This window comes from Bufo bufo, chromosome 2, assembly GCF_905171765.1.
Source record: "Bufo bufo chromosome 2, aBufBuf1.1, whole genome shotgun sequence".
NCBI lineage: Eukaryota > Metazoa > Chordata > Amphibia > Anura > Bufonidae > Bufo > Bufo bufo.
This window is the reverse complement of record NC_053390.1, coordinates 679,136,606-679,197,553: the sequence shown is the minus strand read 5'-3', so window position 1 is coordinate 679,197,553 and position 60,948 is coordinate 679,136,606. Positions and strand designations below refer to the sequence as shown.

Sequence of the window (60,948 nt, the reverse complement as noted above, 5' to 3'; positions counted from 1 at the left end):
CCAGGATTGATGCTAACGGTAACGTTTTTATTAACTGTAAGGATGCTAGAAACATATGGGAAGGGTTACAAAGGTGAAATGTTGATGACAGACTCCCTTTAAGATGTAAAGTTACCTCAGGTTTATCACTCAGGCTCCATGATGCACCATTTCTAACTTCAGTTTACATTCCTCACCTCTGTAGTAGGGGGTCTAGTTGTCCACTGACATGCATGTACTTACAGGTAACTGCTATACAGCTGACCCAGTTATTGGCCGTGGAGTCATGGAGACAGCAGACATGGGTAAGGGGAAAACTAAAATCATGCTATATTCGGTCAGATTCTGTATGGGTGAAGGAATTCAGTTGGTAGCATTGACGCATCAGCTGGCAGTTGTCTGAAGCAATAGTTAAGTTATGGGATTTTGTGTATACTATGATCTTTTCTAGGCGTAATAAATCATAAGTAGTAAAGCACAGCAGTCCCCATCAGCACCTATTCAGCGAGTAAGCTGTGCAACCTAGCCCAATTCTCTTAGATGGGGCAAAGATGCATTTTACTGTAAAGTACTGGACTGGCAGTAGTGATGTGTACTGAAAACACTGAACGGGCGGGCACAGCCGCCCCTGCATATGAAAAGGAGCACGTAATGAACAGTGTGGACCAAATGTTAAAACATTTTTGAGATGTAGCATTCCAGAGCAAGTCATTTTACTACAGAAGTAAACCCCGTCTTGACAAGATTTCAAAAGAAATTTTACCAATTTCCAACACAAGAAGCATTATTACTTATTTCACTACAGTTTAAGTGTCATGAGCCATAAGCACTTTAATTTTTGTAGATGTCTTTCAGCAAACTGCAAAAGGGTATTTTCAGGAAGAATTGTGAGGACACACACTGCTACATACGTAATTGTAATGTTTATTGTATGAACAATGAATAAAAATAAAAATCCAATAAAAAAAAAGATGCTGCTGCAGACCTTTAATTATGGGATTAAAGGGCTGTGCTGGGATGTATATTGGTGACCTACGCTCAGGATAGATCATCAATATAAGATTGGTGGGGGTCCGACTGCTGGCACCCACAGCGATCAGCTGTTTGAAGGGGAGACAGCACTCATGCAAGTTTTCTAGTATAATTTCAAGTGCTCGTCCTATTCAAATGAATGGGACAAGCAATTGTAATTCTATGCTGCAGCACAGCGTAATATTGAAGAGGATGAGCACCACCTCCTCTTCACATAAATAATCGGTGTGAGTCAGATCTCCGCCAATCTAATATTGATTACCTATACCGAGAATAGGTCATCAATATAAACCCCCCCCCCCCCCCTCTGCACAACCCCTATAAGATAAACCTTGTAATGTGTGACACAATTGCATATAAATTGATGAATTTGCACCATATCTAAAGTTTTGCACATCAGTAAGTTACATAATCTATCAAAACCGAAAATTGTAAATGACAGTTTCCAGGAATAACATTGATGGCTTACCATTAAGGTCATTAAAAAGACTAACCAGCGACTTCCCTATGAAACAGTTTGCATAAACACAATTGTGGTTCATCAAATTAAAATGCAGTTTTTCTTTTGATGTGTTCCAGAGTCTGTATACTTTTTCTTAATATGCAAATTAGGTCTTTGGTGCAATGAGGGAATCACCAGTGCTCTTGCTGCACCCAAGCGCCATTCCTTTCCGTGGCCAGCCCCACCCTCACTGCTTTGCAGCTGCCTGTCAATCAAGGCAGCCAGGGAAAGACTTGCTACAGAAAGGAGCAGAGCTTGGGTGCAACAAGAGCAATGGTGATGACCCAATTACACCAAATGTATAGTTTGCATATATATATAAAAAAAAAAAAAACTATTATAACTCTGGCACAGAGCCTCGGATCAACAAAAGGAAACCATATTGTTTCTAGTATTACAATGAAGGAGCTGTAATTCTCAAGTGACTGGTTCAGTCATTCTGTGACTGGTCCTAGCCAGGACCCCCACTGCTTACACAGAATGATGGCTTTTCCTACTCCCATGGCACATTAACATGGGTCCAGGAAGCCAGGTTATTGGGAGAGGTTTGGTGTGGTTCTCAAGCTGCAGCCGCTTGAGTGGTTTCTGGTGACTCAGTCTAGTGGCATTGCAGTGTCATGTCAGATATAATGGACCTCTTCTTAATCAACTCCAATGTTTGCAGGGAACGTGTTTGCACATCAAACAGATCCGGTGTAAAGTTTGGAGGTGAAAGTCTGATGAGCACTGCATATAGTGATGTAGTAGTAAGGTGTTTTTTGCTTTAGGAGTTTACCTTCACTTGCACTAAAACATCCATCTGTTATTTTGGACATTGATCACAGCTGAAGCAGAGTGGCACTTTTCTTCCATTCATTTTGCCACAGAAAAGCTAAAACATTTAAAGTAAATGTACAATGTGAGGTGAAGACCCCACTAAACTTTCTATGCATCTTCCTGGACTCAAGGGTTACCTACACAGTCAGGTTTTGATCAGAGCAAAGCTGTACAAGAGAAATTGTAAATGAGCAGAAAATGGAGTACCTGAAGACCTCTCCAGCTTGGCAGAACCTGCCTTGGTGGGAGAACTTTAGCTGGTGAGCACTGTGGACCCATTCAAGCTTTTAGGAGTGCAAGTAAAGCTTTGGTAAGTAATGCTTATATCCATGGGGCACAAGGTTTATCAGTTATATACAGGGGTTCCAGCACAAGGACAAATCCTTCATCAGGACTGTGGCAAGTCTAAACTTTAACTGGAGGCACCCCGTCATTAACTATACTACGACACACAAATGGCGGAACAGCATTAATGCGGACTCCTTGGTAAGGTTGACGATTCATCACCTTCTGTGGAGTTAGGCCTGCTCCTCTGTTCACAGGTCTCTTCCGCAGCTGGATTTATAGTAGAACTTGCATCATAAAATTCTTCTGAGGAGGCGGAATTGACAGACATGTTCTCTGTAAATTTAAAACAAACATTTATAAGAAAAGGTATGTCTGGGTGGTCACAGATATAACAGATTCTCCTCCACCCTGATCATCTGAATATAAATTATATATAATGTCCAAAAGAAGTGAGGAAATGAAAAAACCTTTCAAAAGAAAAAAGGTTTACACATTAAAATCCCACAACATTTCCCAATAACAGGTAATGTATAAATTGTATCTATTTAGGCAAGATCAGAACTATGAGGAACCCCTTCTACTGCAGTGAGATACTTGAACAAGTACATACTATTCAAACTGTTGTATACAGACATCATGAGAAATCTCATCGGTTCTTTTTGGACAGTGGGGGAAGAGAGGATTTAGATAACCAGGAGTCCTACCTTCTGCATTACCAACTCCATTGCTAAATACATTAGTTGATCTGTCAGCCACAGCAGTCACGGTCACAACTGACCCAGCACTCTTTGCTAAGCTTGCTGTGGACCTCAGCTTTTTATACAATTTCTCATTCCTAGCAGGCCTCTGTACAATTACAATATCCGATTTTCCAAAGCAAAAATTTGGAAACAAGGCTTTGCTGCTGGTAGCATCACAGAGTTTAGGGGTTTTGCACCCTTTAACGTCAGAGGACAAGTTAGTGGTCAGTCCACCTGAGGAAGTGCTAGGAAAGTCATGAGTCTTGACTGGATTATCCTTTTTCTGTGCACATGCAATATGGCTGTCCTTTTGCCCCATTTTCCCAGAGTCTGTTTTTGTGGATTTGTCTTTGAATACATCTTTACCGTAAGCTGTACAATCCATGTCAAAGGTCTCTTGTCTTTTCAGGCCAGTGAATGTTACACCATTTGTTAGTGACATATTGAAGGTGAAATTATTAACATTATTGCAAACAAATGGCCTTAGTCTTTCAGGCGCAGAGACTGCCTCTTTTTCTTGTAAGACAGATGGCTCGTAATACTTCAGACGAAGTTCCTACCGATTAAATACAAAATCATCGTGGGCTACATGTTTTGTCAGTATATGTACAGTACTTTACAGAACTACACAATCAACCTTTAGTACAACTGCCTCCATAGGCAACTCAACTTTCTAGAATGGAACGGACGTGCTTTCCACATCTGTATATCCATTCTAGGGATCGACAGATTGATTTTTTTAGGGCCGATACCGATAATTTGTGAATTTTCAGGCAGATAGACGATTTTTTATACCGATATTCTGGGAATTTTCATTTAAAAAAATTAAATAAAATTCCTACACAAATCTGCTGAAAATTAATATGTTTATTGTTAACGTGTAGTTTTTTTTTGTAAATCTTTTTTTTAACTAACTTTTAGCCCCCTTAGGGACTAGAACCCTTGTCCTATTCACCCTGGGGCTCCGATCGGAGGAGCAGGAGAGAGGAGATCCTGTGGCCACTGCCACCAATGATTAAAACTGGGGGGGCTTGGGGGGGCGCACTGCGCCACCAATGTTTTTAATACTGGGGTGGGGGGCGCACTGCGCCACCAATGATTAATACTGGGGGGCTTAGGGGGGCGCACTGCGCCACCAATGAAGATAACTCTCTCATTCATTCATATACAGAAGGCGGGAGCTGGCTGCAGAATCACATAGCCGGCTCCCAACCTCTATGAGCGGTAGCTGCGATCCGCGGCACCTGAGGGGTTAACTACCGCAGATCGCAGCTATTGCTCATAGAGGTTGGGAGCCGGCTATGTGATTCTGCAGCCAGCTCCCGCCTCCTGAAAATGAATTAATGAGAGGTATCTTCATTGGTGGCGCAGTGGCCATAACCCCTCCCCTTCTCTTGTCCTCCTTCCTCTCATTGGCGGCAGCACAGGGGGAGGGAGACACTGCTTCCTTATCCCCTGTGCTGCTGAGGGAACGCGGAGAGCGCTGTCAGCAGCGTGATCTGTGTTCCTGATACGTTATCGGAATATCGGCAAAATATATGAATATCGGCAGATATCGGTAAAACCGATAATCGGTCGATCCCTAATCCATTCTGCAAAAATACAGAACATGTTTTTACTTGGTCGCAAATTGCAGACCATGGAACCATTGAAGTCAACAGATCCAGTAAAAAAAAAAAAATAAATAAATAGCAGAGGGCACACAGAACAGTGTTTGGCAGAACCTCATTTTGCAACCACAAAACTGATACCGTGTTGTGCATGAGGCTTTATTCAGATATTTTATGGAAAGCCTCTGCAAAGCAAAAGGTAAGAACTTAAATAATTTAAAGAGCCTCTGTCAGAATGATTAACCGTATTAAACCAGGCATACTGCTTGGTAGGGTTGATCATGCTAACAGAGGCTCTTTAAAGTTTTTAGCAAGAAAAGCACCTTAGGCAGATGTTACCTCATAGCTCAAGTGCTGATACTCGGGCATCTTTGTGATACATACAAAGCGTATGGACATTTTTTGCATTTGACCTTGAAGATAAGTAAGTTCTTGATCCTGAAAAGGCTGGAAAGAAAGATATACGGGGATGACCACGGACTATGTATAATGCAGAATGCATAGGACACAGCTCGCTTGTTAATTAAGAGAAGGTGTGGCCACTTACGGAATACTTCTTATTAGTTATCACTGCATTATTCCAACTTCTTGACACAGACCTAAATGAAAAGCTTCCATTTTGCTTATGCACATCTACAACAAAAAGAAAAAAAAAAAAGAAAAATATTAAGTCAGGTATTACATTTGGAAATTCCACTTATTTCTCCCAGGACAAACTCCATCTCTTACACAGATCTTGGCAACAACTACTTTAACCCCTTTGTGACCAGCCAGTTTTGGTTCTTACTGACCAAGCGTTTTTCTTTTTCATTGTCGCGTTCCAAGAGCTATAACATTTATTTTTCCGTCTATATAGCTTTATGAAAGCTCGTTTTTTGCAGGGCAAGACGTAGTTTTTAATGGTGCCATTTTGGGGTTACACAACTTTCTGATTAACTTTTATTAACTCTTTCTGAGAGGGAGATGGGATAAACAGCAATACTGCCACTGCCTTTTTACGTTATAAATTTTATGGTGTTCATTTTTCGGTATAAACAGTTTCTTTATTCTCTGGGTCAGTAGAATTACAGTGATACCAAATACATCTAGTTTTAGGTTTTACTACTTTTTTGCAGCAAAACCCCTTTTTAAAAAAGAAAAAAAATATTACATTGCCGCTTCCCAAGACCCATAACTTTTTTATTTTTCTTTCTATAGAGTTGTGTGAGGGCTTGATTTTTGCGGGACGACTTGTATTTTTCATTGGTATCATTTTGGAGTAAGTGGCGCTTTTTGATCACTTAAGTTTTTTTCGGTGGCAACTAAGAATAAATTAGCAATTCTGTCCTTTTTACAGCGTTCACCGTAGGGGATAATTTATGTGATATTTACGTAGTCCATTACGGATGCGACAATGCCAAATATACGGTGGAGGTTTTTTTTTGCAATTTTTTCATTGAAAAGTGCATTTTCTATGGAAAACAAATAATTTTTTTTAATACGTTTTTTTCTCTTTCGTTTTTTTACCACTTAATAGTCCCACAAGGAGACTATAACAGACAGTATTTTGATTGCTTTTAAAATGCAATGCATAATCCTTATAATGCATTGCATTTTAATAGCAATGCTATTTTAACATTGCCTCTCTGGCGCAGCCTGCTGGAACATTACGACAGCTGGGACCAGGGCGATTGCATTTGCAGGGTGCCGATGGGATACAGAGGGAGTCCACTCTCTGTCACAATTATACATGCGGCAGGCGCCATTGCCTGCGGCATGTAAAGTGTTAAACAGCCCGGATCGGCACTCCTGCCGGACCGGGCTGTTAGAGCAGGGCCGTGGCTCTCACGGGAGAGCCAGGTCCAGGAGACCCGTGTAGCGATTAGACTGGGCCACCGTAAAAAAGCAGCCCAGCCTTAGGCCCCTTAGTGACCACCGTAAAAACACATAGGGGTGGTCACTAAGGGGTTAACAATGGTATTCCACCATAGCTTGTGACATACTGCTACACTGCATGGTTTTCTGTGAAGTTAAGGGAAACCAATGTGTCTGCATTATAACTATGATTAGTCAGGACATCCCAGCGAGGAAATCCCCCTGTAAGTCTATATCACCTAATAAGCCATAGACAAACATCCAGGTAAGATCCAAAAATGAAACAAAACTGTTTTTTGTGTATAGATTTCTAACTGTAGTTCTAAAAATTAAGATTTTCAATAACGACTCTCCAAGAGAAAATAGCGGCTACTCTAATTATTTTCCAAAAAAAAAAAAAAAGAAAAAGAAAAGAAAAGAAAAAAGAAAAAAAAAGCGGCGGCACAGGTAAGATGAAACAGACTATAAATAATGAAAATAAAAAGCTGTAAGAGCCGCTAACCATTGGAGGGGCTTGTAATTTTCAGGGCAGAAACTGCATCTAGTACAGCCTGTACATCTACACACTGAGGTTCAAATCTCAAGACTTCTTCACCGTGATCACCACAGAACTGCATAAGTTCAAGATTAGATTTCATCCTGTAATTGGGAACAAAAATAAAATCAATGTAAAATTACGCTTCAAGGAATGACCATAATGACAAACGGAAATTTTAAAAAGGTATTGGGTTTCAGCAGCAGAACGCGAGTGACCGCAATCTGTAGCCTATGCTTTACAAGCAAAGCTTAGTCTACTGGTCTGTAGCCTGTTGGTTGCACGAGGTCACTTAAAGGGGTTGTCCGGGTTCAAAGCTGAACCCGTAGCATCGGAGCATCTCATGCTCCGATGCGCTCCCTTGCCTGCGCTAAATCGCACAGGGCACGGGCTCTTTTGTTTTCAATAACACACTGCCATCACCGGCTCTGAGGGGTGGGCTTTAGCTCTGCCCTAGCCGTTTTACTGGCTAGGGCAGAGCTAAATCCCACCCATCAGTGCCGGTGACGTCACCGGGGTCCCTTGCAGCCCCATGGAGAGCCCCGGTACGTCACCAGATCTCCCAAAATGAGCATGAACTGCTCCGATGCTGTCAGGGGGGCTGCCGGGGTGAAAATGGAGGGATGCCCGGGTTCAGCTCTGAACCTGGACAACCCCTTTAAAGGGAGTCTGTCACCTCTTTTTCACCAATCCAAGAGCACTGTACCATAGAAGATTGCGGACACATTCCAAGCATACCCGTGTGCACTGTGTCTGTAGTCCATGTCCAGGAAAAGCACTTTTATTCTGCTGGAAAACAGCTAAGTGCCCAGCTCTGCTGCTCCAAGTGCCCAAAGCAAACCAGACTGAAGAGCGGGGGGCTGCTTTAGCTGCTCATATCTTAGGATTGGTACCAGCTAGAAACATGGGCCTGACCTGGTTTGAAAGCTGGCATTCCAACCTTTCAAAAGGTGACAGACTCCCTTTAACCCTTTCCTGACGCAGCAATTTTCCGTTCTTGTTTTTTGCTCCCTGCCTTCTTGGAGCCATAACTTTATTTTTCTGTTCACATAGCTGTATGAAGCCTTGTTTTTTGCAGGACAAGTTGTACTTTAATACAACTATTTAATATTGCATACAATGCAGTGGGAAGCACGGAAAAAAAATCCAAATAGAAAAAAATAAATAAAAAAATCGCCAGTTTTATAGGTTTTATTTTTACGACGTTCACTATGCAGTAAAACCAACTTGTGCTCTTTTCTCCAGGTCAGTACAAGTATGAAGATACTGTATTCTTGCGTTTTAATACTGAAAATAAACTTGTTTTTTTCTCATCATTGCTGTATTCTAACTCTCATAACTTATAATTATGTTTACGGAGAGGAGATTGCTCATTTTTGAGGGACGATCTGTATTTTTTGCTAATACCATGTCAGGGTATCACTGATCACTTTGATTTTTTTTTTACGGAAGTGATAAAAACAAAAAACTAAATTGCCCATTTCTATTACCCCCTGTTACATTATTTACCATATGGGATACGTTTTTTTAAAATGTATAACCGTACAGGAGTTTTAACACACAGCAATGAATATGGTTGTTTTTACTTGTTCAATCATTTTTGATTGAGGAAAGGGGGCGATTTTAATGTTTATATTTTTCAAAAAACTTTCAAAGTGAACCACAACTTGCAATCAGACTACAACTTGTATAAAATAATAGAATATGCTCCATTATTCTATACAGAAATCACTATATCACAGTTCAGTGCTGCCACCTGCTGACATGAACGGATATAGACATAATGACCCTTTAACCCTAGTACAGGCTTAGGCTCATTACTACCATAGGATGCTTTCCCCGCCTCCTCGCACTAGCCCATTTGCGCTCCCAAGGTCCTGGCCACCAGCAAGCACAGCTGACTATGGAAACGAGCAGTGTATAATGTGACGGAAAAATTAACCAAGCCAAGGAAACAGTATGGGCAGTGGCACAATTCCTCAGTGGGCTGAGGAAGCGCAGCTTGCTCGAAGTGGCCGTCGCCACGAGCTGCAAACTTGCTTGGTACGATTGTCCGCCCCTGTTTGATGCAAACAGGTATCTGCCTTGAATAGAAGAATTCATGACTTTGGCGAGTGCCACCTCGTTTTTTCTCTTTTTGTGCATTATACTTGAAGTCTGTTTCAAGGCTTTGGGGAACATTGGGGGAAAACTAGCAGTGCCACTCCACCTGTGATCCATTTTCAAGTGTTGACAATACATAAGTGGCTTGTATTAACTTCCTCTACGTGATAAATGCCACTAGCTGAAGTAAGACAACCCCTTTAAAAGGCCATGTACACCTTCTGGGACAATTTTGGGGGGATCTGCGGCTGGCACTGTTACAGGGGGGGGGGGGGGATCTGCGGCTGGCACTGTTACAGGGGGGGGGGGGATCTGCGGCTGGCACTGTTACAGGGGGGGGGGGGGATCTGCAGCTGGCACTGTTACAGGGGGGGGGGGGATCTGCAGCTGGCACTGTTACAGGGGGGGGGATCTGCAGCTGGCACTGTTACAGGGGGGATCTGCAGCTGGCACTGTTACAGGGGGGATCTGCAGCTGGCACTGTTACAGGGGGGATCTGCAGCTGGCACTGTTACAGGGGGGATCTGCAGCTGGCACTGTTACAGGGGGGATCTGCAGCTGGCACTGTTACAGGGGGGATCTGCAGCTGGCACTGTTACAGGGGGGATCTGCAGCTGGCACTGTTACAGGGGGGATCTGCAGCTGGCACTGTTACAGGGGGGATCTGCAGCTGGCACTGTTACAGGGGGGATCTGCAGCTGGCACTGTTACAGGGGGGATCTGCAGCTGGCACTGTTACAGGGGGGATCTGCAGCTGGCACTGTTACAGGGGGGATCTGCAGCTGGCACTGTTACAGGGGGGATCTGCAGCTGGCACTGTTACAGGGGGGATCTGCAGCTGGCACTGTTACAGGGGGGATCTGCAGCTGGCACTGTTACAGGGGGGATCTGCAGCTGGCACTGTTACAGGGGGGATCTGCAGCTGGCACTGTTACAGGGGGGATCTGCAGCTGGCACTGTTACAGGGGGGATCTGCAGCTGGCACTGTTACAGGGGGGATCTGCAGCTGGCACTGTTACAGGGGGGATCTGCAGCTGGCACTGTTACAGGGGGGATCTGCAGCTGGCACTGTTACAGGGGGGATCTGCAGCTGGCACTGTTACAGGGGGGATCTGCAGCTGGCACTGTTACAGGGGGGATCTGCAGCTGGCACTGTTACAGGGGGGATCTGCAGCTGGCACTGTTACAGGGGGGATCTGCAGCTGGCACTGTTACAGGGGGGATCTGCAGCTGGCACTGTTACAGGGGGGATCTGCAGCTGGCACTGTTACAGGGGGGATCTGCAGCTGGCACTGTTACAGGGGGGATCTGCAGCTGGCACTGTTACAGGGGGGGATCTGCAGCTGGCACTGTTACAGGGGGGATCTGCAGCTGGCACTGTTACAGGGGGGGATCTGCAGCTGGCACTGTTACAGGGGGGGGTCTGCAGCTGGCACTGTTACAGGGGGGGATCTGCAGCTGGCACTGTTACAGGGGGGATCTGCAGCTGGCACTGTTACAGGGGGGATCTGCAGCTGGCACTGTTACAGGGGGGATCTGCAGCTGGCACTGTTACAGGGGGGATCTGCAGCTGGCACTGTTACAGGGGGGATCTGCAGCTGGCACTGTTACAGGGGGGATCTGCAGCTGGCACTGTTACAGGGGGGATCTGCAGCTGGCACTGTTACAGGGGGGATCTGCAGCTGGCACTGTTACAGGGGGGATCTGCAGCTGGCACTGTTACAGGGGGGATCTGCAGCTGGCACTGTTACAGGGGGGATCTGCAGCTGGCACTGTTACAGGGGGGATCTGCAGCTGGCACTGTTACAGGGGGGATCTGCAGCTGGCACTGTTACAGGGGGGATCTGCAGCTGGCACTGTTACAGGGGGGATCTGCAGCTGGCACTGTTACAGGGGGGATCTGCAGCTGGCACTGTTACAGGGGGGATCTGCAGCTGGCACTGTTACAGGGGGGATCTGCAGCTGGCACTGTTACAGGGGGGATCTGCAGCTGGCACTGTTACAGGGGGGATCTGCAGCTGGCACTGTTACGGGGGGGGATCGACCACCAGAGGACACAGGCAGCTCTGTAATAAGTAGCACCAAACACCACTACATTACACCCCCCCCATCACTTATTAACCCCTGATCACCACATATTAGACTCCCTGATCACCCCCCTGTCAGGCTCCATTCAGACGTCCATATGTGTTTTGCGGATCCGATCCATGGATCCGCGGATACGCAAAACACATACGGACCTCTGAATGGAGCCCCATATAGACTCCCTGATCACCCCCCTGTCATTGATCACCCCCTGTAAGGCTCCATTCAGACATTTTTTTGGCACAAGTTAGCGGAAATTGATATATTTTTTTTTTTTTTGTTTTTTCTTGCAAAGTCTCATATTCCACTAACTTGTGACAAAATAAAATCTCACATGAACTCACCATACCCCTCACGGAATCCAAATGCATAAAATTTTTTTGACATTTATATTCCAGACTTCTTCTCACGCTTTAGGGCTCCTAAAATGCCAGGGCAGTATAAATACCCCACATGTGACCCCATTTTGGAAAGAAGACACCTCAAGGTATTTTGTGAGGGGCATGGCGAGTTCATGTAAAATTTTATTTTTTGGCACAAGTTAGCGGAATTTTTTTTTTTGTGCCAAAAAAAAAAAAAAAAATTCTATGAACTCGCCATGCCCCTCATGGAATACCTTGGGGTGTCTTCTTTCCAAAATGGGGTCACATGTAGGGTATTTATACTGCCCTGGCATTTTAGGGGCCCTAAAGCGTGAGAAGAAGTCTGGGATCCAAATGCCCTCCTAAAAAATACTCATTGGAATTTGGGCCCCTTTGCGCACCTAGGCTGCAAAAAGGTGTCACACATGTGGTATAGCTGTACTCAGGAGAAGTTGGGCAATGTGTTTTGGGGTGTCTTTTTACATATACCCATGCTGGGTGAGAGAAATATCTTTCTATAATGACAAAAAAAAAAAATGGGAAAAGTTGACTTTTAGAGAGATATTTCTCTCACCCAGCATGGGTATATGTAAAAATACACCCCAAAATACACTGCCCTACTTCTCCTGAGTACGGCAATACCACATGTGTGACACTTTTTTGCAGCCTAGGTGGGCAAAGGGGCCCAAATTCCAATAAGTACTTTTAGGATTTTACAGGGCATTTTTTACACATTTGGATTCCAGACTTCTCACGCATTAGGGCCCCTAAAATGCCAGGGCAGTATAACTACCCCACAAGTGACCCCATTTTGGAAAGAAGACACCCCAAGGTATTTCGTGATGGGCATAGTGAGTTCATGGAAGTTTTTAATTTTTATCACAAGTTAGTGGAATATGAGACTTTGTAAGAAAAAATAAAAATAAAAAAAATAATTTTCCGCTAACTTGTGACAAAAAATAAAAAGTTCTATGAACTCACTATGCCTATCAGTGAATACCTTAGGGTGTCTACTTTCGGAAATGGGGTCATTTGTGGGGTGTTTACTGTCTGGCCATTGTAGAACCTCAGGAAACATGACAGGTGCTCAGAAAGTCAGAGTTGCTTCAAAATGCGGAAATTCTAATTCTTGTACCATAGTTTGTAAACGCTGTAACTTTTACCCAAACATTTTTTTTTAATCAAAGACATGTAGAACAATAAATTTTGAGAAAAATTTATATAGAAATGTAGTTTTAAAAATAAAAATAAAATTACAACTGAAAGTAAAAATTTAAATTTTTTTGCAAAAATTTTGTTAAATTTCGATTAATAAAATAAAAAGTAAAAATGTCAGCAGCAATGAAATACCACCAAATGAAAGCTATTAGTGAGAAGAAAAGGAGGTAAAATTCATTTGGGTGGTAAGTTGTATGACTGAGCAATAAACCGTGAAAAGTAGTGTAGTGCAGAATTGTAAAAAGTGGTCTGGTCATTAAGGGTGTTTAAGCTGGGGGGGCTGAGGCGGTTAAACATGCCCCCTCACTCCTAATAGTACCTTACATCCTAACCGCTTCAGTACAATGCAGGCAGGCAGGACGGCCGGCGCGTCACTCACTGACGTCACTTGCCTGCGCCGCCTGCTTCATTCATAAAGTAGGCGGCGCCGGCACGTGACATCAGGGAGTTACACTGCCGCCCGCCCGGCCTGCATTTTACTGAAGCGGTTAGGATGTAAGGTACTATTAGGAGTGAGGGGGCATGTTTAATAACTATTAATTGAATAAGACATCTTATATTAGTATCCCGGAGCGGCGGGGCTATAGTACACTGACTGCACCGCCCCGCCGCTATTGCCAGCCCCCAGCTCCTCCTCCTCCCAGTCCCTGCCCGAGTGCCCGCTCATCGCAGCTTGCGATGTAAAACTGCCAGCATTCGCCCCATAAGACCCAGGGGCATTTTCCCATTTTGGGGGGAGAAAAAGTGCGTCTTATGGGGCGAAAAATACGGTGTATATATAGAGGTGCTATCATTACTGTCAGGATTAGAATGACAGTTAAGCAGGTAACTGCAGTAAAATGATATGTACAGACCAAGAAGTGGTACCTATTAGGCCCCTTTCACACTGGCGAGTATTCCGCGCAGATGCGATGCGTGAGGTGAACGCATTGCACCCGCACTGAATCCTGACCCATTCATTTCAATGGGTCTGTGTACATGAGCGTTTTTTTTCACGCATCAGTTCTGCGTTGCGTGAAAATCACATCATGTTCTATATTCTGCGTTTTTCACTCAGCCCTGGCCCCATAGAAGTGAATGGGGCTGCGTGAAAAACGCATTGCATCCGCAAGCAAGTGCGGGTGCGATGCGTTTTTCACTGATGGTTGCTAAGAGATGTTGTTTGTAAATCTTCAGTTTTTTATCACGTGCGTGAAAAACGCATCAAAACGCATTGCACCCGCGCGGAAAAAACTGAACGCAATCGCAGACAAAACTGACTGAACTTGCTTGCAAAATAGTGCGAGTTTCACTGAACGCACCCTGAACGCATCCGGACCTAATCTGTCACGCTCGTGTGAAAGGGGCCTTAGGCTTAGTGACCAGTGCAAAAACCACAGGATTTTATGGTTTTAGTTTAAATATAGATGTTGACATGGAAAATAAAAAATAAGCACTAAAAACCCTCTTTAAAAACCATGTTAAACATAAAAAGGTGATTTAAACAATAGGTTGTTTTCTGACGACACATTGCCTTTAATATGCTAATTTGGAGCAGATTAATTGAGAAATTTTTTAAGTCAGTTTTGTTAGAGTCTGCGTTGCTGTTATTTATCAAATGTCACAATGGGGGACTATAAAAACTGGTATAAAAAGGAAAACTGGATTTTTCAAAATCTCCTTTGGCAAATGAAAGGTGGAATCAGTTTTCTATGGGCAAAAAAAAATCTCCCCCAAAGTGTGATACATTTTTCTCATACTGAGATGTTACTGAGGCTGCAAAAATTTTTAAAAAGTCGTACCTGATAAATTTGGCTTTCATTAGCTACGCAGGCTACACATGACCACATTCCAACCGTGGAGTATAATAAAAGAGCAGGGTCACAATTTTGTTTCTCTAGGCCCCAAAAAAAAGGTAATTTGGGACTGACACCAAAATTCCAGCATGTAGGGTTTAAAACACATTCCCCTCCCCACTGATCACAAATCTTCATGTGTAAATAGAATTATGGTCTGGCAATTAATCTATCCATTTAGGTTTTGATGCCCCAGCTCGGTACTATGTGACTACAATACCATCACTTCAATGCACTTTTGAGGAATCACATGTAAAAACATGACATTCATCGAGATGAATAGCAGATATTTAGGGCATCTACGAACACTACGCATTGCTAAAAAAGTTAGTGAGAGGCACCCCTGGGAGTTTGACAAAATACGCACCTTTTATTAAGGCCACAAGCCACCTGTAAATGGAAAGGAAAGAAAGGTTACCTAAACACACAAGTCATCTGACATCATTTATGACTAGGGCCTATGGATATGGACATTGTATAGAGCCACCTGAGGCCTCAGGCTGACCATATATAAACTAGGGGTCGGCGATTAATTTGCCCTTTCAGAGTGAAGCAATGTTTTATACTTAAAAAAAAAAAAATATTAAATAAACATTTCTCAGAGCAGGCGTGTTCAGTCCCAGGCAACCTAGTCATTAACCCTGATGCAGACCCCAAACAGGATGTGACGATACAGTGCTTGGCATCACAGCTGGAGACCCTACTGACTAGCTGGCTCTCGCTGTAATGGTCAGAATAGAAAACTCCAATCGCAGCTACTTAACTCCTTAGGCTACTTTCATACCTGCGTTTAGGTCGGATCCGTCTGGTATCTGCACAGACGGATCCGCACCTATATGCAAATGTTTAGATCAGTTCACATTACCATGAACAAAAAAAAATTTATTTTTTTTTTGTTCATGATAATGCAAACAGATCCGTTTTGACTTTACATTGAAAGTCAATGGGGGACGGATCCGTTTGAAAATTGAGCCATACTGTGTCAACTTCAAACGGATCCGTCCCCATTGACTTACATTGTAAGTCTGGACGGATCCGTTTGCCTCCGCACGGCCAGGCGGACACCCGAACGCTGCAAGCTGCGTTCAGGGGTCCGCCTGCTGAGCGGAGCGGAGGACAAACGGTAAGTAGCCTTAGATGTAATGGTCAATAGTGACAACAGCATCTATCAACGGCAGTAATGGGGCCCCTGTCACTACCCCCCCCCATGTTGTGCTATTGTACAAAAATAAGTAAGTCTATACATATTTGGTATCACAGTAATAATGACTCATAGATTAAGAGTAACAAGCCGGTTATTTGCACCATGAACATCCTAAGTTTAAAGAGGACCTTTCACTAGAATAAAAAATCTTAACTTTTGTCTTAAAGGGGTATTCCCATCAGATACAATGGGGGCATATCGCTAGGACATGCCCCCATTGTCTGAGGCATGGGTCCCACCTCTGGGACCCACACCTACAAGGAGAACAGAGCGTCGAGAGCTGTGGCTGGAGGACCCCCTGTACTGCTGCTGCCACCAATAGGCTGATGAGGGCTATGGCCACTGCGCCACCAATGAATATCGTTTATGCTTAAAGGGACACAGATAGAAGAGATAGAAGACCTATGTGTGTGTCTTAAAAACAAGTATAACCCCTGTCCACCTTATAAATACAGCAAAATCATGTTTGATAACCTGATGCAATTGCTCTTTCTGACCAAGGGGCGGCGTTTCAGCTCCACATGAGCGAGCACACACGCGCCCCAACCACCGGTTTCAAGCGCCGCCCAGCTCATCAATATTCACTTCGCTGGGCGGCTTCTGCTGTCCCCGACGTTCTGAGATCCCATAGCTTTCTATTGGGCATGCGCGGGGATCTCTGTTGGGGCGCGTGTGTGCGCGCCCATGTGGAGCTGAAACGCCGCCCCTTGGGCAGAAAGAAGAGTGATTACATCAGGTTATCAAACATGATTTTGCTGTATTTATAAGGTGGACAGGGGTTATACTTATGTTTTTAATACACATTAGAAGAACTATGCATGCATATATATAGCTAAATATGCTTATTGGGCCTGTCAGTGTCCCTTTAATACAAACGCAGGCTGCGGGTGCCAGACAAATCCCATATCCGGCCTGTATGTCTGCGTGCTGCGATCCGCCGCTATTAACCCCCCAGGTGCGGCATCTGAGGGGTTAATAGCGGTGGATCGCAGCGCGCAGTCATAGAAGCTGGATATGGGATATGTCCGGCACCCGCAGCCTGCGTTTGTATTAAGCATAAACGATATTCATAAACGAACACCCCCCCCCCCCCAACATTATAAAGTAAAATCATTGGTGGTGCAGTGCGCCCCCAACCCCCCCAAGTATTATCATTGGTGTCAGTGGCAGTTCCGATCGTAGCCCCAGCAGTGTAAGCCTGGGCAGCCAGGACGCTATTGAAGTCCTGGCTTCCATAGTCAGCTCCATGCTGCTGTGTGCACAGAGCAGCAGGGAGAGTGTGAGGTCCTATTCACCCTCATAGAGCTCTGTCAGGGTGAATAGGACAAGGGATGAAAGATCCCAGGTTCTAGCCCCTAAGGGGGTAAAAAGTAAAAAAAAAAATATATAAAATTAAATTAAAAAAAAAGGTTAAAACACCAAAATATTAAGTTTAAATCACCCCCTTGCCCAATTTTACATATAAAATATATAAATAAATTTACATATCGCCATGCCCGAATAAGTGTGAACCACTATTAAAATATTTAAAAATCTCCTATGCGCTTGAACACCATAGCAGAAAAAAATAAAAAATAAATAAAATATTGCAATTTGCCTTTTTTTTGTCACCTTGTCCCAACAAAAATTTGTATCGGACTGTTCTATTATGGTCCAGACATTCCATAAAATCTGGAATGCAGGCGGCTTTTTTGGGGTTTTATTTTTTTCACGTGGTATCGAGTATCGCAATACTTTATGGTATCGAAATAGAGTAAAAATGTTGTTATCGTGACAACCCTAGGTAAGACGTGTGGTTTATTATACCGTACAGTAATTATATGTATTTTAAGTTTGGCGACTAAAAATTTTAGTTTGGCTCCTAAATTTTTTAGGTTAGGAGCCAATGCCTCCTTGATATTTTTTTTTAGTCTGGAGCCCTGCATGTCCACAATGCTCTAATAGTTTTAATATACTTTATTAACGGATTTTGTATTTTTCTTAGTGTTTTCCATACCTAAAGCGCTTAAAATTGACATTTCTGTACACTGCTGACTTCTCAGCAGTGTACAGAGTACAGGCTGTAGACACTTTATGAATGGGGCCGCAGCAGTGTGTACAGGCAGTGAGGCATATTGCTGCTCCTGACCATGCCCCCCGGAGGTTTACTAACTACTGGCATAGCACATGGGTGCTATGCCAGAATTAGTTGAGCGGTGCAGGCTCCTGCCTGCTCCGCTAAGCTAAAAGTCCTGTATGTCAGCTCTTAGCTTAACCAAGCAGGAACCTGCTAATCCTGGCATAGCACATGGGTACCCGTGTGCTATGCCAGGAGTTGGTAAATCTCCGGGGTGCACGGGCAGGAGAAGCAACATGCACTCCTGCCCCATTCATAAAGTGTCTTACAGAAATGTCAGTTTAAAGAGCACAGTAAATGGTGCGCTTTTGGGTGTGGGGGTTGTTGCAATGTCTAATCTGGCCTTTATTTTTAAGGCAGATTAATGGTTTGCACCTTGTTGTGAACCCTCTGTATTTGTGCTTATGACGTCTTCTCTTAATGGTAGACTTGGATACTGATGCACCTACTTCCCTGGAGAGTGTTCTTCACTTGGGTGGATGTTGTGAAGGGGTTTTCTTCACCATGGAAAGGATTCTGCTACCATCCACCATTGTCTTCCGTGGATGTCCAGGCCTTTTTGAATTCCCGAGCTCAGCTTTGCACTCTTTTTAACCAGAATGTACCAAACTGTTCATTTGGCCACTCCTAACATTTTCACCATCTCTCAGATGGATTTTTTTTTCAGCCTAATGATGATCTGGTCAAAGGAGCTCTCAGCAGAAGTGAAACAGATGTTGTGGGTTCACAGCAACAGCTTCCCAATGCAAATGCCACAACTTATAAACTCCAGATCTTTTACCTGCTTAATTAATGGACTAATGAGGGAATATCCCATGCAGACCATTAAATAGCTTTTCAGACAATTGTCCTATTACCTTTGGTCCATTGAAAAAGAGGCAGCTACATATTAGAGCTGTAATTCCTTAACCCTTCCTCCAATTAGGATGAGAATACCCTCAAATTAAAGCTGAGAGTCTGCACTTTAAGCCCATATTGATTGTATGACTATCTTGAATATGTTTGGTAAACTGCTAAAAGACACCCAACCGTATCTCATCTTGTACCAAGACTAGAGTCGTCCCAACAGGTACCAGCTCTCTTCAATTGTACCGTTTTCCCTAATAAACTTCCATTGTCCCGCTCACATTTGCCGGCTTCTAAAGGCATCATTTACAGTTGCATACAATGTATTGGGGGGGAAAAAAATAAAATAAAATTCTGCCACAGTTTTATGGGTTTTGTTTTTACGGCATTCTCCATGTGGTAAAACTGACCTTTTACTTTTATTCTAAGCGTCAGTGCAATTACGATAACACATATGTATAGTATTTCCTGCGTTCTAATACTGGAAAAAAATAAAAAATAAAACTTTGGAAAAAAACCGCAATTAGACTTACCGGTAATTCCGTTTCCTTGAATCCACCATGACGGCCCACATTGAGATTGACCCTTGACCTCTGTAGGGGCAGGAACACATAGAGAGTTTAAGAACCCCCCACCCCTCCACCTCCTCAGTGCTTTACAATTACCCGAAAGGTGGAACAAAAAGTAAAAGGATATTGATTTATACCCTTAAACTCTTAAATAATCATCTGCATGTATATGCAACTTATATACAAAAAACATTTTTTTTTTTTTTTTTTTTTTTGGGAAGGGGAATAGTATGGGCCGTCATGGTGGATTCAAGGAAACGGAATTACCGGTAAGTCTAATTGCGGTTTTTCCATTTCATCCACCATGACGGCCCACATTGAGACATATCAGATAACTAAATGGGTGGGGATATCGCCTGTAAAACCTTCCGGCCGAAAAGAGCTTCATTCGCATCCGGAAGATTAAGACGATAGTGTCTTACAAAAGTATTAGTGCTAGACCAGGTTGCGGCTTTACAGATCTGGTCCAGCGAGACCCCTCCTTTCTCGGCCCAAGAAGAGGCAGTGGCCCTAGTAGAATGGGCTTTAATATTACCAGGACTGGGTTTGTTCTGGATCTTGTAGCAGCATTCAATAGTGGATTTGATCCATCTGGCTATGGAAGACCTGGCTAACTTCTTTCCTTTATTTTTCCCTGAAAACTGAATAAGAAGGTTGTTATCCACCCTGAAATCTCTGGTAGAATCCAGGTAATGGATAACTATGTCCCTAACATCCAGGAGATGTAACCTATCTCTAGACCATGTATGTTCGGACCTAGGGATAGAGGGTAGGAAGATCTCCTGCTCTAGATGGAAAGGTGAGACTACCTTAGGGAGAAAACCTGGGTCGAGAGTTAGACGGATATAATCTTTGCTAATCTGGAGGTAGGGCTCTTTACAAGAAAAGGCCTGGATCTCTCCAATGCGTCTGGCTGAGGTGATAGCGATCAGAAAGGCAGTTTTTAGAGAAAGGTGTTTTAAAGAGATCTCAGATAATGGTACAAATGGAGGTTTTGTTAGGCCCTCCAGGACGATGTTAAGATCCCAAGTCGGAGCTCTGGATCTCAGAGAGGGTCTCAATCTAGAAACTGCTCTGAAGAACCTCCTGATCCATCTATGGTTGGCCAGGCTGCAGTCATAGAAGGAGCTGAGGGCAGAAATTTGGACCTTCAGAGTACTAGGTCTCAGGCCTAACTCAAGGCCGCACTGTAGAAAGTCCAAAATTCTGTTGATGGGAGGAGAGGTGGTGTCTGGGTGCTCAACTCCTAACCAGGAACAGTATTTCTTCCAGATCTTAAGGTAGATGGAGGAGGTCACCTTTTTTCTACTCGCCCTCAGAGTAAGTATCACCTTCTCCGAAAGTCCTCTGCTTCTTAATGTCTCGCTCTCAGGATCCAGGCTGACAGTCTGAATATACCTGGGTCTGGATGAAGAAGAGGGCCCTGGACTAGAATATCCCTCTGGAAGGGAATCTCCCACGGATCTTCCAGCGATAGCTGTTTTAGAGTGGAGTACCAACTTCTCTTTGGCCATAGAGGGGCTATCAGAATGAGAGTAGTTGGTTCCTCCAGGAGCTTCTGGACGACCCGCGGTATTAGTGGTATTGGGGGAAAGGCGTAGGCTAGTTTCCATTTCCATTGTATTGACAGGGCATCGATTGCCCATAGACTGTCTCCTGGGTTTAGGGAGCAGAAACATTTTACCTGCGCATTTCTTCTGGAGGCGAATAAGTCTACCTCTGGACAGCCCCATCTTTCTGCGATCTTCTGGAAGATATTCCTGTTCAGAGACCATTCTCCTGGATCTACTGTCTCTCTGCTCAGAAAATCTGCTACTACGTTTTCGCAGCCCCTTAGGTGGATGGCGGACAGAGATAAAGCGTTCTCTTCTGCCCAGGAGAAAATTCTTTTTGCTATCTCTCCAAGAGGCCGGGACCTTGTCCCCACCGTTGTGGTATTGTCTGACATTATTCTTAGGTGTCGCCCTTTTAGAAGACACTCTCCCTTTAATAATGCCTCCAGGACTGCGTATAGTTCTCGGTAGTTGGAGGATCTGTGTTTTATCTCGGCAGGCCAGGTACCCTGTAGAAGATGATCTCCTATCTTTGCTCCCCAGCCTCCGAGGCTTGCGTCCGTGATTACCTGTACGGCGGGATGGTTCCGCCACTGAAGGCCTCCTAGCAGTCGTCTTTTTACTTTCCACCAATCCAAGTCTGTTTTTACGGCCTGAGGGATCCGAAAAATCCTGTCTAGACTTACTTGTCTTCCGTCCCAGATAGTTAAGATCCAATTTTGGATTACTCTTGTGTGGCTTTGGCACCATGCCACTGAGGGAATGCATGCGGTTAGGCTTCCCAGGAGACTCATGGCCTTTCTGATGGAGCAATTGCGAGCCCTCTGGAATGTTCTGATCTTCACTGTCAGTGCAGTAGCCTTGTCCTGAGGGAGGAAGGTCATCAACAAGGACGAATCTAGTTCCACACCCAGGAACTTTATTCTCATGGACGGGGTTAGGGTGGATTTTTTTGTATTTATAATCCAGCCAAGGTTTTTTAAGAATTCCGAGAATCTTTGGGTTGCCAAACGGTTCTCGGATTCTGTCTTGCCCAGAATTAAAAAGTCGTCGAGATATGGAATGATTGTGATTCCTTCCTGACGAAGGTAGGCCACCATCTCTACCACGACTTTTGTGAAGACCCTGGGGGCCGAGGAAATACCGAAAGGGAGGGCGACATATTGGAAGTGATGGATAGACCTGTCTGGTCCTCTTAGAGCGAATCTTAGATATTTTTGGGAAAGATGATGGATGGGGACATGGTAGTAAGCGTCCTTTAGATCGATTGACGACATGAACGCCCCTTTTGGAATCAGAGGGATTGTGGATGGGATGGTCTCCATCCTGAACCTCCTGTATAGAATAGACCTGTTTAGGGGTTTTAGGTTTATTATCGTGCGAAAGGATTGGTCTGGTTTTTTTACTAAAAAAAGACTGGAATAAAAACCTCTCCTTTCCTCTGAGATAGGAACCTTTTGAATTACCCCTAGCTCTAAGAGGTCCTGGACGCCCTGCCAGATTTTTGGAAGATCTGATCTGCTCTGAGGTGTGATGCAGAATCTTCTCGGGGGGACTGATGTGAACTCTATCCTGTAACCGTGAGAGATTACATTTAGCACCCAGGGATCTGAAGTTACCTGACTCCAGGAGGATAGAAAACCCATCAGTCGCCCCCCGACCCTGGCGTCATTGCTGTTTATTTTGCCTATTCTGGGGATTGAGGATGAAGCCTCTTCCTCTCCCTCCTTTGGGATAGCTCCATCGGCCAGACTTCCCTTTCCCCCTGTAGGATCTCTGCTGGGGTTGGTACTGACGAAAGAGCTTCTTTTTTGGTTCTTTGTCCTCTGGAAAACCCTTCTTCTTGTCTGCTGCTCTCTCTAGGATTTTATCCAGAGTGGGGCCGAAGACAAATTCCCCTTAAAAGGGGATAGAACAAAGCTTGGCCTTGGATGCCTTGTCTCCTGACCAGGCCTTCATCCATAAAGCCCGTCGGGCTGCATTAGAGAGAGCGGCATCCTTGGCGGAAAACCGGATGGACTCTGCAGACGCATCGGCCAAAAAAGCTGTGGCGGAGCGGAGAAGGGGGAGAGAGTCCCTGATCTCTTCTCTTGGAGTCTTATTTTTTAGATGTTCGTCCAACTCTCCTAGCCATATATACATTGCTCTGGCGACGGAGGTAGCAGCAATATTAGTTTTTACCCCAAACATAGCTGACTCCCAGGATTTTTTTAGGAGGCCATCTGCCTTTCTATCCATAGGATCGCCTAGCTGAGAGGAATCCTCAAAGGGTAGGGCGGTCTTTTTTACTACTTTGGCCACCTGTAGATCGACCTTAGGCGTCTGGTTGTATATCTTGCTTTCAGCCGGGTCAAAGCAGAGCCTATTCCTGAATTCTTTGGGAACGCCAAGCCTCTTTTCTGGATCTGACCACTCCTCCAATATCATTTCTTTTATATTTTCATTAATGGGGAAAACAATAGAGGACTTAGATCTGAGACCCCCAAACATCTCATCCTGCACCGTACGGGGCCTAGGAGTATCTTCAATGCCCATAGTGGACAAAAGTATTTTTTATCTTCTAGAATTTCCCCGTCCGACAAGGGTTCCTCATTAGGAAATAGTCTGGATGAGGCGGAGGAAACTTCAACCTCTTCGCCCTCAGAAGAGGAAATAACAGACAGTTTGCGTTTCTTAGAAGGGATGGGATTGCTGGAGGGGGTAGACAAGGTGGCTAAAGAGGACTTAATCTCGTCTGAAATAAAAGGTTTGCATAGCCTCTTTTTATAATTTTCAGGGAGACGCTTGGAACAGGCACAGCATTTTAAGGGTTTTGTTTTTGTTTTTAACTCCTTGCTGCCCTGCAGAAGGAAGCAACCAGATATCCCAGCATTAGTAATTCAGATTAAAGAACTGAAATATATACCCCCCAGAAGGGGACTCACGGTACTGGTGGCAGAAGGATCAGGACCTTCCTGGCGGGGAGCAGGTGTCTCAGACATCGCGGTGTAGCAGGCGAGGGGCCGAAAGGAACCGCGGTCTTCTCTTTTTTAAAATTCCCGGCGTCTGACGTCATCTAGCTGCGCCCTGTGTGATGGCATAGGCCTGCGCCGCACCAGCCTACTAAGAGGTACGTGCGTCGCCCGGCCCGCCCATAGAGACGCTCCATGCGCCGCACCTGTTCCCCCTGCCGGACGCTAGAACTCGGCCCTCCTCCAGAAGGAAAGGACGCCGAGCGCAGCGCGCGATGATCCGAGAAGCCGGCACCTCCAACTGCTTCCTCAAGGAGGGAAGGGAGTCTGAAGGTATGGGGAGGACCGCAGGCCTCAGCATAAGCCAAGACGAGGGTCCTCGATGCTCCTAGCTGGCCAGCCTTAGCCCCTGCCGCGGGAGGCCAGCTGGAGAACCTGTAAAGAAAATAAGGTTGCTTTATCCTCCATGAAGGAGGAACTCTCCACATGTTGGCCCCTGTAGGGGCAGGAAAGCACTGAGGAGGTGGAGGGGTGGGGGGTTCTTAAACTCTATGTGTTCCTGCCCCTACAGAGGTCAAGGGTCAATCTCAACGTGGGCCGTCATGGTGGATTAAATGGAAAAATACTTTTTCAGGCATATTGTGTGCTATACAAGACCCAAAAGAAGCTTCTGTCCTCACAGAAAGCGATTTACAGCGTCCTGACTGTTCTATGTAGGACTTGATTTATCTGTATTCGTTATCTGATTAGTTTTCTTATCTAGAGAAGACATTTGGGTCTTTGGAACCAATCACTAGTTTTCCATAGAATTATGGATGGAAGTTACAATGGATTAATTTGACAATTGTTGTCCCTGAACTTGAAGAGCCTCCTGTCAGCACGATTAATGCCAATAAGCCAGGCATACTGCCTGATAGGGTTGATTATGCTGATTAAAACCATACCTTTATTCTGTCCGTATGTTAAACAACTGCAGAGATATTTTTATTCACATCCAAACAAGCAAGTTGGAGCACCAAGGGGCTGGGGCTGAATCCATGGAGCACTGCTTTTGTAAACACTCCTGTGCTACATGCAAAGCAGACCACTTACCACCAGGATATAGGCTTACCATATAGAGAAGACTGCCTTTTCTGTGCTTAGAAAGCTAATACATAGTACCATTATAGTAAGGCTACAGTAAGGAGAGTAGATGAGATTTACATGCCAGGACACAGCTCTGTCCTCAGCATGCTGATGTCTAGCCCTGTCAATCAAGAGGAGGAAGGAAAGTGCAGAGGACAGGCGGCGTTACAAAGCAGAGCTCAAAGGATTCAGCGCCCCCACCCCCCCATGGTGCTCCAATGTGCTCATTTGTATATGAACAAAAACATAGATCTCTGCAGCTGTTTAACATGCAGACAAAAGAAAGGAATCGTTTTAATCAGCATAATCAACCCTACCAGGCAGTATGCCTGGTTTAATAGCAATCATGCTGACAAAGGCTCTTTAAAGGACTACTGTATATACTGCAAGCCAAACAAACCACAAAAAAAATCTATTAACAGTATGATAAACATTAAATACAGGTTACCTGAAGGAAACTTCTTGGTTCATAATCATCTACAACAGTTTCACAAGCACTAAGGAGACTTTCAACTGTAGTTTTGTTATGAGTTTTTGTTACTTTCTGTACTTCAAACCGCTTTATTGAGGTGCTTTGCTGCTGTTTAACCAGGTCCAGAAGTTGCTGCTTTTTTAAATCCAAAGCTTTCTGCACTTCATCAAATGCGGACATGACTGCATCTTCATTTGCTTTTAGAATTGACTAAATAAAATAAATACAAAATAAAGCGTAAAATCAAACTGCATTAAAAGCGTTGTCTCAAATACTGAATGGCCAACTGCACAATAAAACTGGTCATCAATGCTCCTTTATGAGGAATGACAAGCCTAGTATTACATGGTGTCCTTTCAAATTAGTCAAGTCACAATGTAATAAATGGCTGACAATCAATATGGCTGCAACTAGCCTCTTCATTTCCAAAAAATTGGACAAAGTCAATTTGTCTGCAAGCCAAATATTAACCATTTATTTTCAGTTTTAAGAAATCCTCCTAAAGGGCATCTGTCAGCAGATCTGTACCTATGAAACTGGCTGACCTGTTACATGTGCGCTTGGCAGCTGAAGACATCTGTGTTGGTCCCATGATCATATGTGCCTGCATTGCTGAGAAAAATGATGTCTTAATATATGCAAGTAAGCCTCTAAGAGCAACGGGGGCGTTACCATTACTCTAAGAGGCTCAGTTCTCTGCAATTTGAGCGACAGGGTCAGGCAGTGAAAATATCGCGCCTGACCCTGACGTCTTAGGTCTCACGCTGCAGTATCCGGAACAGACGCAGTACAAGAAAGGCTTGCCGGCAGTTCTCTTCTGTACTGTGCCTGATGCGCGAATTTAAGAGCCAGTGCCAAGCGTGATCATGTTTACACTGCCTAGCCCTGTCAAAGTGGAGAGGATATGGCAGGCGCAGAGAAAGCAAGCCTCTAGGACAGCAACCTTCAGCTGTGAAACTTACACTACCAGCATGCGCCATTCATTTCTATGCAAGTTCTGAGAAGAGCAGAGCAATAATACAGGCTGGGAGTTGTAGTTTTACAACAACTGGAGTGCCGGAGGTTGCCTACCCCTGCTCTAGGAGTAACAGCAATGCCCCGGAGCTCCTAAAGGCTCAAAAGGCTCTCTGTAACTGCCAGGCCCTTTGCACTTGGATAGGACTCTGACAGGACAAGGCAGTGAAAAGGTCATCACACCTGACCCTGTCAAACTTCAGGGAGCGCAGCAGTTGCAGAGCAGAACCTCTGGGAGTATGCTCCTAGAGGCGCATTTGCATATATTAAAACATCTTTTTTGTCGGCAATGCGGGCACCTATGAAGAGGAGACAAACACAGATTCCCTCAGCTGCCAAGCGCACATGTAACAGGTCAGCCAGTGTCATAGGTACAAATCTGCTGACAGATGTCCATTAACCTCATCCCGTTATTCACTGTACATGTATAGGGGGTCTTTAAGATGGTCCCAGACTGTTGAAATCTCCGATGAACTGCAACCAAGGCATTTGAGAGGTCACTTACCGAGAGCAGACAATTCTTTAAGACCAGCCTCACCCTTCCCCTCGAGATCACGAGAACCGTTCGGTTGATATGGCAGGACTATACATCTTTCTGAAAGCTCCTTTTGGCCCTACCTGTCTGGCTTCAAGGCGTTTTTCAGGACTTAGATATTGATAGTCTATCCTCGGGATAGGTCATCAGTATTTGATTAGTGGGGGTCCAACACCCTGCTTAAAAACTGATCAACTGCCTGAAACTACCCAGTGGACAGAGCAGGAAGCAGGCGCTCCGTCCAATGCATAGTCTCCAGTGTCAGCATACTATAGCCCAGGTCCAGTTCACTTTAACCAAAGGACAGCACTGCCTACCCCTGGCTGTCCAAGCCAACTGATTGTGTGGGTGTTGGAGCCCCACCAATCCAATAGTGATGGCCTATGCCATTGCTTCTCAAATAGTGGGGCGCGCGGCTCCGTAAAGGGGGGCTCGTTTGACCTCGGCAAACACTGTCATATTGGATGTCCAGATCGGATTATCCGACTCACTCGCAAGCGGCGTCCCACACGGCGTCGGTTGCCTAGCAACTCTACGGCTGGAGAGAGGGAGCAGCGCGGCGCGATCACTGGAGATTGTCCCAGCGCAGCCCCAGTAGCAGCCCGACACGGAGGACCACGTGACCGCCAACGCACGTGACACATGCAGAGGACCCGTGGAGACCTACAGGAATCAATACGCCGGTTCCTAGTGCCACTCACAGAGGAGAAAGAGCAGGACGCCGGCATGTCATCAAGGCAGAGTCGCAAAGATACATCCGCAGCATCACCAGGTGGGAAAACAAGAGTTGAAGCACAGAAAGAACATAAAGAGCAGGGGTCAAGGAGAGGAGGTAGGACAAACACAAAATCTGATAATAAAACTGAAAAGGGGAAAATAAATAGTAACCAGGGGATGGAGGAGGAAAAAGTATACGAACTAGAAGGCAGTACCCTGGATGATGCTCTATCCTGATTGGCCAAACCCGCCCGTGTGACTTTTAGACCCGGAAATCGGTCCTCTGTACAGAAAAACGCCTGAAAGAAAGGAGTTGAACACACATAAAAGGGGACACCGCCGATTCAGCCAAAAAAGGTCAGTGTTCTGATGAAAAGGCTTTTATTATGCTTTGAAACGCGTCAACGCGACCTGTAGGGGACATTCATCCATCTATTGCCTTATTGCCATTGGTCCACAACTGATGTAAGTGTGGCTCATTTTTATGCTTTTAATCTTTGTATTTTAGAAACTTATTTTTTTATTCTCTTATACGTTAATAAGGATACAGTGTTATGCAGAGGTGTACTTATTACAATTTTATAGACAAATGATACTATTTACAGTCGCGGGGGGGCGCAAAATGTTTTCTTCTTCCTAGGGGGGGGGCATGACAGAAAATAATTGAGAAGCACTGGCCTATGCTAAGGCTAGGAAGTCCTGGAAAACCCTTTAATGGGGTATTCTCATCACAAACAATGGGGGCATAAAGCTAAGATATGCCCCCATTGTCTCATAGGTGCAGGCCCCACCTCTGGGACCCGCACCTACAACGAGACCACCAAGCGCTGCTCCCATAGAAGTGAACGGGAGCGCATAGCCGAGCCAGCACTGTTATTTTAGGCGGCCCCATAGAAATGAATGGAGGGTGGCTGCGCATACACAGTACGCCCTCTGTTCATTTCCCCGCTACGTTCTCATTGTAGTTTTGGGTCCCAGAGGTGAGACCCACACCTACGAGACAATGGGGGCATACCCTAGCGATATGTCCCTATTGTCTGAGATGGCAAAACCCATTTTTATTTTCTCTCCCCACAATCCAATAGCCATAACTTTTTACACTTTGTTCCAATAACCATATGAGGGCTTATTTTTTGCAGGACCAGATGCATTTTTCATGGTACTATTCAATTTACCATGTCTTGTTCAGGAAATAAAAAATAATTCCCCACCCCCAGTGTTTACTGTGCGCTAAAAATGACATGGCATCCTTATTCTACGGGTCAATATGAATACAGCAATACAAATTTGAATGGTTTTTCATTTTACTTAAATTTTTATTTTTTTAACATTTTCTTGGCATCGCCATTTTCTTACAGCCATAACGTTTATATTTCTGTCTACAGAGCTCTATGAGGAAATGTTTGTAGGACACACTGGTTTGTTAGTCCCATTTCTGGGGCACATACAACATTTTGATCACCATTATTCAAATATGGTGACAAAATGGCAAATTACATGTTTTTATTGATTTTTCTGTTACAGAGTTCACCATGCAGGAATAATATTTCAGACATGGCAATACAAGTTATGTTTATTTTTCTTATGTATATTTTTTATATGTAAAATTGTAAAGGGGAGTAATTTAAACTGTTAATATTTGCTTTATTTAAAATTTTTGTTGTAAACTTTTTTTTTGTTACTTTTGATCCACTGCCCCATACTCCATAATAGGGCTGCACGATATGGGAATTTTGTGCGATTGCGATTAGGGCCCTAAAAATTGCAATAACGATATGCGATGCAATATTTTAAGGGAATTGTGCTAGAGGTCTATTTGCTTGGATTTTCAAGGCAAAAGCACACAGAAATTACTGATAATGCTAAAATGTAGTTATGCTTAACCCAAGAACTGAAATGCACAGTGTTTTTCAAAATAAAACATCTTTTACTAAATTAAATAACATATTTGCATTACTGCAAAAAGTACAAAATACAAAACTTGCCATTTTCTTAATAGCACTGCACAGAACAGATAAACAGAATAAATAGAAGAACATTTGTTCATTAAAATAACGACTTGCCTGCAGCCCCTCCTCCCTCCCCGCACTGTAACTGATGTATCGCCGGCCGCGCTGTGCAACATAGCAGCCGGCGATACATCCGTGTCAGCCACGTAAAATAGTCAACCATCGCTTTATAAGACGCACTGCCATTTCCCCCCCACTTTTGGGGGAAAAAAGTTTGTCTTCTAACGCGAAAAATATGGTAATACAATTGCAGCATTTTTGGGTTGGCCAATTGGCGATTGCGATATTGCGATTTATTGAGATTGCTTTGGCGATATATTGTGCAGGCCTACTCCATAATAAAGATTAATGGGATGCTGCCGCTCTGCCTACTTAGCTGTGCCTCGTGCACAGCTTTGCAGGCAGATTACCATGACAGGCCTAGGAAACCGTCAGTAGGCTCCAGGCTGTCATAGTGGCCAATTGGAGGCATACGATTTCACTGCGGGAGCTTCGATCGGAAGGCACAAGGAACCGCCACCCTTCGCCGAACTCCAAAGATGCCGCTATCACTATTGAATGCGGCATCTGAGGGGTTAAGTAACCACTTTCTGCATCATCGCCGATCTCGGTCATTGCAGCCGGGTGCCTGCTGTATTATACAACTGGCACCTGCAATTATTATTGTGCGTTAAGGGGTACAGGAACACAGCGATTTTCCCCATACACTACAGTTGTAAGACTAAGACAGAGGTCGCGCTACATTTTTTCTGGAAGAGTAAAAATACTCCTCTTACCATTTTTGAGGAGTATTTTCAGCCGATGAGTACGAAAGTTACAGTAATTCAAATAGTTAATACAAAGGCCTATATAACATTAAGGGGTTGCTTTTTATGCAGGGAAACCATTACTAGAACTCTAGAACTGTCTTCCATGCATAAATAGCAAATTGAGACAATTTTAAATTTAACTGAGGACACTGTTGCTCCGAGGGGGTCGGCACCACTGAGGACACTGTTGCTCCGAGGGGGTCGGCACCACTGAGGACACTGTTGCTCCGAGGGGGTCGGCACCACTGAGGACACTGTTGCTCCGAGGGGGTCGGCACCACTGAGGACACTGTTGCTCCGAGGGGGTCGGCACCACTGAGGACACTGTTGCTCCGAGGGGGTCGGCACCACTGAGGACACTGTTGCTCCGAGGGGGTCGGCACCACTGAGGACACTGTTGCTCCGAGGGGGTCGGCACCACTGAGGACACTGTTGCTCCGAGGGGGTCGGCACCACTGAGGACACTGTTGCTCCGAGGGGGTCGGCACCACTGAGGACACTGTTGCTCCGAGGGGGTCGGCACCACTGAGGACACTGTTGCTCCGAGGGGGTCGGCACCACTGAGGACACTGTTGCTCCGAGGGGGTCGGCACCACTGAGGACACTGTTGCTCCGAGGGGGTCGGCACCACTGAGGACACTGTTGCTCCGAGGGGGTCGGCACCACTGAGGACACTGTTGCTCCGAGGGGGTCGGCACCACTGAGGACACTGTTGCTCCGAGGGGGTCGGCACCACTGAGGACACTGTTGCTCCGAGGGGGTCGGCACCACTGAGGACACTGTTGCTCCGAGGGGGTCGGCACCACTGAGGACACTGTTGCTCCGAGGGGGTCGGCACCACTGAGGACACTGTTGCTCCGAGGGGGTCGGCACCACTGAGGACACTGTTGCTCCGAGGGGGTCGGCACCACTGAGGACACTGTTGCTCCGAGGGGGTCGGCACCACTGAGGACACTGTTGCAGTGATTTTATGAGGTTTAAAAGGTTTGTCCCAAGATCGATAATCACCTGTCGTTAAAGAGGACCCCTCACCTCTCCGGATTTGTCCGTTTTAGAAACTACTTGCACCCCCCATGTAATAACAATCCTGGAGCATCTATTCTTATGACCTTATGTTGCACAATTCCTCTGTTATTCCTGTTATTAGTTATGAATGACTTACTAGCAGTTTGCAGTAAAGGTCCAGATGGGGGTGTCACTGCACAGCCTGATATTCAATCAGTGCTCTCAACTGGTACCCCCCGCTGGACCTTTATTGCAGACTACTAGCAATTTGCTCATAAGTTCTAGTAGGAATAATAGAGGAATGGTACAATACAGAGTCACAAGAATTGATTCCCCAGAATTGTTATTGCATGGGAAATGCAAGTCGTTACTAAAACAGACATGTCCCCTTCAAGTACATGATCGCTGGGGGCCCTACCTTGGTTACCATGTTCTAGTGTTCTCTGGGTCAAGTATGGATAGGTAAATAAGTGTTGATCTTGGGACAATCCCTTAAATTTTTGCTGCTGTTTCTGTGCCGCTGGTCACTGGGGTTTGCCATCCATCACGTGGCCATTGCTGCCCACCAAAGTTACGTGCTTGTAGATGAGCTCTCAGGTGGGTATGTCGTGCCACCAGGGCTGTTAGACTCTGAAGAGACCTGAGGCCCTGGCAGAGCAGGACACAGACAATGGATGGTGGTGCATGCTGGTGCCAAGGGCACAAGCGAAAGACCTAGGCACATACCTCTGGTGCCAGGTGCTCGCACCTCCAGTCACTTGTTGTGCATCTGAATGATGACATCACGCAGTGATAACCACCAGGCTCGCCTGTAGATCTAGGGTGCAGCAACCTTCGGCACTCCAGCTCAGCTGTTCTTGTAACTCAAAGAAGTGAAAGGAGGATACTGGGAGTTGTAGTTTCAGAACAGCTGGAGTGCCGGAGGTTGCTGATCCCTGATCTAGAGGCTGTCATTTTGTGTTACGCTTGATCCTGCTATAAAGGGGAGTTCGTCTTCCATGACCCATTGCCCTATCTCATGCTACCAGATAATGCCACAAAATTGCCACCACCGCTGTGGTTATTGGATTATACAGTCTTACAGCGAAGACTTCATGCGCTTGGCAGAGGGACTGTATGTCCTGGAGGCTATAAATGGCCACATGCAGTCCTTGTAGCACCATGTGTTGCCATGCAGCACCACATTACAGAAGAAATCCTTATAGCACACAATATGTCTAGTTCAGCGTCTGATGGAACATGCTGCAATAAATCATCCTTGATGGATTCATAGAAAAGCTGGCAGGTGACATAGGTAGAGGTCTACGGGTGACAGGTCTGTCCGTTATGGAGGTTGTATAGAGCCGTGACTCGCCCTTGTCCATGAAGCCTCGCTGACTTCTATAAGCAGAAGTCTGAAGCGCTCAGTCACTTTTCCTCACTGCTGAGCGTGGTAGTGAAGACAGTCCCCTAGACCTTCTATTGAGGCCGTCTTCAGTACTGCACTCAGCAGGGAGGAGAGACAGCGCTCGGCTGAGCGATTAAGACTCATCATTTTAGATAAAAACGAGGTGCTCAGATCTGGGACCCCTATTATATTTCACAACAAGGCCACTTACTCCGTCGGTGAGGATCGCGCGCCTCCTTCCTCACTTCAGAGCGGTGTGTCATAAGCTCCGGCAGCCCGCTCAAGCTGACCAATAACAAAGCTCCTCACTGTAAGGAGCCTTGTTACTGGTTGTTTCAGGCAGCAGCAGCATCGCTGCGCTGATGAATGGCAGAGAAAAGTCTAAGGCGTATCGGTACACCTTAAGACTTTTTCCAGGGAGTAAAATGGCCTGAACAGGCGTCTATGATGTTGTACAGGCGTTATTGCGACCTCTGGACTAAGATATATATATATTTTTTAACTTTGATATTGATGGCCTATAGTAACACCGTAAAAACAAACATCGGTAGAACAAAGGCACAATTTACAACTTATGCAACAAAAAACAAGCCTCCGTATGGTTATGTGAACATTACAATAAAACTCTTTAGACACAATGAACGACATGTGACTAAATACAGGAATCTAGGAGACGAGACTTGCTTTCTGTCTCCTTTTCTCCATGATACGGGCAGGGCAATACATACTATTTTCATAGGAAAGACAAGATATTGGAGGGAAAAAAAAACAAATAAACTGGGTAACTGGTAAACAATATTAATTTCTAGACATCACTGGATGCACAATTTTACACAATTTAGAGACTCAAACAAAAAAAAAAAAATTGAACTTACCACAAAGAGGTCCACAATAAAGGTTTAGCAAAACAAATAGAAAATATAACTCAGAAACAAATCAGCACATGAAGTTATTCAGCTCCTACAGTAAAATACTAAATGCTAGGAAGGTGCCCTTTCCAGAAACAGCAAAAGGGGGGGTGGGGGGTTAGCCAGAAGTAGAAATATCCACTTTTGCCTTGTACCCAAACATGCACTCATGAGGCTTAAGCTACTTTCACACTAGCGTTCGGGTGTCCGCTCGTGCGCTCCGTTTGAAGGGGCTCATGAGCGGCCCCGAACGCACCCGTCTGGCCCCAATGCATTCTCAGTGGAGGCGGATCCACTGAGAATGCATCCGCCTGCCAGCGCTCAGCCTCCGCTCAGTGAGCAGACACCTGAACGCTGCTTGCAGCGTTCGGGTGTCCGCCTGGCCGTGCGGAGGCGAGCGGATCCGTCCAGACTTATAATGGAAGTCAATGGGGACGGATCCGCTTGAAGATGACACCATATGGCTCAATCTTCAAGCGGATCCGTTCCCCATTGACTTTCAATGTAAAGTCTGAACGGATCCGCTCAGGCTACTTTCAGACTTAGAAAATTTTCTAAGTAATAATGCAGACGGATCCGTTCTGAACGGATGCAAACGTCTGCATTATCGGAGCGGATCCGTCTGATGGAACAGACGGATCCGCTCCGAACGCTAGTGTGAAAGTAGCCTTACTTCTAACAAATATTCAAAAAGGTGGGTCTGATAGGGTTGTCCTGTAGTATGGACAGCGACATGCTAGATAACCGAGACCACCACAGATCCATCACAGTTTGTGGGTTTTGAATGGACTATTTTTGCCCTACCCACTGTGTCAAGTGATAGGCAGCAGAGTCCTACCGTTGGGACCCCATCCCGATCATGAGAGCTGGGCCCCGTACCCCCTACAGCTCCCATGCAATGAATGGAGTGGCCGATCAGGCATGTGTGTGGCCACTCCATTCATTTCTATATCAATTCCGGAGTAAAGTCCTCAGCTTCTCCAGAACTCCCATAGAAAACAATGGAGCAGCCACTTACATGCTCAATCAGCTGCTCTGTTCATTTTTTTTTCAGGGGGCAGCTGGGGGTATGGGGCCCCCGTTCTTATGATCTGCGAGGGTCCCAATGGTAGGATACACCCCCCAATCTAATCGATAAGCCCTATCCCATCACAAAGCTTTGTCCAATTGAGATCTAAGCCAGTTATGAGCACATTTTAATTTTCATTTACACCAGTTTCTGGCAAAAATGATAGTAAGGCCCCCTGCACACGAACGTGTGCACCTTGTAGTCGCGCTGCGGCCAGCAAAATGCGGGCCGCAATGCACGAACACAGTCAATGGGGCAGCCGCGGCAGATCGCAGACCCATTCACTTGAATGGGTCCGCGATCACGGCCGTTCCACAAAAAGATAGGACATGTTCTATCTTTTTGCAGAACGGAAGTACAGGACGAAACCCCACGGAAGCACTCCGTAGTGATTTTGTTCCGTACCATTCCGCATCTCCGGATTTGCGGACCCATTCAAGTGAATGGGTCAGCATCCGTGATGCGGAATGCCCACGGAACGGCACCCGTGTATTGCGGATCTAAAAATGCGGTCCGCAATACGGCAACGGGAAGCACACGTTCGTGTGCAGGGGGCCTAAATCTGATGAGCCGCGGGAGGTTATGCACACTTCAAAGAAAGAGAGAAATGTGAAGTCACAAATTATGGCGCAAAAACGGTGTGCATTATAATATGCAACTTTTTTACACCACAAAAGCTGCATAAAACATTTACTAATTGCCCCTGAATATACTAAGGTTTTCCTAATGTAAGGCAACAAAATCTTTGAGCGCACAAGTTGGCATACCTCTGGGACAAGACACCATAAGTGGCAGAATTCATCAACTCACCTCAGCGCTGTTCTCTGCCTCGGATATTTCCTTGGTGAGCTTCCCATGTAATTCACGCAGAGTCTTTAAGTTGTTGAAAAACATAAGCTAGAAAGAAAAAAACATAAGCCAGACATTTGGGGAAGGATATGTTTTGGTATTAAGGGGGTTATCCTACTATTTCTAACTGATGATATATCCTCTGGAGAGGTCATCAGCATCTGATTGGTGGGGGGCTGACCCCCGGGACCCCCTGCCAATCAGCTGTTCATAGAAGGCCTTCTAGCTGCACGGACAGTGATGTCACAGCCATCGGTCACGTGGCCTAGGCAGAGCTCTGCCCCAGTGGGCTGTGAGTGCCAGGCCTTCTCAGACAGCTGATCGGTGGGACCCTGGGTGTCAGACCCCGTTAATGCTGATGGCCTATTGAGAGGATAGCTCATCAGTTCAAAGTAGTTGGAAAACCCCTTTACTCTTGGTTAAGTGAGAAGTTGTATTTGCCAAATAGTAACATAATACAGTTAAAGGGGTTCTCCGGGAATTGAGAAAATGTAAATACTTAAAGGGGTTATCCGACTTAAATAAATCTATTCTAATTGCATTTATTGTAGACCAGTGAAAGATTCTTAAAATCACTTTCATCACCTATCTATCACTGTTTGGCCAGTTCAGTTCAGGGTCATGTTACACCTGACGTCAGTAACCCTGACGTCTCGTTTACAAGCTTCTCCCTGCTTGAGGGAGTGTCCAGGCTGTGTAAACGGAACGTCAGAGCCTCTGGTGCCCTCCCCCCTCCCCCCTCCAGCTCTCCTCACACTGCCCGGCTCTGCTCTGCTGCTGATGTTTCGTTTACAGCCGTCTCCCTGCTTGAGGGAGTGTCCAGGCTGTGTAAACGAGACGTCAGAGCCTCTGGTGCCCTTCCCCCTCCAGCTCTTGTCACTGCCTCGGCTCTGCTATGCGATCGCTCATGTGCAGTACAAACCAGAGCCGAGGTGATCTCCAGCAGCACAGGGTATGTTTGTCCCTCCTGCATTCACTGGGGCTAGAGGTGGCAGTTTGTAAACGTTCCCCTCTGCATCTGGGGATTGTTATTACAGCCCCCCCCCCCCCCCCCCCCCCACTAGTACACATTCAACACCCCCAGGGAAATATAAATAAATTATTGGCCATCATTATCATCATTATTCAGCTATATAAAATCCTTATCTGCCACCAATATATGGATTTATCTAAGCAATATCCATATTGAATATATATTTGAATAATATAGATATTGCTTAGATACAGATAATGCTAATGATATTTTCACACTAGCGGGAGGACGTATCCGACAGGCTGTTCACCCTGTCGGATCCGCCCTGCCGCTATTTGACGGTGCCGCTGGACGGATCCGTTATTGCAATTCATTTCTAGACGGATCCGCACCTGGATCAGTCTACAAATGCTGTCACTTGTCACACTGATCGGCGCATCCAGCAGGCACGCAGCTCCGACGACGGAGCTGCCGTGCGGATCCGGCGTTGCAAAACAACTGAAGGACGGATCTGCCCTTCCGGTCTGCGCATGCGCAGAACATGAAAAATGTGAAAAAGACTGACAGAGGGATCCGTCCATCCGCATGACAAGCGGATAGACGGATCCGTTATTGCAATGCATTTCTAGACGGATCCGCACCTGGATCCGTCTACAAATGCTGTCAGTTGTCACACTGATTGGCGGATCCGGCGGGCAGCTCCGACGATGGAACTGCCTGCCGGATCACACTAACGCTAGTGTGAAAGTACCATAAAAAGTCGAAAATCCATAGCTCCACCACCGTCCCCTTTATAGTCAATGGGGACAGAGCGGCAGTCCAGCGGCACGGCAAAATAGCGGCTGGCCGGATCCGACAGGGTGAACAGCCTGTTGGATCGATCCTGCCTCTAGTGTGAAAGTAGCCTTAGGCTCCATTCACACATCCGCAAATGGGTCCGCATTTGTTCTGCAATTTTGCGGAACAGGTGCGGACCCATTCATTTTCTATGGTGACGGAATTTGGAATTAGTGCAAATACGTCCTCCTTGATATACTGTAATAACAGAAAGAAAATTTTTAGACTAGAAACAAAACCAAACATGAAAGAAATGTATGTAAAATAACATAACTGTACAGCTGCAATGTGACAAGGAGATCTTCTGCCCTGTGTGTGTATTTATTTATTTTTATGCAAAGTGCAGAGCAGGGTGAGGGGAAGGTCAGGTTGTTCACGCCCAGAAATATTCATGAGGCAGAGCTCAGGCTTTGTTGTTATACGCCCCCTCAGCATGTACTTCAGCATGTAAACACAGCAATGACAGGACCATGAAAAGGTGCAAATATGGGTTTTAACTTGATGAAATCAAGCTTAACCAAATTATATGTATATCCTGATGGATTTTAAGTGTTTTTTTTATTTTTTTTATTAACTCGGATAACCCCTTTAAATATTACTTCATTATAAATATATTCCCAAATACCTTACATTAGTTATAATGGCTCGTTTTGTCTGGGGAACAATTAGGAAAATCAAAATGGCCGCTGTACTCTTAGCGCACACAAAACCTGTCCTAATCACACAGGAGGACAAGTAAGGCTTCGTTCTAATCACCATTCAGCCTTTCCGTTCTCCTGCTCCGTTTAGGAGCAGGAGAACGGAAAGGACGGATAAGGCACATAACTGACGCCAAACAGAGCCCTTAGGCCCCCTAGACTATAATGGGGTCCGTTATGTTTCTGCTCAGAAGATAATTTTGAAGCGGAGGCAAAAGTCCTGCATGCACAACTTTTGTCTCCGTTTCAAAATCATCTGAGCAGAAACATAACGGACCCCATTATAATCTATGGGGTCCTAAGGGCTCCGTTTGACTCAGTTTGGCGTCAGTTATGTGCCTTATCCGTCCTTTCCGTTCTCCTGCTCCTAAACGGAGCAGGAGAACAGAAAGGCTGAACGGTGATGTGAACGAAGCCTTACTTCACAACACTGAGCTAAAGAGCTGCCTCATCCTTCTCTCTGCTCTGCTTGTCAGGGATTATGATCCTGAATACAGCTGATAAGAACTTTTAGCTGAATCTCTGTAGGAATGGAGTTCAAGAGCATATGTGGCTAATGAGCAGCAGTTGTCTGCAGTCTCCACTACCACAGCCCCACATTACCAGTCTGTCCTGTCCGTCCGCTCTGTACTTCAGGTCTCCTAATGAACTTTATTACTACAGGGAATCAGCTGAAGATCATATTAAACTGTATTCAGGATCATAATTAGAGATAAACGAATAGACTTCAGATAAAACATCTGACGTCATTTCGCATAAAACTTTGTTTCAATACTGTACGGAGCGAGTGCTCTGTACAGTATCAAAATGTATTGGCTCCGATGAGCCGAAGTTATTACTTTGTGAAGCCTCGTGAGACTTCAGGTAATAACTTCAGAAATTAATTTCTACTGTAAAAAAACTATTCCCGATCTCAGTTTCGGTTCCAAGTGGTACCTTGGAACCAAACCCGAGTTCGGGAAATGGTTTACAGTATAAATCAATTTCTGAAGTTATTACCCGAAGTCTCATGAGACTTCACGAAGTAATAACTTTGGCTCATCGGAGCCAATACATTCTAATACTGTACAGAACGCTGCTCCGTACAGTAATGAAACAAAGTTTTATGCGAAATGACGTCAGATGTTTTATCTGAAATCGATTCGCTCATCCCTAATTATGATCCTGAATACAGTTTAATATGATCTTCAGCTGATTCCCTGTAGTAATAAAGTTCATAAGAAGACATGAAGTACAGAGCAGACGGACAGGACAGACTGGTAATGTGGGGCTGTGGTAGTGGAGACTGCAGACAACTGCTGCTCATTAGCCACATCTGCTCTTGAACTCCATTCCTACAGAGATTCAGCTAAAAGTTCTTAGCTGTATTCAGGATCATAATCCCTGACAAGCAGAGCAGAGAGAAGGATGAGGCAGCTCTTTAGCTCAGTGTTGTGAAGTAACTTGTCCTCCTGTGTAATTAGGACAGGTTCTGTGGGTTTTTGAGTGACCGTCACATAGTTGCAGCATGTCACTTGTGACACCATTGACTACCATTACAAAAACCATTCCAGTGCGTTGTAACCTGTGTGTCGCCATAAAGCTCTAATCTTAAGGACTGGGACTATTTTCGTTTTTTGCATTTTTTTCCCCCCTCACATTCCAACAGCCATAACTTCTTAAATTTTACACTCCCATAAGCCAAATGAGGGCTTATTTTTTTACAGGGCAAGATGCATTTTTAACGGCACCATTTAATTTACGTCTTGTATTGGGAAAACTGGAAAAAAATATTCTTGGGGGTAAAATTAAGAAAAACCAGCCACGGTTTTTGATATTACGATGCTCACTGTGCACTAAAAATGACATGTCCTAATTCTGTGAGTCACTATGATTAAAGGGAACCTGTCACCTCCTAATTGCATGTAAACCCGCCCTGACATGGGATCACGCAGGAAAAAAAAAAAAAAGAGGGCACCGCCACATGCGCGAGACTTGGGAAAGCGAAGCTGAATTGCGGGCTGTCACTCAAAGGCAAGAGGGGCGTCATTACCTTGACTTGAAGCAAGGAGGTCGCTGCCCCCTTGACTTGAAGCTGACATGCAAATTAGCATGGTCGGAGGATCTACAAACCTATATGAGGACTTTTTTTTTCCAGTGATGAATGTTTGTTAGTATTTATGTTAAACTTTGTCATCACTGTTATTTCATTTTTTTGGGATGAAGAGATGAGGGGACAAGGTAACTACAAAAATGGAAAATTTTAATATTTAATAGTTCAGACATTTTCACACACTGATCTTTATTTATGGTTTATTTTTATATGTAAAATTAGATAAGGGGGAAGAGAAGAACTTTACTTTTTACCTAGATTAGAACCTGGGATCTTTTGATCTCTTGTCCCATTCACCATAACAGATCTATCATGGTGAATGGGATTCTGCCACTCTACATGCAGAGCTCTGCCTCGTGCACAGCTTAGCAGGCAGATTACCACAACACGCCTGGGAACCTTTAGCAGGCCCCAGGCTGTCCTAGTAACCGATCAGAGCCCGGAGATTCACTTCGATGGCCATGTGACTGATGAAGGTGATGTCACTTGGCCTAGGGAAGGCCGTGGCACTACCGCAAGTGCCTTCTAGGGATCGACCGATATTGATTTTTTAGGGCAGATACCGATAATTTGTGAACTTTCAGGCCGATAGCCGATCATTTATACTGATATTCTGTGAAATTTCATTTTTTAAAATAAAAAAAATTCCTACACAAATCTGCTGAAAATGAATATTTTTATTGTTAATGTGTAGTTTTTTTTGTAAATCTTTTTTATTTATACTTAATATTTTGGTGTTTTTTTTTTTACTAACTTTTAGCCCCCTTAGGGACTAGAACCCTTGTCCTATTCACCCTGATAGAGCTCTATCAGGGTGAATAGGATCTCACTGTCCCTGCTGCTCTGTGCTTTGTGCACACAGCACCAGGGAGCTTACCATGGCAGCCAGGGCTTCAGTAGCGTTCTGGCTGCCATGGTAACTGATCAGAGCCCCAGGCTTGCACTGCTGGGGCTCCGATGGGAAGAGGAGGGGACCCTGTGGCCACTGCCACCAATGATTAAAACTGGGGAGGCTTGGGTGGGGGGCGCACTGCGCCACCAATGAACATAAATCTCATTTATTCATATACAGGAGGTGGGAGCTGGCTGCAGAATCACAGCCTGCTCCTGACCTCTATGAGCGGTAGCTGCGATCCGCGGCACCTGAGGGGTTAACTACCGCAGATCGCAGCTACCGCTCATAGAGGTCGGGAGCCGGCTGTGATTCTGCAGCCAGCTCCAGCCTCCTGTTCAATTTGAATGAATGAGTAAGTTAACATCATTGGTGGCGCAATGACCACAGCCCCTCCTCTTCCCATCTGTCTCTATTGGCGGCAGCAGCAGCACAGGGGGAGGGAGACACTGCTTCCTCCTCCCCTGTGCTGCTGAGAGCAGCGCGTTCTGTGTTCCCCATACATTATCGGAATATCAGCAAAATAGATGCCGATAACTGTCAAAATCCTGAATATCGGCAGATTATATTGTAAAACCGATAATCGGTCGATCCCTAGTGCCTTCTCAAACAGCTGATCGGTGGAGGTCTCTGGTGTCAGAGCCCACTGATCAGACACTGATTACCTATCCAGAGGAAAACCACTTTAACACTTATGTGCCTTCATTTAGGCGCACGCTGTTTTTACACCACCCTTGAACCTGGGAAGTAGCCGAGGCATCAGCCCTGGCACATTCACCATTTATGGTGGTTTCTTAGTAGAATGACAATAGAAATCTACTCCAGCTACATGTCGGAGAAGATGTCAACCTAGGCGACCAGATTGGCAGCGGAGGCACCTAGATTATGACCAGGACTGCACCTCATCATCTGCTTTATTCATAAACTTCCAGGAGGACCAATGGAGGAGAGGCACAGGGAAATGATGCTCCAGAGAGGATATCCAGGAATACACATACTCGCTACTGGAGGAGACTGTCAGCTGCAGAACCGCACCTTCTGAATATACTCTAAACACACCACTTATTAGGGGAGAACTACAAGAACGGCGCTTAGTAGCCGTGTGCCGGCGATCTGACCTTCTCCTCCTGGAAGACCATGTCCAGCAGGTTGACGCTGTGGAAGATGCCCTGGTGGCGGAGGGATACGCACTTGCCGCAGCACGCCAGCTCGCAGTTCTTACAGAAGAGCTCCAGCCTGAGCTCCGGGTGCTCCACACACGGCTCCTTCCCGGACACCCCGCAGTCCTGGTTCCCACCGCACGCCCCCGGTCTCTCCCGGGCTTTGCTCTGAGGGATCAGCCTGACGACCTCGGCCAGCGTGGTGTTGACTGGCAGCGCTGCCAGACCTCCGGCCAGGTTGCTCACCCTGCGGCAGAGCGGACAGGTGACGGTGGTATGGAGGTCGGCCCTGGGCTGAGCCGCAGTCCACACGAGCGGGGAGGCGCACTCCAGCACACAGCTCTTACAAAAGTTATGAGAGCAGCTAGGCAGCGTCACCGGCTCCCGGAACACTCCGAGGCACACGGCGCACGTCAGGCTGGCCTCCATCTCCTCAGACAACTCGGTAGGAACTAGGAAGACCTGCGGAGCCGCACTGCACAACGGAAAGTAACTGCGCCTCACGGAGGAAAAACAATCAAACCAGACGCACTCCTTCCTGCCGCGCGCACCACGTGACCGCCTGCCCTAACACGTGGCTTTATAGGCGAAGGAGCCGTCTGCACACAGAGGGGCGGGGTCACGTGTGCGCGCGGCTGCGCTCTGTGTCTAATAGGCCTAACGGTTTTTGTTAGGCAGCCACTTAAAGCGAACCTGTCACCAGGATTTTGTGCACAGAGCTGGGGACATGGGCTGCTAGATGGCCACTAGCACATCTGCAATACCCAGTCCCCACAGCTCTCTGCGCTTTCATTGTGTTAAAAAACAGTTTTGATCCATATGCAAATGACCTGATATGAGTCCTGTATCCGGAAATGAGTCAAGCGGAAAGGAGCCCAGCACCGCCCCGCGTCCTCCGAATCTCCTCCCTGCTGGCTGACGTCACAGAGCTGGAGCGCCGAAATCTCGCGATGCGCGAGCTAGCGCATGCGCAGTGTCGGCATCATGTTCATTCCCTGTACTGGCATCAGCACAGGGAACGAACTACGCATGCGCTAGCTCGCGCATCGCGAGATTTCGGCGCTCCAGCTCTGTGACGTCAGCCAGCAAGGAGGAGATTCGGAGGACGCGGGGCGGTGCTGGGCTCCTTTCCGCTTGACTCATCTCCGGATACAGGACTCATATCAGGTCATTTGCATATGTATCAAATCGGTTTTTTTACACAATAAAAGCACACAGAGCTATGGGGACTGGATATTGCGGATGTGCTAGTGGCCATCTAGCAGCCCATGTCCCCAGCTCTATGCACAAAATCCTGGTGACAGGTTCCCTTTAATATCTTGCGAATTTTCAGCGTAAAATACAGTATTTAACCGCTTGCCGCCACTGTAACGCTGATAGGCGTCCAGACGGCAGCGCTCTCAGGTCTCAGCGACGCCTATTGTGAGACCCGAGATTTCGTGTGAACGCGCGCGCGCAGCTCTGAAGTTAAACTACAGCTGGCAGGCTGTAGATGTTTAAAAAATCGCATCAGAAAGGTATATTAGACGCTGTTTTGTTAACAGCGTCTGACATACCTGCTACCTGGTCCTCTGGTGGTCCCTTTTGCTTGGATCGACCACCAGAGGACACAGGCAGCTCTGTAAGTAGCACCAATCACTACACTACACCCCCCCCCTGTCACTTATTAACCCCTGATCACCCCATATAGACTCCCTGATCACCCCCCTGTCATTGATCACCCCCCTGTAAGGCTCCACTCAGACGTCCGTATGTGTTTTGCGGATCCGAAAAACACGGAGACCGGCAATGTGCTTTCCGCATTTTGCGAATCCGTACATTACCAGAACTATATAGAAAATGCCTGTTCTTGTCCGCAATTGCGGACAAGAATAGGACATGTTCTATATTTTTGCGGAACGGAAGTTCGGACCCGGAAGTGCAGATCCGCATTTCCGGATCCGAGCGGGACAAAGTCTGTCCCCATAGAAATGAATGGGTGCGCAATTCCATTCCGCAAAATCCGGAACAGAATTGCGGACGTGTGAGGGTCCCTTATCACCGCCAGTTATTTAGCTACTTGTGAGGTAGTTAGCGCCCACCGCACCGCAGTCACTGATTAGTCGCTGATTAGCGTCATCGCTGTCGCTAATCAGCACTAGTACTATATAGTATCTGTAAGTGATCAAGACTGATCGCAATCAGATCTATATCAGTACATTAGGGTCACCTTAGGCTCTACAAAAAGCGCAGTGTTCGCCCGATCAGGCCTGATCTTGTGCGCACACTTGCGTTCAGTCCGCCCCACCGCAGTGACAGAATAATTTTTTTTCTGATCACTGCAAAAACACCGTAAAATCGCTGCGGCGCTATAAAGATCACTTTTGAGCTTTTTAGATCTTTATTAGCGATCGCAGCTTTACTTCGCAAGCACTCCTATGTCCTTTCCCCTCTTTTTTTTTTTACACATTTTTTGGCAGAGATTTTTTCATCCACATTGATCGATGCGAATAAAGAAATCTGTGCCGTTCATTTTTTCTTTCAGCCCAAAGGCTGAAGGGAAAAAAAAAATCTCATTACCCGTATGCTCAATATAAGGAGAATAGCAGAAACTCGTAATGCTGGGCATACATGTAATGATTGCGGAGACCCTCAAATGCCAGGGCAGTACAAACACCCCACAAATGACCCCATTTTGGAAAGAAGACACCCCAAGGTATTCGCTGAGGGGCATATTGAGTCCATGAAAGATTGAACTTTTTGTCAGAAGTTAGCGGAAAGGGAGACTTTGTGAGAAAAAACAAAAAAAAAAACAATTTCCGCTAACTTGTGCCAAAAAGAAAAATCTTCTATAAACTCGCCATGCCCCTCACAGAATACCTTGGGGTGTCCTCTTTCCAAAATGGGGTCACATGTGGGGTATTTATACTGCCCTGGCATTTTAGGGGCCCTAAAGCGTGAGAAGAAGTCTGGAATCCAAAGGCCTAAAAATGCCCTCCTAAAAGGCACTCATTGGCCCCTTTGCGCATCTTGGCTGCAAAAAAGTGTCACTCATGTGGTATCGCCGTACTCAGGAGAAGTAGGGCAATGTGTTTTGTGGTGTATTTTTACATATACCCATGCTGGGTGAGAGAAATATCTCTCTAAAATGACAACTTTGTATAAAAAAAATGGAAAAAGTTGTCATTTACAGAGATATTTCTCACACACAGTATGGGTATATGTAAAAATACACCCCAAAACACATTGCCCTACTTCTCCTGAGTACGGCGATACCACATGTGTGACACTTTTTTGCAGCCTAGGTGCGTAAAGGGGCCGAAAGTCCAACGAGTACCTTTAGGCTTTACAGGGTTGCTCACAATTTAGCCCCGCCCAAAATGCCAGAACAGTAAACACACCCCACAAATGACCCCATTTCGGAAAGTAGACACCCCAAGGTATTCACTGAGGGGCATAGTGAGTCCGTGGGAGATTTTTTTTTTTTTGCCAGAAGTTAGCAGAAATGAAAACTTTATTATTATTTTTTTATCCTCAGAAAGTGTCATTTTCCGCTAACTTGTGAAAAAAATTAAATCATACATAAGCTCACCATGCCCCTCTGTAAATACTTTGGGGTGTCTTCTTTCTAAAATGGGGTCATTTGGGGGGTATTTATACTATCCTGGCATTTAGCACCTCAAGAAACATGACAGGTGCTCAGAAAGTCAGAGCTGCTTCAAAATGCGGAAATTCACATTTTTGTACCATAGTTTGTAAACGCTATAACTTTTGCGCAAACCAATAATAATACACTTATTGGATTTTTTTTATCAAAGACATGTAGCACAATAAATTCTGACTTGTATAGAAATGTAATTATATTTGAACAATTTTACCAGAAAAAGTTAAAAATATACATTTTTTGAGAAAATTGCGGTCTATTTTGATTAATATCAGAAAAATGAAAAAACTCAGCAGCAATCAAATACCACCAAAAGAAAGCTGTATTTGTGAGAAGAAAAGGAGGTAAAATTCATTTGGGTGCCAAGTTGCATGACCGAGCAATAAACCGTTAAAGTTGTGAAGTGCAGATTTGTAAAAAAGGGCCTGGTCACTAGGGGGGTATAAACCTGTGGTCCTTAAGTGGTTATGGGGATTCTGTCACCTCGTTTTAGCTTATAGAGATGCGGACATGCACAGCTAGATCGCCGCTAGCATGTCCGCGATATATCTGTCCTATAGGGCTGTGTCCTTTTATTTAGTTTAAAAAATGATTTTAGAGATATTGTCACCGCCAGCTCTCTGAGAAGGTCTGGCAGACGTTCTTCTGTACCTCTTGCATGATGTTCTTTGTTTTGGTTTCACTTTGTCATCTCCTTTCCTTCTCCCAGCTGTCACCTATTTACACTAATTGCCTCCCTTTATATTCCCTCCCATACTGCCTCACTTTGCGGTTTATACTACTTCCTGGATTTGAGACTTCTGTTACTGCTTGTTCAGATAAGTCCTTTCATGTCTTGTGTTTCCTTGCTGGCTTGATTCTAGGTGACCCTGACTCCCTCCGTATTAAGTGCAGGGAGCCGGTGGTCGTGTCCCCTCACTATTATAGGGTTTTCAGGGTGTCACACAGTCTAGGTACGAGGGCATGCAATCGTCTACCTCTGAGACCCTTGTATATGCTTAGCAGTCAGGGTGAGCTCTTAGGGTTTTATAGGGGTCACCTTTATGCTCCTTAGTTTGGGATCAAGCCAGTCGGATGTTTATCTATAACTTCCATCTATCTGCAACATCATAACCCAAGACATTATAAACCGCCGTTACTGTCTTAACCACTTGCCATCTGGGCCATTTGCCCCCTTCCTGACCAGTCCTAATTTTGCAAAACTGACATATCTCACTTTATGTGGTAATAACTTTGGAACGCCTTTATTTATCCAAGTCATTCAGAGATTGTTTTCTCGTGACACATTGTACTTCATGATAGTCATAAATTTGAGTCAAAATATTTCACCTTTATTTATGAAATAATCCCAAATTTACCCAAAAATTAGCAATTTTCTAAATTTTAATTTCTCTGCTTTTAAAACAGAAAGTGATACCTCATAAATTATTTATTACGTAACATTCCCCATATGTCTACTTTATGTTGGCATCATTTTGGAAATGTCATTTTATTTTTTTAGGACGTTAGAAGGCTTAGAAGTTTAGAAGCAATTCTTCAAATTTTTAAGAAAATTGCCAAAACCCACTTTTTAAGGACCAGTTCAGGTCTGAAGTCACTTTGTGGGGCCTACATAGTGGATACCCCCATAAATGACCCCATTGTAGAAACTACACCCCTCAAGGTATTCAAAACCGATTTTACAAACTTTGTTAACCCTTTATGCGTTCCACAAGAATTAAAGGAAAATGGAGATCAAATTTTTAAATTTCACTTTTTTGGCAGATTTTCCATTTTAATCCAATTTTTTCTTTAACACATCGACGGTTAACAGCCAAACAAAACTTAATATTTATAACCCAGATTCTGCGGTTTACAGAAACACCCCACATGTGGTCATAAACTGCTGTATGGGCACACGGCAGGGCGCAGAAGAAAAGGAACTCCACATGGTTTTTAGATGCCATGTCCCATTTGAAGCCCCCTGATGCACCCTTACAGTAGAAACTCCCAAGAAGTGACCCCATTTTGGAAACTAGGGGATAAGGTGCCAGTTTTATTAGTACTATTTTTGGGTACATAGGATTTTTTGATCATTCATTATAACACTTTATGGGGCAAGGTGACCAAAAAATTGGTTGTTTTAGCACAGTTTCTATTTATTTATTTTTACAGCGTTCACCTGAGGGGTTCAGTCAAGTGACATTTTTATAGAGCAGATTGTTACGGACGTGGCGATACCTAATATGTATACTTTTTCTCATTTATTAAAGTATTACACAATAATAGCATTTTTGAAACAAAAAAATTATGTTTTAATGTGTCCATGTTCTGAGAGCTATAGTTTTTTTATTTTTTGAGAGATTTTCTTATATAGGGGCTCATTTTTTGCGGCATGAGGTGACTGTTTTATTGGTACCATTTTGTGGGACATACGCGTTTTTGATCACTTGGTGTTGCACCTTTTGTGATGTAAGGGGACAAAAATTGCTTGTTTTGACACAGTTTTTTTTTTTTTTTTTTTACGGTGTTCACCCGAGGGGTTAGGTCATGTGATATTTTTATAGAGCTGGTTTTTACGGACGCGGCAATACCAAATATGTCTATTTTATTTTATTTTTTCTATTTTTAAAAAAAGAAATTTATTCCTTACTTGGGGACTTTTTTTATTTTTACATGTGAAACTTTTTTTTATTTTATTTTTTCAACCCTTTATTTTTTTATTTTATTTTACACTTTTCGTCCCCCCATAAGGTCAAACAAGACCTCTGGGGGACATTTGCTTCACTTTTTCTTTTTTTTTTCACTGTTGATTTCTCCTGTAACTGGGGCTGACATAGTAGCCCCAGTTACAGGAGAAATACACCCCCCAGAGAGGCTGTACAGCATAATTCTGCGCTGTACAGCCTCACAGCAGGGCTGATCGAGGTCTGTGGATGACCTCACACAGCTCCTGCACTCTCCGGTCACGGCGGTCACATGACCGCCGGGCCGGAACAGGAAGCGCACAGCGCTTCCTGCTCTGCATACACAGCTCTCGGTGAGCGCTGTGTATGCAGCGATCCAGAAGGCAGGGACACCTGGGAACTGTCCCTGCCTTCTCTCTGGGTTGCCCTGCTGTCACTGACAGTGGGCAACCCGATCAGCAGCTGCACGATTAGCGTGCAGCTGCGATTTCTGAAAGGACGTTTTAAAACGTGCTTTCAGAAATAGAGGTCCACCCATAGGACGTTTATATCCTATGGGCGGACGGAAAGTGGTTAAGCATAAATCCGGTTTCAGCCTTGATTGACCGCATGCAAGGTCTTTCACTGGAGGTAGCAGATCTCCGTAATTCTGTGTCTCAGTTTCAGGTGACCGGTTCTGCTTGCGTTCATGGAGTTTGTTCCGAGCCTAAGATCTCGCTTCCGGATACATTCTCCGGGGGTAGTGAGAATTTTGTTCGCTTTAGAGAGGCTTGCAAACTCAATTTTCGCCTACTTCCCCATTCCTCTGGTGATGAGGAGCAGAGGGTGGGGATCATCATTTCGCTGCTCAGGGATAACGCTCAGTCTTGGGCCTTTTTGCTGCCGGTGGGGGCACGGCCCCTCCGGTCGTGGATGAATTTTTTGTAGCCCTGGGGCAGATATATGATGACCCGGATCGTATTGCTCTGGCTGAATCTAAACTGCGTCTTTTATGCCAGGGTAAACAGTCCGAAGAGATATATTGTTCTGAATTTCGGAGATGGGCCGATGATACTGGTTGGAACGATGCTGCACTCCGAAGTCAATTTTGCCATGGTCTTTCGGAGGGATTGAAAGATGCATTTGCTTTTCATGAGAGACCTGCCTCGTTGGAGTCTGCCATGTCTCTAGCTGTTCGTATTGACAGGCGTCTTAGAGAGAGAGGAGAGACCACTCCTTCCTGTCATATTCAATCCAAGGACAGTGGGACGGTCTCATTCAGTGCGCAGGGGCCTCAGTCTCTCTCAATCCCCTCTGAGCAGGAGGCCATGCAGCTGGGTTTGCTTGCCTCTGATAGTAGAGGATTCAGCTCTCAGAGGAGGGTTTGTTTCTGTTGTGGGGGTATAAATCATTTGGCTAATGTTTGCCCCTCTAGGAGATTCAGGGAGTTTTCTGAGGGTAATAAAGAAACAAAAAGAAAAAAACCCTCTAAAAACTTTCCATTTGCTACTATTGGCAAGGTTGATGCGGAAATTGAAGGTTTGCCGTTTGCTTGTAGTTCCTGTTTTGTCCTACCTGCCAGGGTGGCGCTAGATAGCAAGAACATTGTTTGTTAGCTTTTTGTAGATAGTGGAGCAGCTGTCAATCTCATTGATAATCAATTTGCTATAACACATGGTTTCCAGGTATGCACTTTGGAAAAGGATATACCTGTTTTTGCTATCGATTCCGCTCCACTTTCTCAAAAATCTTTAAAGGGCATAGTTCACAATATCCGTTTGACTGTGGGTGATGCTCATGTTGAGGATATGTCTTGTTTTGTCCTAAGCGGATTACCTACTCCTCTAGTGTTGGGGCTACCCTGGCTCACTAAACATAACCCCACCATTGATTGGCAAGCAAGGTGCAGAGAGAATTGCCTCACAGCGTCTCTTTCAGAGGTTTCTACCAAGACTGTACCATCTTTTCTCTCTGAATTTTTGGATGTGTTTTCCGAGAGTGGTGTCCAGGAGCTGCCCCCTCACCGGGAGTACGACTGCCCTATTAATCTCATCCCAGGCGCCAAGCTGCCAAAATCACGTTTATACAATCTCTCCCAACCTGAAAGAGTCGCTATGCGTACTTATATCTCTGAGAGCCTGAGAAAGGGACACATCCGACCCTCGAAGTCACCTGTTGCAGCTGTTTTTTTTTTTGTTAAGAAAAAAGATGGTTCTTTAAGACCTTTTCTGGATTTCAGGGAGCTGAATTGTATCACAATTCGTGACCCATATCCGCTTCCTCTGATCCCGGACCTGTTTAACCAGATTGTTGGGGCTAAAGTTTTTTCTTAACCCCTTAGTGACCACCCATACGTGTTTTTACTGACGTAAACAAAGGGGGTTTTAGCTAAACGGCTGGCTTTAATCAATCATTACATGTACTTAAAATGGTGTATTAAAAACTATAACTTGTCCTGCAAAAAATAAGACCTCCTACAAGTACATTTATGAAAAAACAAAAAAGTTCTAGCTCTTGGAATGCAATTTTTAAAAAATGTGCTTGGTCACTAAGGGGTTAAGTTGGATTTAACCCCTTAAGGACACAGCCTTTTTACACCTTAGGACCAGGCCATTTTTTGCAAATCTGACCAGAGTCACTTTAAGTGCTGATAACTTTAAAACGCTTTGACTTATCCAGGCCGTTCTGAGATTGTTTTTTCGTCACATATTGTACTTCATGACACTGGTAAAATGAAGTAAAAAAAAATATTTTTTTTGCACCAAAAAATACCTAATTTAACAAAAATTTGCAAATTTCAAAGTTTCAGTTTCTCTACTTCTGTAATACATAGTAATACCCCCAAAAATTGTGATGACTTTACATTCCCCATATGTCTACTTTATGTTTGAATTATTTTGGGAATGATATTTTATTTTTTGGGGATGTTATAAGGCTTAGAAGTTTAGAAGCAAATCTTGAAATTTTTCAGCAATTTACAAAAACTAAATTTTTAGGGACCAGTTCAGGTCTGAAGTCACTTTGCGAGGCTTACATAATAGAAACCACCCAAAAATGTCCCCATCTAAGAAACTACACCCCTCAAGGTATTCAAAACTGATTTTATATACGTTGTTAACCCTTTAGGTGTTGCACAAGAGTTATTGGCAAATGGGGATGAAATTTGAGAATTTCATTTTTTTGTCTAATTTTCAATTTTAACCCATTTTTCCCACTAACAAAGCAAGGGTTAACAGCCAAACAAGACTGTATCTTTATTGCCCTGTATGTGGCCGTAAACTACTGTACGACCACACAGCGGGGCGTAGAGTGAAAGGTGTGCCGTTTGGTTTTTGGAGGGCTGATTTTTATGGACTGGTTTATTTACACCATGTCCCATTTGAAGCCCCCTGATGCACCCCTAGAGTAGAAACTCCCTAAAAGTGACCCCATCTAAGAAACTACACCCCTCAAGGTATTCAAAACTGATTTTACATACGTCGTTAACCCTTTAGGTGTTGCACAAGAGTTATTGGCAAATGGGGATGAAATTTGAAAATTTCATTTTTTTGCCTTATTTTCCATTTTAACCCATTTTTTCCACTAACAAAGCAAGGGTTAACAGCCAAACAAGACTGTATCTTTATTGCCCTGACTCTGCCATTTACAGAAACACCCAATATGTGGCCGTAAACTACTGTACGGCCACACAGCGGGGCGTAGAGTGAAAGGTGCGCCGTTTGGTTTTTGGAGGGCTGATTTTTATGGACCGGTTTATTTACACCGTGTCCTGTTTCAACCCCTCTGATGCACCCCTGGAGTAGAAACTCCCTAAAAGTGAACCCATTTTGGAAACTACGGGATAAGGTGGCATTTTTTTGGGGACTATTTTTAGGGTAAATATGATTTTTGGTTGCTTTATATTACATTTTTGTGAGGCAAGGTTACCAAAAATTTAAATTCTGAAATTTCATCTCCATTTGCCATTAACTGTTGAGGAACACCTAAAGGGTTAATAAAGTTTGTATAATCAGTTTTGAATACCTTGAGGGGTGTAGTTTCTTAGATGGGGTCAGTTTTGGGGAGTTTTTACTCTAGAGTGCATCAGGGGGGCTTCAAAAGGGACATGGTGTCAATGAAAAAGGCCATCAAAATCGGCCTTCCAGAAACCATGTCGGTCCTTTCCTTTTGCGGCCTCCCTTTTACTGATACAGCAGTTTACGACCACAAATGTGGTGTTTCTGTAAACTGCAGTATCAGGGTAATAAATATTAAGTTTTGTTTGGTTGTTAACCCTTGTTTTGTTACCGGAAAAAACGGATTGAAATGGAAAAGTGCCAAAAATAGCGGTTTTGGTACCGTTTTTTTTTTTTTTTTTAACCGTGTTAATCTGGGGGGTTAGGTAATGGGATATTTTTATAGAGGAGATTCTTATGGACGCGTTAATACCTAATAAGTCTACTTTTTTAAACTATTAAACTTTTTGTTATGTAAGGTGACAAAAAAAATCTTTTTTTGCACCTATTTTTTTTTATTTTTTTTGACCGTGTTAATCTGGGGGGTTGGGTAATGGGGTATTCTTATAGAGGAGATTCTTATGGACGCGGCAATACCTAATAAGTCTACTTTTTTTTACAACTATTTAGGTTTTAGACTATATTATCTTTTTTGATACAAATTTTTTTTTGGGTATCTCTAAAGTCTAAGGGTCATTTTTTAAAAATTTTTTTATCCAATTATCTCATGTGGGGGCTCATTTTTTGCGGGATGAGCGGACGGTTTTATTGGCACTATTTTGGGGGCTATATGACTTTTTGATCGCTTGCTATTAAACTTTTTATTATGTAAGGTGACAAAAAAAAAACTTTTTTTGCACCTTTTTTTTTTTTTTTCCTTGACCGTGTTAATCTGGGGGGTTAGGTCATGGGGTAGTTTTATAGAGGAGATTATTACCGACGCGGCGATACCTACCTAATATGTCTACTTTTAATAAATTATTTTAGTTTTTTTGGGTGTCTCAAGTCTGAGAACCATTTTTTTTTATCCGATGTCAGTGCTAAATTGGGATATAAATTTAGTACTCCATGGAAGTGTGATACTCCCTGAAGCAACCGTCAATGCAGAGGCCCGGATGATCGGGGCACGTGTCGCACTGAGTAGTCGTGTCCTTCCGTATCCCCCTCCTGCGACACACTCTGCACTTTTTTTGGGTTCGTCCCTTCTTTCCAGTATGGGGGACCACACCTGGAAAGTGTTGGCCAGGGACGATCCGGGCACCTACAGTTCCCGAGGTACTCCGGCCTGCTCTTTCCCGGTCCGAAAAGATCAGGGCCTTGAGGACTGCCTCATAGAACTGGAGGAATGTCCCTGTGCTGCCAGCGCTTTGGGATAGTACAAAAGAGTTGTACATGGCAACCTGCACCAAGTAGACCGCAACTTTTTTGTACCATGCCCGGGTTTTGCGCATGGCATTATATGGCTTGAGGACTTGATCAGAGAGATCAACTCCTCCCATATACCGATTGTAGGCGACGATACAATCGGGCTTGAGGACCGTTGCCGCGGTACCTCGCACAGGGACAGGGGTGATGCCGTTACCATGAATTGTGGACAGCATAAGGACATCCCTCTTGTCCTTATACCTGACCAGCAACAGGTTTCCAGTGGTAAGGGCACGAGTCTCACCCCTGGGGATAGGTACCTGGAGGGGGTGGGCAGGGAGGCCGCGTTGATTTTTCCGCATGGTCCCACAAGCGGACGTGGATCTGGCGGCAAGGGACTGGAACAAGGGGATACTGGTATAAAAGTTATCCACGTAAAGGTGGTAACCCTTATCCAGCAGTGGGTACATAAGGTCCCACACAAGTTTCCCGGTAACACCCAGAGTGGGGGGACATTCTGGGGGTTGAATCCGGGAATCTCGCCCCTCGTACACACGAAATTTGTAAGTGTACCCTGAGGTACTCTCACAAATTTTGTATAGCTTCACGCCATACCTCGCCCGCTTGGAGGGCAGATACTGGCGGAAAATGAGTCTCCCCTTGAACGCAATGAGAGACTCATCAACCGTGACCTCCCTTCCAGGTACATAGGCCTCCATGAATTTGGCCCCAAAGTGATCGATGACCGTCCGTATCTTATACAGACGGTCATGGGCAGGATCACCTCGGGGGGGACATGCTGCATTATCGGAATAATGCAGACATTTCCGGATGGCCTCAAACCGGGAGCGTGTCATGGCTGTATTGTAAAGTGGGGCCTGGTATAGGACGTCCCCACTCCAGTACAGCCTGACACTGGTTTTTTTGACCAGGCCCATAAGCAGCACGAGGCCCCAAAATATCCTCATTTCGGCTGCACTGACCGGCGTCCAGCCACCGGGCCTGGCCAAAAAGGAGCCCGGGTGTTGAGCGACGAACTGTTGGGCGTACAGATTCGTCTGCTCCACCATCAGATTTACCAGTGGGTCACTGAAAAAATGACAAAAAAAGTCATATTCAGTGTAGCCCACTGTGGAAATCTGGATTCCTGATTGGCCTACAAAATCAGGAATCACGGGCTCGTATCGCTCTGGGCTACACCAGACAAGTTCACCGGCAGGGGGCTCCGGTGGATTTAACTGGTGGGCCGGGAAACCAGTACGAGCCCCAGAGCTGCTCGTACTAGTGTGGGCCACAGGGTCCCTAACATGGCGGTCCCCTTGCTCCGCCTGGCGGCGTCTCCGCCGCCTTGGGGGCTCATCATCATCGCTAGATGATGAGGAGGATGCGGATGACAACAGGAATGTGGGGTCATCCTCATCCTCACTGGGACTCTCGGAGTCGGAGGCAAGCTGGGCGTATGCCTCCTCGGCCGAGAACGTCCGGCGGGCCATAGGGGAGTGTGTGTCTGCGTGTATATGTGCGTGTGTGTAACTCTTTATTTTGTGTGCGTGTGTGTGGGGGCACGGGTGTTCACGAACTCACCCTAAAACTAACAGAAAAAAAATAAAAAATAAACTAACTAAAAAAAGGGCAAAAAATGTGGGAAAAAAAATTCAAAACCGCTGATCAACCGTCCGAAGTTGATCAGCGGTGGGGTGTGCGATGCGCTAACAGTGGCCGGACACTAAGTGCCGGCCACAGTCAGCGTACACAAAAAAAAAAAAAAATGCACCCCAAAAAAGGTGTGGGGGGGGGGGGGCAAGTGGCAGCACCCCTGGGGGGTCTAGGGTCACACAGCTGTGCTGTGGACCCCAGACACCCTAACTTAGGGTGATGCAATCAAAGTTTAGAAAAGTTCAGAAACTAACTTTCCCTTTTTTTTCCCTGCCTAAACCAAACTTTCCCTGTGCTGTCCCTATGTACCTGATGGGGGGTGCTGGGGCACAGATCGGGTCCTGGGGGCAGAGATCAGGTCCTGTGGGGTGCTGGCAGCGATGGCAGACACACGTGCAGGCAGCTCCTCTCTCCTCCGGCTCCGGAACACAAAAGGAGGAGGAGAGGAGCGCCTGCCTCTTTTGAATCTGCCCCCGGACCGCCTACAGACCAATCAGAAAGCGATCCTGAGTGGTGATGTCACCATCACCACTCAGGATCGCTGGATGGTGATTGGTGGGGTGAAATCACACCACCATCACCATCCTGTTCCGGGTTATCGGGTCTTTAGAGACCCGAACAACCTGGAAACGCAGAAATCCGCAGGTCTGAATTGACCTGCGGTTTTCTGCGATCGCATACATGGGGGGGTCACCGGACCCCCCCGGCGCATTTGCCCCAAGTGCCTGCTCAATGATTTGAGCAGGCACGGGGTTCCGATCACCGCACGCCGCGCGGCGGTGATCGAAAATACACAGGGCGTACAGGTACGCCCTGTGTCCTTAAGTACCAGGGCACAAGGGCGTACCTGTACGCCCTATGTCCTTAAGAGGTTAAGAGGGGCATACAACCTAGTCAGGGTCAGGGAAGGGGACGAATGGAAGACGGCCTTCAATACCCCTGAGGGTCATTTCGAGAATTTGGTTATGCCCTTTGGTTTGATGAATGCTCCGGCCGTCTTCCAACATTTTGTGAACAGCATTTTATATCATTTAATGGGGAAATTTGTACTGGTGTATCTAGATGACATTTAGATTTTTTCTCCTGATTTCAAAACTCATAGGGACCACCTACGTCAGGTCTTGCTCATTCTGCGGGAGAATAAATTGTACGATAAACTGGAAAAATGTGTGTTTGCGGTTCCGTGATTCAATTTCTTGGTTTTCTTCTCTCCACCTCTGGTTTTCACATGGACCCTGAGAAGGTCTGCGCTGTGCTTGATTGGGAGCTTCCTGAGAATCAGAAGGCGCTGATGCGGTTTTTGGGTTTTGCCAATTATTACAGAAAGTTCATTTTGAATTATTCCTCTGTTGTTAAGCCACTCACTGATATGACTAAAAAGGGGGTAGATTTTTCCTCCTGGTCGGTAGATGCGCTTAAGGCCTTTTCTAGTATCAAAGAGACTTTTGCTTCCGCTCCCTTTTTGGTACAACCTGATCTACCTTTTATTGTTGAGGTGGACGCTTCTGAGGTAGGTGTGGGTGCGGTCTTATCTCAGGGTCCCTCTCCTGCCAAATGGCGACCGTGTGCCTTTTTCTCAAGGAAACTCTCCTCCGCAGAGAAAAATTACGATGTGGGAGATAGGGAGTTGTTGGCCATCAAATTAGCTTTTGAGGAATGGCGCCAGACACCCTATTACCGTGTTTACCGACCATAAGAATCTGGCCTACTTGGAATCAGCCAAGCGTCTGAACCCGAGACAGATCAGATGGTCTTTATTCTTTTCTAGGTTTAATTTTGTTGTCACGTTCCGCCCTGGGGTTAAAAATGTGAAGGCTGATGCCCTGTCACGTTGTTTTCCGGGAGGGGGGAACTTTGAAGACCCGGGTCCCATTTTGGCTTAAGGGGTGGTCTTCTCTGCTCTTAATCCTGATTTGGAGGCAGAGGTTCAGGCAGCGGCTCCTGATCTTTGTCCTCCTGGGAGGTTGTTTGTGCCTCTCGCTTTACGACACAAGGTTTTTAAGGAGCACCACGATACTGTCCTTGCTGGGCACCCGGGGAGTAGAGCCACAGTGGATCTCATTGCTCAGAGATTCTGGTGGCCGGCTCTTTGTAGGACGGTTGAGGGTTTTGTGGCAGCCTGAGAGACCTGCGCTCGTGCCAAGGTCCCTCATTCACGGCCATCGTGTTCTCTCCTCCCGTTACCCATTCCTTCCCGTCCTTGCAAGCATTTGTCCATGGACTTCATTACGGACCTGCCTCGTTCCTCGGGGAAGACTGTGATTCTGGTAGTAGTGGACCGTTTTAGCAAAATGGCGCATTTCATTCCCTTTCCTGGGTTACCCAATGCTAAGACGCTGGCGCAAGCATTTGTTGATCACATTGTCAAATTGCATGGCATTCCTTCAGACATCGTTTCTGATAGGGGCACGCAATTTGTTTCCAGATTCTGGAAGGCCTTCTGTTCTCGCTTGGGGGTTCGGTTTTCGTTCTCTTCTGCTTTTCACCCGCAGTCGAATGGTCAGACCGAATGCGTCAATCAGAATCTGGAGACATATCTGCGCTGTTTTGTGGCAGAGAATCAGGAGGATTGGTGTTCTTTTTTGTCCCTTGCTGAGTTTGCTTTAAATAACCGTTGCCAGGAGTCCTCTGATAAGTCACCATTTTTTGGTGCATATGGGTGTTCACTGCTGGAGACTTCTGTTACTGCTTGTTCAGATAAGTCCTTTCATGTCTTGTGTTTCCTTGCTGGCTTGATTCTAGGTGACCCTGACTCCCTCCGTATTAAGTGCAGGGAGCCGGTGGTCGTGTCCCCTCACTATTATAGGGTTTTCAGGTGTCACACAGTCTAGGTACGAGGGCATGCAATCGTCTACCTCTGAGACCCTTGTATGTGCTTAGCAGTCAAGGTGAGCTCTTAGGGTTTTATAGGGGTCACCTTTATGCTCCTTAGTTTGGGATCAAGCCAGTCGGATATTTATCCATAACTTCCAGCTATCCGCAACATCATCCGTGACAGATATGTAAATGAGCCTGGTAAGGAGCCCAAGGGGCTGTTCTAACCTTCTTGGAGCCCAGCCACGCCCCCCTGTGAAGGAGCCCAGCACCGCCTGCGTCCTCCGAATCTCCTCCTTTCTTCACATTTAAATTGCTGTAATCTTGCGATGCGCGAGCTCGCGCATGTGCAGTGCCAGCATAGCGTTCCTTCCCTGTGCTGGCATCGGCCTCAGGGAAGGAACTGCGCATGCGCGAGCTCGCGCATCGCGACATTACGGAGATCTAACTGTGAAGAAGGGAGGAGATTCGGAGGACGCAGGCGGTGCTGGGCTCCTTCACAGGGGGGCGTGGCTGGGCTCCAAGAAGGTTAGTACAGCCCCTTGGGCTCCTTACCAGGCTGATTTACATATCTCTAAAATCTTTTTTTAAACGAAATAAAAGTACACAGCCCTATAGGACCGGTATATTGCTAGTGGCGATCTAGCCGTGCATGTCCGCATCTCTATAACCTAAAACGAGGTGACAATCCCTTTAAAGAAAACAGTATATATATTATTTTAGTGGCTCAGCCAGAACGAAACACAGAGATAAGGTGCACTCTCCTTATGGCAACACCCAATACCAACCAAATGATTTAAAGATAATATATGAGGAGGGCACTCAATTATCTGGTTGTTGCAGGAAAAAATTGCGTCACAGTTAGATATAATAAAATAGTTTTAATCACATCCACTATTTAGACATAGAAATATGCGTTAAATGAAAGAAGGATGTTCCAGCACTCTCGATTTCTTGGTAGCTAAAATCCTCGTCTTTATTCAGGCAATAGAAAATAATGTACAGGACATCCACCACTAGTGCAGCAACATTGACGCGTTTCGAACAGAGTTTTTATTCTTAACTGTGAACAGTGTCTTTTCCCAAGATTAAATACTGGTTAACCAAGCCTTACCAGTGTTGCCTGCGTCCAGGGACAAGCTGTTGACCGTACACGGAGGGTACCGCCCGGCTCCTTCTCACGGTACGTGTGTCCGACTTTTACACAGCCTATGTCGGACAGCTAGAAATCTTGTGCACTGAGAGCGGCCTATTGCTACTCTCAATGCTATTTCCACTCCCACAGGGCCTTTTTGCTGTATTTCTAGTATGCCTCCTAAAGAGCTATACACACAGCTGAGCTATGCCTGTGCTTGGCCAGCTAAGGCTACCCAATAAATGAGACCCGCTTTTCTCCAGTGGCTCCTCCAGTCAATCTCTTGCTGATAAAGTAAAAAGAAATACGGGGTTAACCTCTGGTTGTTAAAGAGAAGAGTCCTGGAGTGGAGAACTGTCACTTGGAAAAGAGAAATAGAAGGAAAAAAGTATGAAAATTTAACCACTTGCCATCTGGGCCATTTGCCCCCTTCCTGACCAGTCCTAATTTTGCAAAACTGACATATCTCACTTTATGTGGTAATAACTTTGGAACGCCTTTATTTATCTAAGTCATTCAGAGATTGTTTTCTCGTGACACATTGTACTTCATGATAGTCATAAATTTGAGTCAAAATATTTCACCTTTATTTATGAAAAAATCCCAAATTTACCCAAAAATTTGAAAAATTCGCAATTTTCTAAATTTCAATTTCTCTGCTTTTAAAACAGAAAGTGATACCTCATAAAATATTTATTACTTAACATTCCCCATATGTCTACTTTATGTTGGCATCATTTTGGAAATGTCATTTTATTTTTTTAGGACGTTAGAAGTTTAGAAGCAATTCTTCAAATTTTTAAGAAAATTGCCAAAACCCACTTTTTAAGGACCAGTTCAGGTCTGAAGTCACTTTGTGGGGCCTACATAGTGGATACCCCCATAAATGACCCCATTGTAGAAACTACACCCCTCAAGGTATTCAAAACCGATTTTACAAACTTTG

At 45.2% G+C, this 60,948-nt stretch overlaps 1 protein-coding gene across 2 annotated transcripts; it reads right to left on the bottom strand.

The window, feature by feature from the left end:
* Positions 1-2,119: 2,119 nt before the first annotated feature.
* Positions 2,120-43,310, bottom strand: TRIM61 (tripartite motif containing 61). Of its 2 annotated transcripts, none has more exons than XM_040418642.1 (9): positions 42,708-43,310; positions 36,059-36,145; positions 25,772-26,005; positions 15,327-15,349; positions 7,324-7,460; positions 5,515-5,600; positions 5,307-5,414; positions 3,322-3,913; positions 2,120-2,950 (listed from the first exon to the last, which is right to left on the bottom strand). In XM_040418642.1, exons 1-9 carry the CDS (start codon positions 43,176-43,178, stop codon positions 2,799-2,801), a joined length of 1,890 nt encoding a protein of 629 aa, XP_040274576.1. In that variant the 5' UTR covers positions 43,179-43,310; the 3' UTR covers positions 2,120-2,798. The 2 variants fall into 2 exon arrangements, with proteins under 2 accessions (XP_040274576.1, XP_040274577.1); XM_040418643.1 differs by having other exon boundaries at positions 3,724-3,913.
* Between the last annotated feature and the right edge of the window lie 17,638 nt (positions 43,311-60,948).

Coding starts and splice junctions, on each gene's coding strand:
- TRIM61 (XM_040418642.1), bottom strand. CDS start 43,178: ATGGAGGCCAGCCTGACGTGCGCCGTGTGCCTCGGAGTGTTCCGGGAG. Junction 36,146..42,707: donor TGGTCTTCCAGGAGGAGAAG/GTCAGATCGCCG, acceptor TTTTCTTTCTAG/CTTATGTTTTTCAACAACTT. Junction 3,914..5,306: donor ATCAGCACTTGAGCTATGAG/GTAACATCTGCC, acceptor TTTAATCGGTAG/GAACTTCGTCTGAAGTATTA.